The sequence below is a fragment of the Rhipicephalus microplus genome, chromosome X (genome assembly GCF_043290135.1).
Source record: "Rhipicephalus microplus isolate Deutch F79 chromosome X, USDA_Rmic, whole genome shotgun sequence".
NCBI classification, from domain to species: Eukaryota; Metazoa; Arthropoda; class Arachnida; order Ixodida; family Ixodidae; genus Rhipicephalus; species Rhipicephalus microplus.
The window spans coordinates 22,882,546-22,952,757 of NC_134710.1; the positions used below are offsets into that span (position 1 = coordinate 22,882,546).

Sequence of the window (70,212 nt, forward strand, 5' to 3'; positions counted from 1 at the left end):
CTGTTTTTTTTTTCCTTGTCATGGTCAGTGACCACACTACATCGTCAACATGACACCTGACCAGACGTACTTACGTCGAACTTTTGACTATATATATATATATATATATATATATATATATATATATATATATATATATATATATATGCTGTTTCACACGTCGGTTTCGATTCAACGTGCTGAATTAGCCATATTTAATTGCTCCGCGGTGATTACCATTGGTCGCTTTTCAGAAATTCCAAAGTGGCGGTGGACTATTAGTAGTAAGGACTATAATTTGTTCATTTGACTCGACCGCTCATTTCTACTGGCTAAAAAGTCAATTGTTTTAATTAGAAAGAAATCTACCGTAATTAATGTTTGCACACCTGAAAATGCATTCAGTCACAGTAAAGGGAACGCCACAGGTGGCACGCAGATACCTCCTTTCTGCAAGCACTGACACGTCATAGCGACACGTGTGCAAAATCGCGAGATGGCCGCCTCTTCTGCCGTGTGGCCAGAGAAAAGAGGCATGCGGTCTGAACAGGCTCACGCACTCGCCGCTTCGGAAATCCCGCTTCGCCGCTTTCCCCTGCGCCAAGGTTCCCACCGAAGGCGGGGCGGCGAAGCGGCAAAGCGTGTTTCTCAACGCGGCGAGTGCGTGCCCCTGTTCAGACCACACGGATTGCTTGGCCGCCCGCGCGGCCAAAGAGGCGGGAAATCTCGCCGTGTCTTGCCATCTTATGGCACCCTTTGGGACTTTTCGTCGTGTGACTCCTTTACTCTCCACATTAGGGCGCCTGTCTAACATTGAGTCAGCTGCGCAGTTCTCGCGCCTTTTCTGACTCAGCGGTGTCGCCAGTTTTGCTTTGTAACGACATCTGCCATGACAAGTTTGGACGAAGAGGACGATATACTTTCCGTTCTAACGGTCGCTTCATTATAGTCGCATTATGAAACGCTGGAAGCGGGTAAAGCGCGAGACAGACGTGCGATTTTCCGTGCGATGCGGCGTGCGGCGTCGCATGGTGCGGCGTGCCGCACGCGACGTTTTGGGACACACGGGGGCGAACAAGCTATCAGCGGCAGGCTCCACCCCCCTGCTGTGCCTCGGCATGCAGGGTCGAACGACTTGGTATCCTCGTAATGAGGCTCAAAACAAACATTACACAGCCACGTGTTGTTCCCCCCCCCCCCCAAAATAAATAATAAATCGCATTTGTGAACGACAAGCACGTCCTAACCACGGCAGCAGCTGATTATTCACGACTCCGACAGGTAGGCCTAGCATCGCGGGCGCCGGGCGTCGCCTACGCCGTTCACACGCGAGCTCATCGTGAAGCGCTTGTTTTTGACAACACTATCTAGCATTGCGCTCGTATGTAATGCGTTAGCATACATTATTACTTTATCGATGCCATCGATGTGAAGAGCAAAGGTGGAAGCGAAGCGAGCCAGCGCAGACACGCCGGTAGCTGTGTTTACCTGCGAAATGACCTTGCATCGCTGCTCACAATATCCGATCTGGATAGCGGTTTCAAAACGGGTGTTGTCGTGCAGAAAAGGCGCACTTCAAGCATCACTTTATTCAATGCGGAATAACATCACGTCACCAGGGAAACAAACGTATGCGATGTTTGTCACGCCGCCGCAGTCGGCGATGTCAGCAATCCACGCTCGTACCGTCCATCGACTCGCCTGGAGCCTTGAAACATGGGTGATGGGAGCGGCGACAGGGAGATGGCGCCACTAGCATCGTGACACCACTCGTATGCTCGCGCTGTGATTGGCTGCTGCCATGCAGTGGTGCGATGCTGCGACGAAAATATCTGGCCGGTTTGATGCTCGCCGCACTGGCTATGCGGCGGTGCGACGCGAGGATACGTCACGAAACGTCGCGAAACGTCACCACTCCGGCAGTCGCATCGTCGCACCACACGCCGAATCGCAGAGAAAATCGCACGTCTGTCTCGCGCTGCCAACGTCGCTGGTGGGTCCGTCCAGCATTGCAGCAGCGAGATACTATGCGGCATGCTGACATTATGTTGCCGCTCCTTCGGTCTCGCGATGGTTAATACTACAAAGAGTGAGTACCCATTAGGAACTAATGAGAGTTCACGTTTCTTTAGTAATGTCTGCCACTGTAAGCACTGAGTTGTGCGTGTTGTTCAAATTGCCTGGCACGTGTGTTTATTCCGCAGATATTTGAGGATGTCCCCGAGCTGCTTCGACACACTCTTGGAAATGCTCAGGCCAAGGATCAAAAAGAATGACACCAACTATCGAAAGGCAATCCCTGCAGAACACCGGCTAGCTCTAGCAATCAGGCAAGGGTTCATATAGACACATTTCGTGCGTTGAACTGCTTGTTTTTACGTCACTCACAGAAATTATTTGTTATTTTCACCATGCAAAGCCACTTAATAGGGTTGTTTCAAAGCAGTTTTAAAATTACCAATGTTTTTTTAGATTCTTGGCGGCAGGAGAGACGCTTCGATTATCATCGTTCAATTTTCTGACGGATAGATCCACGGCCTGTGTCATCGTTTGTGAAGTATGCCAGGCAATTATGGCTGTACTTGGCCCCACATACGTGGCACTTCCATCGACACAGAATGAATGGTCAAAGGTAACCTGTCAGTTGATGCTTTATGTGACAACTGTTTCTAACAGCTGGCCTACACTAATTACACTGCACATGAATATGTGCGCCACTTATTAGTATATATCAGTAGCAATGAAACCTTATTATTATTGTTAATGTAACCATTCGCTTCGAAATCCTTTAAGGTTAACGTTGTTTTTTATGACCTCATTGCAGGTTGCGAGAAACTTTGAAGAGAAGTGGGATATGCCACACTGTGTGGGTGCCATAGATGGCAAACATGTGTTTGTGGAGTGACCAGCAAACTCAGGAATTCGAGACAAAAATTACAAGGGCTCATTCAGCAAGTCATTGATGGCAATCAGTGATGCAAACTACTGGTATGTATCTGCTGATGTGGTTTTGTATGTGAGTGATTATTTTTTGAGAACGCAGCCCTGTTCATAGAAAATGCTGTGCGCATTTCCAATTAAAGGCTGAGCTACCTGTCAGCATAGTTCTGTGCTACATATGATTATATTTCACGTCACCTGCTTGTATCAAGGCACTTTCTAAAATGCAGGGCATGCAAACACCAACAAAAGAAGTGACGACACTATGCCCTACTTTTTGAATGAATATTTATCAACTAGCTCAGCTGTATGGTATTACTATTGCACAATTATTCTTTACATCTTTCAATTCCCTCAGTAGAGTGGTGTAGGTCTACTTGCTGAAAATAGATCCTTCATCAAAACAAAGAGTCGTTCTAACAGTTTACATAAAAATCTCAATTCACACTCATGCGAAACTCCACATAGCTTGGCAGTGATGAACAAGTTATGGTCAAGGAAAGGCAGTAACTGGCTGTAATTATTAATGTACGGTAATTAGAGCAAAATCACAGACACAAGAAAGAGCACGAGGACATGCAGGTGTGTTCATCCCATTTCTTGTGTCTTTCTGTCTGTTCTCGCTAATATACCTGGGCAGATAAGGCATTACCAATTAGTGAGACAATTTATTGTAGTCAAACAATTAATTCTTTAGGAAAAATATTCTTTGCTGTACCATCGTTGTATGGTAAACAATATGCTTAAATTGGACAGATGCCCAGAAATGTTTGTTCGGACTAGTGTTTATCGCATTAAGCTATACGGCATGACAATTGGTTCAAAACGTAAGGTGGAATCCCAATGAAAGGTGCCTGTAAAACATCAATGCTAACATTTATATTTATTTTTTTGCACTCCAGCTTTCTGTATGTGGAGATTGGTCAAAACGGAAGTAAGTCAGATGGAGGCATATTCAGCCGAAGCAAGCTGCAACCCATGGTGACCAATGGCACTCTTGGAATTCCACCAGACGCCTTTCTTGATGGTATTGGCAACATGCCGTAATTTTTTGTTGGTGACGAGGCATTTCTTCTAAATACATACTTGATGAGGCCATATTCTAAGATAAGTAAGTGGAGATATCATAAAGATACATTTCAATTATAGTATAGCCGTGGCCTTGACATTGTTGAACCAATAGTTCAGTTCAGCATAACTTGATCACTTGACAAATTTGCTTGCTTCATACTGCATATTCACCGCACATTCATTTCGTCAACATATATGCAAGTGCATACCTTATAAATGAGGGTTCTTTTGTTATTGCACCAGCACTACTGACAACCTAGAATTAAAGTACTTACAATTGATATGCATAATAGTGCCTCAAATATGCTTGTTTGGACAGAGGTTTCTGCACAGCTTTAATGTTTTATAGGTCAAGCTAATATTATAAGAAGCATCAGAGGAGCTATGCAGTTGAATATCAATTCTGTGTTTAAGATATCAGTATTAGAGCAGAACTGCAAATAATTGGGTGCAACTAGTTTCACTAATGCATGCACACAAGTGGTGCTTTGTACTTATAGCACTTTAGCTTCATTCCAAAACACGTACTTTCTTACAGGTCTTCAGCCTGTTCTCACTGGAAACACCACAGTTTCCACGGCCCAGTCCTCCTCTATACAAAGCGGTGCAACCAGCCAATTTGAGGAGCGCCACCAAGAAAGGATATTTTATTATAGGTTGAGCAGGGCTCGAAGAGTAGTCGAAAATTCTTTTGGTATACTCGCCCAGAAGTGGGGAATTCTTCGTCGGCCATTTAAAGCAAAAGAAGAGAACATAACAAAAATTGTGTCTGGCTGTGTGGCTTTGCACAACCTTCTTCTGAAGGAGTCGCCTGCATCACGAAATATGTACTGTCCTCCAGGCACCACAGACAGTGAAGACCGGCGAGGCAACCGTACAGATAGGAGCTGGAGAACTAGGGGTGTAGTTAACGGTGCACTGACTGCATTAGCCGGCACAGGTGGGAACTCGGCAAGGTAAACATGGCTTAGGTACATGTTCTATTTCGCATGCATCTCAGGTATAGTCATATTTGAAAGCACATTGAGAAATCGCTTTGCCTCAATATCACAACCTTCTTGAAATACCTTTTGCAGACACGCTCATGCCATTCGTGATAAGCTGCGCCGGCATTTCATAATACAGTGCCATGGCAGGTGAAACATGTGACAGACTGCAGATGGTAACCAGTCAAGTAAGTTTACGCCTTCTTAACATATCTCTGTAGCATGAACAGCATCACCGCACAACAATACTACACAACAAAGGTAAACAGCATAATACAAATGAAGAGCTATTTTCTAATGTTGCCATTTCACTGCCTTCATCATGATTGGCTACCAGATGAAAAATCACTTCAAACTATGTATGTCTGTATTAAAATGTGCGAACATATCTACACAAATATAAGAGAAAAACAAATTAACTTTAAGAAACAGGCGACACCATCCGAATTAATGTCACCAAACAAAGTTTTATTATGAATGCACAACTTGTGTGGAAACGGGGCAAAATCAGGCTTTATTTGCACTCCAATTACTCCAATTTTTTGCAATCTCTAACCTCCTTCACTTTATGGTAAACCAAATTTTGCACCTCATGCATTGTGTCTAACTGGTCGTCTAAAGGCAGCGTGGGAAGCATCCCAACTATCGTGAGTCCAAAATGGTACAGGACGTCTTTTTGTTGTTCTCGGCCTTCGCGTGCTGTTTTTAGATGGTCTAAACATGCCGCTGCCCCATCCAAAGATGTAGCTGCTTCATTGAAAATCCTGCAAATGAGGAGATGTGTGTTTTCATAATGTTCTGCACCGTAATAAATCACAACTTACGTCTTTCGGTTTTTTTACCCTCGACGACACTTCCTGGGCCTTGGTGCACTGTAAAAAACCTAAATTAGTAAAGACATCCTCTATAAGTTGGAACACACCATGTGCAGCGGCAACTACAATGTTCTTGCCTTGTATTTGCCTCCTCTCCTTCTGTTTCAAGGACATCAGTCTCTTGTTGCCTGCATGATTAATTTCCAAAATAATTAGCTGGGAGTGCCTTACAAACTTATATACGAGGCAATACTTATTGCTCTACTTATAAATGTCAGCCAATATCTCATATGAAACCATTATTACGTTTCAGGACTGTCGGTGGTTTCTGCCTGACGACTGCTAATGTCTGACGTGCTGCTGCCGCACCTCTCGAGGTCTTCTGTGTCGACTTCAAGAGTGTCGCTGTATTTATGTCGCTTCAACTTCACCCTGGCCCGTGCCTTCTTCCTTGTAACATTCTGACCTGCATCAAGAGAAAATAAATTCGTTTTTCATATTTACTCTAACAATGTTCGAATTGCTTTTACCAGATGTATGCAGTTGGACTCAATAAGTTGCAAATGCAATCCGTGCTCAAAGTGCACATGCAAAGCAGTGCTGACATAGCAAAGTTTGTTCAAGCATACTGGTATTATTGAAACCAGTATAATAATTACCAGTTCAGGCTTGCGGCCCCTTCGACGGTGGTCAATGTGTCACTACTCAAATTGAGCACAACTGTACATATTGCACAGCATATTGCACAGCATCTTTTTTTTTCGTGCATAAACTGGAGTGATTTGGCAGTCTCACTCAAGAAAACTAATAATAATAAATTGTAGGCGAGCTGTATTATCTCTGAATTTACATGAAAAGTGGTAGAAAACGGCACCACATACATCTTTTTGCACATTCACGTGTGTGAGTGTTGCACAGACTGCTCAACTGTCATAAATTGCAGAAAGGGGTGTTGGTAGATTCAGCGTTCTAAGCCGTATTGAGGCAAGATTAGAATAAGCTGCAGCGAGCTATGAAATTTTCTGCTGTGCCTGCGGACTGACGCCATGAGCAAGCCGCCAAATATGGCGACTGTGCCGAACTTGCATGATTTTTGAACGCCGATTTTAAATTTTTCTCGCGAAAACGCAGTGATTGCCCAATAAAACGCGGAACTCCACAAAGCTTTCGAATTTCGTGGAGACGCTTTCCGCGTACTCATATCGAAATATCTCTTACAGGCTGTTGAAACGCACGCTACGAAGAGACAATAGAAATGGGTTTTTAAGCTGAGTATCGCTTACGCTCAGCCAGTCGCACATGTAGCGTACCGAGAGAGTGCATGGAACTGCATAGATATTGGTTTCTTGACGAGCGACACAACGAGCTTGAATGCTCACGACATCTACACTTCCTTGAGCGCGTTTGTGTGTCTGACCAGAGCGGAGTTGAAAATTTTCTGATGCTATGAACGACGGGCTGTGCACTTACCGGTAACTCCTAAGTCCTTTGCTATTTTCATCCACAGCTCCTTTTTGTACTCCACTTCCTTGTATCGCGGATGACATTTGTCAAAAAGCACTGGGTAGTGCTTAATAGCATCGATTAAGAGCTCCGTGGAGAAGGCTGTTTCCTCGGACATGGTTGACGCCATTTTGAATAATCTCAACCGGATGTTTACTTCAAGAATACATCAGCGCCACCACCGCAAGGTGTTGCGATTGGCTGCGGCAAAGCGGCGAGCCGCGGCAGGCGGCAAAAAGCTGCTCCGAGAGCAATCGGCCATGCCGCCTGGTTTTTTCCCGCTTTCGCCGCCTGGCGAAGAGGTTTTCGCCGCTTCCCGTGTTGCCGCCTCGCCGCTTTGGCCACCCCGCCTTCGATGTGAACGAGGCTTTACAAGTGCACCTTTTATATCTCCCGCTTCCTCTCAAAGTGCTTTTGGTCGGCGGGGTGGTGAAGAGAGCGGTAAAGCGAAGTAACACATCATTACTGTGGCTTCAGCGATTCGCTCCTGCAACGTGTCGTTGCTACGCGTCCGTCCCATTGCGCGCATTTCCAATGAGAAAAGCGCAATTTTGTCAGCACCTAAGCACTATACGTTAGGTGGCGACCATAGCTCAAGCGTAAGTCTCACTCATTGCATCATCCATACCAAAAAAAAAAAAGATATGCTTGGTGACGCGACGTCTGTGCTCACACTCACCCCGAGAAATTGCGGCCTGTTTACAGGCCGCACTTGCGTTTTCCTCTAGTTCGGCTGTGGTGTTCAATGACTCTTTAGCATGGCGCGGGATGGCGACGCTAGCTCGAATTCTGAGTCCAATCAGCGACGCACTTATGCGCACTTATGGCTGTATATCACCGCTTTCTCTCATTGTGCAAGTTCTGTTATACCAGTGTACCGTAAACATTCAGCTACTTCTTTAAGGACAGCCCCGCCGCGGTGGTCTAGTGGCTAAGGTACTCGGCTGCTGACCCGCAGGTCGCGGGTTCAAATCCCAGCTGCGGCGGCTGCATTTCCGATGGAGGCGGAAATGTTGTAGGCACGTGTTCTCAGATTTGGGTGTACGTTAAAGAACCCCAGGTGGTCAAAATTTCCGGAGTCCTCCACTACGGCGTCTTCCATAATCAATTAGTGGTTTTGGGACGTTAAACCCCACAAATCCTACTTCTTTAAGGACACGTCTTAATTTTTGTTATACCGCTGCTACTAAGACGGAGACAGTAGCAATGTAGCCTTCTGTTTATTTTTCTTAATATTCTTGGCCACTTATTCGCAGTTGCAGTTGCTAAAAACGTTCAGGTGGGTATAGTAGAGTAGGTGGTATATATCAATTTTAACGTACTCTTTCAGAAGCGGCGACAAGTATTGATATAAAATTTCACATGCTCGCTAAATATGCCACTGGCAATCAGGTGATGCCCCTTTTAAAATGCGGAACATATTTTAATCGCACCTACTCGCAAATCAGGCGTTGGCGGTGGTGTCGACACCCCACTGCGCATGCCCGCGTCCCATGTCAACTGTTCCTCCCCCCCCCCCCTTTTCTCTTATCGCAAGGCCGACGCAGGCAGCGTCTGCTATAGCAAAAACAAACTAACTGCTCGCGCTGCCAAACCGTTCCCTGACCACCTCGCATAGGTAGGCACTGGATCGGACGTTAGGAATTCAATGAAGGACGTCTTTTGTTTGTTTGTTTTTGCTTTCGCTTGACAATTGGCGCTTTGCTTGACCCGAGTAGATGCGATGAAAGCAACAGTACCTTCAACGGGTTGTGGGACACAACCCAACATCAGCATCTCACCACTAGTTGAAGGCCACGCTTCTCGTTCATTCGATAAATAGGAATAATAAAGACAAAATAACAATTAGGCATTCCCAAATCATACCCAATTACGCAACCACACTGTGGCGCATTTACTCGAGTTCCCCCTTGGGAAGATTCGGGCAGTTTTTTATGCTTTCGTTGCCTATCCTTCTTATGGCCCGCTTTGAAGTTTCAAAATCTGTTCACTTAATAAATGCGAAGCATTTCTTAGCGAACTTCGCCGAGTTTGACCATATCTATCTATCTATCTATCTATCTATCTATCTATCTATCTATCTATCTATCTATCTATCTATCTATCTATCTATCTATCTATCTATCTATCTATCTGTCTGCCTGTCTGCCTGTCTGTCTGTCTGTCTGTCTGTCTATCTATCTATCTATCTATCTATCTATCTATCTATCTATCTATCTATCTGTCTATCTATCTATCTGTCTATCTATCCGCCTAAAACATGTAGCTCTCCTGGCAACTTGTATAGTGGGATGCATACCAAATTTCGTATGACGAGCATAGCTGACACGTCATAACATAATCACGACATGCATGTCATGAATGTCATGATTTACATGTCATGATCTTGCTGGTCCTGCGGTGGTTTCGTTCACATAACATATCGCAAAACTGGAATGGTATGGCATGACTGCCTGGCGAACCTAAGTGACAGGCCCTGACGTGTAAATCATGACCAGCGTTTCATGTAAGAACATATCTACATGCCATGCTCATGATGTGCTCGCAGTCGTTTCACTGGCTTCATATATGCCAAATTTCGTATTACGGGACGTGAATGGATGACGAAGGTATACAACTGTTGTAATCATGATAATAACGACACGCATGTCATTAAACATGACTATATAACAGGCTCATGATGCGCTCGCAGCCGTTTCGCTAGCTTCACACATACTGAGTTCGGTATTACGTGACGTGAATGGACGACGAACGTAAATGTGACACGTCCAAACCTAAAAATCATGATATGCATGCCATGTAGATCTAGGCTACATGCTACGCTCATAGCGTGCTCGCGGCCGTTTCGCTAGCTTCACATATACCAACTTTAGTATTATGTGATGTGTATAGACGGCGACAGTAAACGGGACGTCCGAACATGATAATCATGGCATCCGTGTCATGTAAAACATGAATACATGCTACACTCATATAGTGCGCTGGCGGCTGTTTCGCTAGCTCCACATATAACAAATTTAGCACTAGGTGACGTGAATGGACGCCGAACAAAAATGTCAGGTGAAATAATATAATCATGACATGGAAGTCATGTACGGCTAAATTAACGTCTGCGTCGTAACGTTTTGCTGATTTAAAAGCAACATATGCACCTTCCTCATTCATTTCTCATATCATCGATTCCCACTATACGTGGGATCTGCCAATTTTTCAATGTGCCTTTTCTCTGCAACCACCGAATGGAATGCACTGATATTCTGGCATGTTATTGTAGATACACGTAGAATATATCTACGTGTATCTACACTATACGTAGGACATACTTTAGGGATTTACTGTTAAAAAAATAATAACTGCATTCACAAAGCCACAGAAAGTGCGTATTCTTGTGTAATTTTTTTACAGCTTCACTTTTTACGAAATGAACATTTTTTTTAGTTCCGATTGTTTCCAAGTTGTCGTAGCTCATGCACGCAGTTTTATCAGAATCAATTCCGTACTCTTTTGAGAAAAAGCATATTGAAGTTAAAACATTTATTAAAAAACGCAATTTTAGAATAAATTGCACCATCTTCTACTAAAGTAACATGAGGGGATGCGAATCAGCATTTGGTGAGACACCAAGTTTCTGTTTACGTTCACTAGGTGTTACAGTTTGTGTGTGCGGTTTGTATTTAGCGTTTTTGTTACAATTACGTTGTGTTTATGCGTTGTCTAAAAGTATCACTTGAATCGTGTGGTTGCTCCGTCGCTTCCTGGTTGCTGCAGTTGTTTCGAAAGCCTTGCTACCCTCTTCACAGACTCGCGTTGTCTCTGTGTATCGGAAGCGGTTGCTCGACGCCAGCGTTCGGGACCTCAGGGTTCGGAGTTTGACTCCGACGCTTCCGGTTCCCTTGCGCAGTGTTCGGAATCGCTTTGCCTGCGCAGATGTTTGCGTTTGGCATCGCGAGCCCTGCGCTGCTGCTGCAACTGGCACCGACGTTGACGTTACATCTGGGAGCCGAGAGAAGCCGAGCGAAATGGGGGAGGGGGAGGAGGAAGTGGGCTTACAGGCTGAAGCGCGGGTGGAGGAGCGGAGGAAGGGTGACCCAACACCTGTTCAAAGGAGAAGAGTGGGAGTGGGTGCATGGCTAATAATGTGCGAGCGCCACCGGATCAAGCTCGCTCGTGAGGTGCTTTGCATGTAAAACAAACTTTTAGTGCGCATACTGCATACGCCAGAGGGCGCGCAGCACACTTTGACCCGGGAGCAAAGGCCAGAGAGGAAAAGCAGGCAATGGTAGAGTGTGTATCAAACGACATTCAGGAGTTAGGAAGAGATTGCGAGATAATTATACTAGGAGACATGAATGCGCACATAGAAGATATAGATGGGTATACTGACCCGACAGGCAAAATGATCATGGATATGTGTGAAAGGCTTGATTTGATCATTTGCAACAGTACCGAGAAGTGTGAAGGGCAAATAACATGAGAGGTAGGAAGGCTGCAGTCGACGATAGATTATGCACTGATGTCACATAGGATGTATGATAAGCTGAGGGGAATGCACATAGATGAAGGTGGCTCCAGAAGTCTGGGTAGTGATCCCAAACGTATCAAGCTAAGTTTTGGAAGAGCAGTGAAAGTGGGAAGGAGACAAGATGAGCAACTACAGAAAAAATTTTTATTCAGAAAGGCAAATTTAAATAGCCACTAAACAAATTGAGAAAGTAATCACGGAGGATAATAAGACAGTGTGGACATACACGAATCTAATTAGACTCTTTGAGCTAGAGCTTGCTAAGTCGCGTAACAAGTCACCCCGGAAAAGAAGACACAAACCCAAAAGTTGGTGGGATGAGGAAGTTAAGAGAGCCATAGCAAAACGTCAGGAAGCCTCTAGGGAACACAGACATGCTAAGCAGTGGGATGAACCGACAGATGATGTTGAAAGAAAATGGGAAACCTTTCTGAGCTGTAGAAGGGCTGCATCCCTTCTAATCAATGAAAAGATTAGAAGAAAGGGAGCTCAGTGGCCCGCAGAAGTACATAAAAAAGATAGAAAGGCAGCTGCGAAATTTTGGAACCATCGAAACTCCCTAAGAAATGAGACGAGCCTAGAGCAGAGTTTTATAACTACAGCCCAAGGTGCCAGGCTAGAAGGGGACGAAGATATTGAATAGATAAGAACAAGGGTGACATAAAAATTTCAACAAAGAAGTACTTTATGCACCACAATAGACAAGGACGAATAAAGTGGTGCAATGGCTCCACTTTCACAACGAGAGTGGGAAAGGGCTGAGAAAAGGGTTCCTAGTAGTACATCAACAGGCCCAGATGGCATTCCAATTGGGCTGATAAAGACATTAGGTCCGAAGTCTATGCAGGCGTTGAGAGAGGCAGTGAGCAAAATAATCATCGATGGTGAAGTTCCTGATGGATAGAAACTTAGCAGGATGAGCATGATCTATAAAGGAAAGGGGGACAAAGCTGACATAAACAACTACCGTCCTATAACAGTGACATCAGTGGTCTATAGGCTGGCGATGCAGATTATAAAGGAAAGACTGCAGGCATGGATAGAAGATGAGGGGGTGCTGGGGGAACTGCAGAATGGGTTTCGGAAACACAGGAGGTTGGAAGATAATCTGTTCTCACTGACGCAGTGCATCGAAATAGCAGAAAAGGAACACAGGCCCCTGTGACTAGCATTCTTGGATATCAAGGGAGCGTACGATAGCGTGGTTCAAGAGGAATTGTGGCGAATACTGGAAACACTAGGCATGGAACATGTAGTCACTAATCTTTTAAAGGGTATCTGTAAGGTAACAAGGTAGTTATAAAGTGGGAAAAACAGGTACCCAAGCCTGCAGAGGTAAAACGGGGGCTTAGGCAGGGGTGCCCCCTGTCACCCTTATTATTCCTGATGTACCTACGAGGATTAGAGGCAAAATTAGAGGGAAGTGGGCTGGGCTTCAACCTCTCTTTAGTCAAACAAGGAAAACTTATTGATCAGGCACTACCAGCATTAATGTACGCAGATGATATAGTGCTAATGGCCAACAACAAGGAAGATTTGCAGAGATTGATGGACATCTGCGGTAATGAGGGCGATAGGTTAGATTTTAGATTCAGTAAAGAAAAATCAGCAGTCATGATTTTCAATGACAACGAAGGTAGTGAGCTTAGGATACAGGAGGTCACGCTACAGATAACAGATAAATACAAATATCTGGGTGTATGGATAAGCAATGGGACCGAGTACCTGAGGGAACACGAAATATACGTGACGACTAAAGGTAACAGGAATGCAGCAGTGATGAAAAATAGGGCACTGTGGAATTACATCAGGTATGATGTTGTGAGAGGAATATGGAATGGGGTCATGGTTCCTGGGCTGACGTTCGGCAATGCGATCTTGTGCATGAGATCAGAAGTTCAAGCAAGATTAGAAATTAAGCAACGTGGAATAGGTAGGCTTTTTTTAGGAGCTCACGGGAATACACCAAATCAGGGAGTACAACGTTATATAGGATGGACATCATTTGAGGGCAGGGAAGCTAGCAGCAAGATAAAATTTGAGAAGCGATTGAGAGAAATGAAGGAGGAGCGTTGGGCTAGGAAGGTTTTCAGCTACTTGTACACGAACAATGTCGATACAAAATGGAGGAAGCGAACCAGGAAGTTGACTGGTAAATACTTAGAAAACAGCAGGTGGCCAAACCAAAAAGAACTATCGGTTAAGAAAAAAGTGAAGGAAACGGAGACTGACATGTGGAAAATGGGCATGATTAAGATGTCAGCACTAGAGATCTATCAAACTTTTAAGCAGGAAATTGCCAAGGAAAGGATCTATGAGAATACTCGGGGTAGTTTTCTACTGTTTGAGGCAAGGAAGGGAGTACTGCGAACCAAGACATATCGGGCCAATTACAAAGAGGTAGACACAGTATGCAGTGCGTGTGGAGAGGAAGAAGAAACTTCCGAACACTTGATAATGTTCTGTAAAGGGCTTCACCCTATTGTTCAGGATGATGGCGCAAAGTTTTTCAAAGCACTGGGGTTTAGGGACCGGGAGGGCAAAATAGACTTTAAGCAAGTAGACTTAACTAGAAGGAGGTTATCTGATTGGTGGCTAAAGTCAAGGCATGAGTAAAAATTACACTCTTCACTGCAAAGTACGAATCCTCAAACTCACTTTTTAAGGAAAAAAAATAAATATAGTTTTGGGTTCATTAAGTATTACGGCTTGGTGGCGCTAGCCACCGCCTGATCTAAAGGGTACAGTCATATTCATCCATCCATCCATCCATCCATCCATCCATCCCGACATTTAAACTGCTTGGAACGGCCGCTCGACGTCGGGCTTCCACAGGTTCGTTCCCCAGAGGGCAGTAGATTTTTTCCTTTCAAAATTGCAAGTTCGACTTTTTGGAGGGGCTTACCTTACAATGCCGACTTCTTGTTTGGCATAGTATGGTTTTTAGGGACCCTATGTATTTGTTTTTAAAATAGTATGTGTAAAAAGAAACTTACTTCTATGCAGTGCATTATATATGTTCACAATGTGCCACGAAACGATAATGGTAGTTTTGATTTGTGTTAGAGAAGTCACACCCGCAGAAGAAAGAAACCGTCTCAAAATATTTGAGTTGCCAGAGTAACCTTGGCTGTCCTTTGTAAGGATTAGCAGCTTTTGAAGATTATAATTAGTGTTACGTTGCTGTAAAGAACAAAAGACAGCAGTGCATACAGAAAATGTTTCGGCCACCCACTAACATTTCCGCAGGCGCTGTATTTTATTTTTTGGGCACGGAAAAACGAAACTAGTCGCAATTGAGAATATCGGCTGATATAGTTGCTACTTTGTGTTATGTCTTTCCACTGCGACGCACTGCTGTTCACGCAACGAGAGAGAATTGTAGGCAACAGGATAAAGCCATTTTTAACCAAGCGTCTAAGTTTTTCTGCTCTTCTTCTGGTATTTTCTTTTTGGTCCTCTTGGATATATACAGAACGGTATGAACTTGTGAATTGGCGCAGAAGTAAAATCAGTGACTGCGCGTGTCAGGCGTTAAATTGTTTTGTCGCAATCTCTATTTCATCAATTTAAATTAGAGCTCGTGATGACTCTCTTAATAAATCATATTATTACCGAAATTTTGTGACCGTTTTAAGTGAATGAAATCTTGAACGATTTTATTTATTTAAAGAGAAATGCAACGGCTATGAAGCGCTTAAGTTCCTCTTAGTGGGGATGTCTTTTTTTCTGTGAAGAGTATCCTGCATTAGTTATGGTCACAAAAAACAAGCACACGTTACTTCGGACATTGCCTTTAGGTCATTTTCTGGAGCTTCACGACAATTGCATTAAAAAAAAGCCCATTTCAACATATCAACCAAGTTTCCAGAAATTTCAGGTAACAACGACGCAAGCGTACTCTCTTCGAACAACATACGCAATGAGAGAACACACAGCAATGTTATCATGCACGAATGGCGAAGCCGCACCTCAGGTGTTCAAGATTCTCCAAAATAATAATAATAGCTGGGGGTTTACGTCCCAAAACCACCTTATAAATATTATATACGCCGTACTCGAAGGTTGCGGTTAATTCGACCATCTGTTGATCCTTAACGTGCGCTGACATCGCACACTAGACCGCTCTCTACCATTCCGCCTTCATAGAAAAGTGGCTTTGACGGTCGAGATCGAAGCCGCGACCTTTGGGTCAGTCGTGGAGCAACATAGTGGCTGTTCTGGAAGACGGCAACTTAAAGGAAGTGGGCCATTGTTGTAATTTTAATGTCACAGCTTTTTTCGATACGATTTTTTTGTAAAGTGCAATATTTTCAGAGTTGGGGGGAAGACAAAGTGAACAATGATCCGTGTTGTGCACACGTGGTCGTTGTTGTAGCTGCTCTTCTTCAAGTGCTCTTTATGGAAGAAAACGTGTTCTGTATAGCAGCGCGATATAGTACTGCTTACTTCCTTTCGAACGTAAGAACTGCGCGTTTCGCAGTGTGTTCCCGAGCAAAGTTGTGCTCACGCTGGTGTGCAGCCGTCAAGTACGGCTTCATGCTAAAGGCCATTTCTGACACACATAGGTATACGTTTCGAAGTCGCATACACACGCACAAAATCACATGCATACATTGAGCTCATAATGGGGACCCTCAAGTACAAGAACATACACGAAGTTTCAAGTTCACGCACAGTGATGTGTGTGCGTCATAACGGTGTGCACGATGAGACGCACCGACGCAGCCGGCGTGGACAAGCACTCACCGCATGCTGCTTTAGAAGCTGTGATTGGCACCAAAGAAATGAGAGTGGTGGCTTCTTTACTTCGTCAAAATCACCATGCTTTATGGTATAGGGAGTACGTGTACACTCGCATCAGTTGCCTCCAGACAGTCTACATCGGGCTCTGGAAAGCCTGCTCTTCTAGCTTTTGCTTTGGCTGTGCTGGGCGTTCTGCGCAGGCATGGCAATCATTTTTTTAATGTAACTATGTGTTAACTGCACTCGGTTACGCCTTTGTAAACATTGTATGAAACATACCTTGATTTCGTTATTTTTATAGTTTCTTCCGTACAATAAATTGTTTCTGGGTACAGAGACTCAGACCGAAAAAAAATTATTCCTATATTTAAAATAAGGCAAAGTGGCCGATATGGGATTTTTCAGTTTATTTACATGAACTTGAGAAGAAGATCAATGGTGACAGCGATAAAGCAAACTAGAAAAACCGCCAACACGGCACCCTTTGGAATTTCATGTGCATCTCGCACCACCCCGGTGTGCACGGACTGAACGTTGCTGCGCCGCCTCGCCTTCAGAATACGTCCCCTGGTCACTTGAGACTCATTTGAGGCACGAAAGTTGGTCTTCCGTTTTCGGGGACTATCCAGCACTTGAACATGCCCTTCAGGGTCCCAAGCGATCAACTTCGTCTTCTTATACGGCGGAGGACAGCGCCTAGTTTCGAGTTCAAACGAGAACGAGGAACCACGGGGGGCGAAGCAATGCTGTCCTGATACATCTTCCACCTTCAAAGGTTTGCGTTCTTTCGTTTTTTTATAATACTGGTTGTGGCGGCGAACGAAGCTTTGATCCAGCTTGAGGGGGGGAAACGGACCAGACCGACCTGTTGGTAGAAAGGGCGGACGCTTCGGTTTGGTAGCAAGGGTAGCCGTTGTTTCCTGCAGAGGGAACAGCTATGAGAAATTTTTCATCCTTTTGTGCTAAGGAAAGAAGACTACGAACAAAGGAAATGTAGGACCTCGTTAATTTTCGAGATTATTGATTTCAAATACTAAATTCTTGCTTGAAGGAAAAGGGGATCGCCAAGCTCACACGAGCATGTTGCAGCATCCGATCTTTACACAGTTGAGCCTTGCAAAACGATAAAAAAATTTTAGTGAGCGGGAATCACGTACAAAACGAGCTTGAAAAAAAGATGACTCACGTTTGTATACATCACAAAGTAGCCGGCTGCACCTATACCAGCCGGGTTATGTTTGTGCCTATTCGCCATAAAAACGCTGCTCTTCCATTGGTTTGTCAGGCCATACTTCTTGCGGCTTTGTTTCGTCTGTTTGTTGCGTGGCACTACTGTGTTCCATCTCATAGAAACGTCCGAATTTTTCTATTTTTTATGAAGTAGAATGGAAGCATGACTAATTGAGTTCTCTTGGCAAGTCCGAACCAGAATATATATATTATCTTATAGCGAGACAGTACACAACAATACCACTTGTACAGCAGATGTATTACAAGAAAAGGAGAAAGAAAATACGGGCTGCCCGCAAAAGCACGCATATGTCTAAGAATCTATAGCATGGAACTAACCAGAGGCATAACACCCGTTTATATATAGCGCTGACTGTTATCTTGAAGACTTAGGTCTCGATACCATGCGACACCGCACGCTGGATGAGCCGGCATTAATCTTCTGGCTCGTAGGCACGCAACAGGGACTCCCATGACTCTGATGTGTTCTCTGTGTTGCAGTGCGTGCGTGTCCTCATCATGATTGAGTATCGCCGGGTGTGAGCAATGTTTGCACCATGGCGCTGTCTGTTTCGGAATAAATTCTCCTCTACAACAGGGGGTGTGGAAAGCTGCCTGTCTGTAGCTTGCGCCATTAGACGGCCTAGCGCCCAGCACACGCACTGAGCACGTGAATATGAAAGAGTACCGTTTTCAGCGATATCATAACATATAAGGCAATACGTCGAGTTCACCTATTCCTGCGATGGCGGGCGCATCAAAGGCAAGAGTCATCGAGCAGTTCTCGCTGCTCTGTTACAACTGAGATTGATAATTGAGTTGCAGACTGGTTTTCGTTGGGCTCTTTTGAGGTGGTAAACCGATCTAAAACAAAAAGGAAGGATTCGGTAACTGCTGCTGAACTCACCAACATGGCAACCAGGTAGGAATGATGACAGTGATAATTACTGTGGCTTCTACCCACTGAGAGGTACACATGGAAAGGCACAGGCTAAATGAGTTGCAAAAAAATTAATAGAAGCCGAGAACAGTCTGAAAGATTTCGAGTATCATCGCTCTGCAGGCGAAATTGCTTCGACTGATTTTTGTCTAAATTTCGAAGATTAAAAAAAACTTACCACATATAAGTTAGATAGTTAAATTAAAGAAATAGTGAGGGAAAATGACCAATGCAGGTTCTGGCAATGTGTGAGTTTTGGAAGGCGTATAGTGGTGAACTGGGAGAGCAGATCAAATCAGCGTTGAAAAAGAAAAGAGAGAGAGGGGGTAAAAATTGGCACCGTATGTGAATGTAATCTGAAAAAAGTCGTCGAAAGACGATAGTCTTGCGTGTTGAGAGACTAAACAAAACATTTATTTGATGTTCAAGAAAATCGGTGAATTGTATTCCGGAGGCGCTGCGTTAGAGTGCCTCGAGCACGCAGCGGAGGCGAACGAGCGCATCAAGTCACGCAACACGTGAGACATGAGCGCCATCTGGCAGTTTTTTTCGGAAAACAAAGCACGTGGCCCAGAGATGGGCGTGCTCGCCCGTCTCAGAGGTGATAAGGTGAAGAACTCAAGGCGACGGGTAGGTGCCACCACCGTCTCGTTTTAGCAAATCGTTGGAAACATTACCCGTTCCTTGCAAGCGTTGCATGGTTCGTGCAGTGTGTAAAAGAAGAACATACAGAATATATATGTGTTGTTATGGTGCCTCAGACATGCGATTATTGCTTTTTAATTCAAAATCACACACGTATGAACACTCATTCTTGAGCAACATTGGCGGGCGCTGCGAATGGGGTCGACCATTCGGGGTATCGGAGGGTGCTGCTTAGAGCACCCGGATCGCGGTAACGGTGGACAAACAGACAAACGTACAGACAGACAGACAGACAGACAGACAGACAGACAGACAGACAGACAGACAGACAGACAGACCAAAGTTTTTGCGTGGAAGGTCCCCAAGAAAGACTATCGTCTTTAAAAATTTTGCTAAGGCACGTTGCCGGGCTAGTTGGTTGGGATTCATCATTTTCACTGGTATAGCGCACCACGACAAGGACACACACAAAGGAGAGATTCACACACACACAGCGCTAACTTGCAACTAATGTTTTATTTGCGATCACACACGCTGTTTATACAACAGGAGACGGATAAAACATGGATAATGTCACGTCGAGAATACAGCACAGCCCATGCACGTGTCATCACCGATAGCGACAATCTACTCCAGCCCGTCAAAGCGAAAATTCCAGATACTTCTTTTCTTTAGATGATAATGCTATGGAAGCCACACTCACACATTTTTCTTTCATTTTGTCTATTTCAAAAGCTTCAATAATTTCACGTGTGGTTCTGTCACGGGCCTTAAAGAGTATACGTGTGTTTTGGAACATAGGGACGCAACCGCACCTCTGACAGTGAAGGGCCAAATGACCACATATAGCTCTTTCTACATTGTACTTGTGCTCCTTTAGTCTTTCATTCACACACCTTCCAGATTGGCCTATGTATTCGCAACCGCAAGTCAAAGGAGTGCTATAGACAATACCACAACAACAATTCACAAATTTCTCCCGGTGCTTAATCTTACAAACCTGTTTCCCGCTACTCTCTGCATTGACCTTTTTGCACATTCCTTGCAACTTTTCGGGAGCAGAAAACACTACATCCGCACCCGCCTTCCTTGCTATCCTTCGCAAGTTATGCGAAATGGCATGCATGTAAGGCACTACAGCAACCTTGCCTGCCTTAGTGGCGGTTGCCTGGTCTTTGCCGTTTGCCCTTCCTTTCCTGCTTATAGATTCGGCGACAGCGGTCAACAAGAAGTGCGAGGGGTAGCCAGAGTTTAATAAACGTTTTGCTTGAGCCCACAAGCTCTCATCAAGTTTGTGGTGGCACGACTTCATCAGTGAATTCTGAAAACAGGATTTTATCACCGCACGCTTTACCAATTTCGAATGAGCGGACGTGAACGGAAGAACCGGTTTATTCCCTCGCGGTTCATAGCTCCAGCATACTCTTGCTGGCGAAAAATACAGCCCGAGGTCAAGAAATTTTATGAAATTGTCATGTGGTACTTCATGCGTCAGCACCAAGGGAGATAACACTGTCAAAAACATGGTTAGAGTTTCAGTGACAACTGCGTCAAAATTGTTATGATCATTATTGGCAACGATCAGGTAGTCATCTACATATCTAAAAACAGCAATAACGTCACTGTGCTTCATACGTTCGTCAAGGACCTTGTTACGTTTTGCTAAAAACAGGTCGCTCAGGTACGGGGCTATGCAGGAACCAATACATATCCCGTTCTTTTGTTTTACAGTGTTTCCATTCCATGTCGCATAGGTCGAGTTAAGATAAAAGTAAAGGAGCTCTAAAAACTGATCACTCGACACACCGGCAGTATTTTGAAAATCAACCGCTCCTACTCTGTCTATACCTTCCGATACACACGCCATCAACTCTGCCTGAGGGAGGGTGTAATAAAGGTCCTTAACGTCGATCGAAAAAGCTAAAAGGTCTGCGTTTTCCTTGCCTGCAAGAAAGTCTAGTACTTGTTCCGACTGTTTCACCAAAAAGGGGTCGTCCAGAGATATCAACTTCAAATGCTTTTGTAGAAATAACGCGATACACTTTTGCCACGATTCATTCTCCGAGATGATCACTCTGAAAGGGCATTCAACTTTATGCGTCTTTGCCGTGAAAAAGATATCAAGATCCACTTTTTTTGTCTTCTCAATTGATCTAACCAGGCCTTCAAGATTAAAGCTTTTGCATAGCTTCTTCGCGGCAGTTCGCACTTTTTGTAACGAAATATTGTTATGAGTATCAAAAACAGAATTGACGGCCTCCGACGCCTTCGCTCGATACAATGACTTACGCATAACCGCAAAGCCACCGTCTTTATCGGCTGGTAGTAGCGCGAGCGAATTGTCCTTCAAGTGCCTAATGGTCTCCTGAATAGCATATCTGACACCCGTAGGACGGACACGCATGAGAACGTCGACACCTTCAGATACACACCTGTCAACGTCACCTTCAGGTACTTGTTTTGAGACATTCCGAACCATCCCTAGAAGTTCGGGGCTAGATTTTCGCGGCTCGACGGCGAACTTTGGTCCACACTTGAGTACCTGTCGCACTTTGTCGGGCAGGTTCACATCACCGATGACGTGAAGAGGATTCGATGGTGCGGGGGGCTTCTTTTGTACTTGCGTCCTCAGCCCCGGCAGAACTTGCCGCCAGAGAAATTCGGTTGTCCGTTCAGCTAGTAGCGAGTAATCGCGCCAGTCGTTGAAGCTTGAGCTTGGTCCCAGAATGAGCCTGAGATGATTTCTGTACATTCGAGTTTGCCTCTGCCATTCGGATCGCATAACTTTGCAAATACGAACACCATGGTTGGAGGAAGGCAAACAGTATCCAAACAGTGCCAATACTTCAGGAGGGAGCACCTTGTGTCGGATGTAGAACCCAAGTGTCCGAGCTCTGCAGGCCGCCGTCGCGATCAGCGGGATGATTCGGCATGGTTCTGTGCTGTACCATAAAGGAATGCCCGATGTACAAGAAATGAACTTTGCTAAGGCACGTTGCCGGGCTAGTTGGTTGGGATTCATCATTTTCACTGGTATAGCGCACCACGACAAGGACACACACAAAGGAGAGATTCACACACACACAGCGCTAACTTGCAACTAATGTTTTATTTGCGATCACACACGCTGTTTATACAACAGGAGACGGATAAAACATGGATAATGTCACGTCAAGAATACAGCACAGCCCATGCACGTGTCATCACCGATAGCGACAATCTACTCCAGCCCGTCAAAGCGAAAATTCCAGATACTTCTTTTCTTTAGATGATAATGCTATGGAAGCCACACTCACACATTTTTCTTTCATTTTGTCTATTTCAAAAGCTTCAATAATTTCACGTGTGGTTCTGTCACGGGCCTTAAAGAGTATACGTGTGTTTTGGAACATAGGGACGCAACCGCACCTCTGACAGTGAAGGGCCAAATGACCACATATAGCTCTTTCTACATTGTACTTGTGCTCCTTTAGTCTTTCATTCACACACCTTCCAGATTGGCCTATGTATTCGCAACCGCAAGTCAAAGGAGTGCTATAGACAATACCACAACAACAATTCACAAATTTCTCCCGGTGCTTAATCTTACAAACCTGTTTCCCGCTACTCTCTGCATTGACCTTTTTGCACATTCCTTGCAACTTTTCGGGAGCAGACATTATCCATGTTTTATCCGTCTCCTGTTGTATAAACAGCGTGTGTGATCGCAAATAAAACATTAGTTGCAAGTTAGCGCTGTGTGTGTGTGAATCTCTCCTTTGTGTGTGTCCTTGTCGTGGTGCGCTATACCAGTGAAAATGATGAGTCTTTAAAAACCTGGCTGAGGAAAACGCCACTGGGGGTCTGGGTTGTGCAGGTGTGCTTCCCATGGGCCCCTCTTCTCGCGTTTCTCAACTAAAATCACGGCTACTGAGAGACCTCATTTTGGCATCTGCGTAACAGGCGACATGATAGGTATTGGAGGACACTAGCCACTACTGATTGAGTCTCCTGTTTTCAGACTTTTGCGAGGCTTCACGCCCGCCTTGAAACCTAACGCCGAAAGGAAGGCCATAGGAGGACGTGTGGTTAGGACGGCGCGTGCTCCTGACGTTCGAGTGCTCCTGGAAAAACTGCACCAGCGCCAGACCCGTGGCCACTAGTTTCCAAGATGAGCCAAGAAGACGAAACAACCGAAACGCCCAGTGACCAGCTGGACGGCATGCATATGAATGACAACGACACCATATGCACGGACGACACCGTGCATATGAACGCGACCGAAGGCTATACTGACGGTATGACACGCGCAGCGTCACAGCAATTGAACATGAAAACGTTTCGAACACGTGAGGTAGAAAAGACACGAAAATTTCCGGTGAAAACATGGCACCAGAAAGAAAGTCACGCAAGGAAGAAACGTAAGCGCGGAAACAGTAATTGCACCGTCGCAAGTCTATATGCCACCCCTACAGTTCGACGGCTACAAGGTCATATACCGCCAACAAGCAGGTCTTCAGCTAGCGAAGTAAATAAATATCACCATCACGCACGCCATTGGAACAGCCAGCAGCCTCTCACAGCAAGACTTCGGTGATAGAATGTGCACGCAAGTGCAGCGACTGGAACACCTGATTGTAGTAAGAATGGTCAAATCAGAGGATGTTAGAGAACGCGAAAGCCTCACCAACATAACTTTTGACGGCAGTCTGTTCGCCATAAAAAGCAACAACCAATTTTCTTGCGCAGAACATCGAATAAATGTCTTGCTCACTCTCTCCACACGAAAGACTATCGTCTGTGTGGAAAGACTATCGTATGCCGATAGATGGCTCGCTGGACTGAGGACCGTGGCGGGCTGCTTGTGAATTCCGCAAAGCACATCCGGCACGTGAGCGACGGTTTCCAAATACGAGAAAACCAGCAGGTAATCGCGCGATATCAACCACGCGACACGCGTAGAGCGGCGCCGCGAGGGTGACAAGGGAGGAGGTTGCCGATGCGGCGAGGGTGTTGTCGTGACGGTAAGTAAGCACCGCTACTTTCTTACATCACGGGGCTTTCCTACACCGAGACGGGAGGGGGGGGGGGGAGAAGCCGGGGTAAAGCCCCTTTTACCGGGGCAAAGTTTCTAGCGCCATCTCCCAAGCTCCCAGCGAAGCAGATTATCGGGCAGCGGATAGGCCCGGCGTTCGCTCCCTTAAAGTATTCTTGCTCCGCGCGCCAACCGCACTGCGCCATGCTCCCGACGGGGCTGCAGAAATTAGGTGCCTTTCTCCTCTTCTAACCATTACCACCACCACCACCCTTCGCCTCTACCTACTCTCCCAGCAACCATAGCAGCGCCTCTAGAGTGTCCACCAGGAAACTACGAATGCGAAAGCACGCTGACACTTTGAACCAGGATGTGCCAGATGCTTGGGCAGCTCACCCACTGCTGCGCCATGTGTTCAGGGTGCGGCCGTGCGTCAGGTATGCTGAAATGGAATGCCGGTGGCGTCTCCTCGTGGAGCGCACACTCGCGAAAGTTGACAAACAATATGGCGTTTGTGTTACCTTCACGAAAGCTATGCACGCGAGGTGAGAGGAGCCTGCACATTGACGCAAATGGCGCTATTTTAATTTTTTTTTCAGGAACCTGAGCTCACTCGATGTGTGGTGCCCTCTCTTGCGCTCCGCAAGTGTCAGTCTCGTGTATTTGTAACATTCGAGCAATTTTAAGTATGCAATCTTTTCTTCACTGTTTCTGAATAGAGTAACACAAAGAAATCGGCCGATTCCAGGTACCTGGGAATCAACGTTATGCGAAGCATGCGGAGGGAAGGTGACTGTGTCGCAGTTTTTTGTTGAGCGACACGTCATGAAATAACGCTAATTATATGTGCAAATGTTGCACGCACAGACATATGTTGAAGAGTTGCAGATTTTTATATAACCAGTTGTTTGCACTTGCGCAACGATGCCAACTGGAACACGCGTATTAGCAATACCAGTAACTGCGGTGGAGCGCTTATGCTCGCGAGGATACTGACCCTGGTCACTGCTCCATAAATCAACTTCAGCGCAGTGCAACTAACCCCAATAGACGTTAACCGGACGTGATGGCTGTATCAAAGGAGTACATATGTAATGTTTATAAAATTGCGTAGGCACCACTGCAACAACTATTGACGTTTCACGAAGATGAGCGTCTATTTGAAAACTAGTTCCGAAACCGGTCGTATCTCTGTGGTAAAATGCTTCATTGCCACGCAGAATACTTGGGTTTGATTCCAGCTAGGACACTAACATTTATTCCTTACATTCGTCGGGTCGACGCTACCGATGTCGGGTATTTCATAACGCTTGCTCGTTCAAATTGCCCATGTGTGTTCTCGTCGTTCCCGTAAATATTCAGTGTCAATCACCTGAGGCACACACCCGTATACCAGCGGCACATACCGGCCCATGGGTATGCGCCACTATCTGGCGGGAAGTGTTTGACGACGTACGCGATGGGATTGTGACAATATTCATTTCCTGACCAGCGGGGCATATTCGTCAAACAATCTTACCCTCCTATGCTACTTTTGGCTTATGCCAAATTAAGGGGGTGACCACGAGGGCCCCCAAACGTAAGCGGCTAGATAGATAGATAGATAGATAGATAGATAGATAGATAGATAGATAGATAGATAGATAGATAGATAGATAGATAGATAGATAGATAGATAGATAGATAGATAGATAGATAGATAGATAGATAGATAGATAGATAGATAGATAGATAGATAGATAGATAGATAGATAGATAGATAGATAGATAGATAGATAGATACGCTCTAAGTCACCGAAGTTCACTAAGAAATGTTCCTTATTTAAAACGAAAAGAGTGGTCCCACGGGCCAAAAATCGGCTGAGCTACTTAGCTTCAGCCCAGCCGTAAGATGGCAACACATCACTTACTGCTTCAAAGAAACACACGCACTAGTTATTTACTACAGCACATTTTGTAGTGCATCATACGTCTATACGTGTTCTTGCGTATGCGATAGTGGCCTGAATCTGTCTTTATCGTCTGCGATTGTACGGTGCGATAACGTCAAGCTGGGATCAGGCATAAATCGGACGCGAGAGGAGTGCACATGGCGTCGACGCGACGGCAACGTTGTCACGCTCCAGGTTCGTGAGCATTTCCGGCAATGAAGAAGTATGTACGGGCAGCAGCAGGGATGTGTCGCAAAAGATGTGCTATAAAGTGCCCGGCGTTCGTCGTGGTTTTCGTCTGCCTCTAAGCTTGGCTGATGGTTGGTATGTACGAACGCCATCAATACTATATGTTAAGTGCGTACTGCATTTGTCATTGAAGCCTTAACCTAACGTTTCTGGCAATGTACTGTTCCGCGCAAAGATCATTTTTGGGCTCTTCACTTCGCGTGCTGTTTTCGTGGACTGCTTCACACGAAAGAAAACTGTCAGGAACGCTTCGCAGCACGTTTGCGAGAAAATTCTTGGCTCAAGAAATTGAGTCGCCGCTCGCGTTGTTAGGTTTTTGTTCAGGTGCTGCATGTATTAGAATTCACTGCATGGATGAGCTTTTGTGAAAAGTGCAGCTATGCTCAGTATCGTTGTCTGTGCCGTTCGTAAATTGCTTGAAGCACTGAATCTAAAAAAATGTTTGCTAGCTAAAGCTAGGACGTAACTTTGAGTAACCACTCCTGCCTCGTTAACGGCTTACATGACACATAAAATTGCTTTTTTTTTTGCTGCGGCAACTGCCTGTGGCTGTTTTTCGTGAAAGAGCGATGTAAAGTGTGCAAGATAAAATTAGTGCGAAGGTGGGAAGGAAAACGTAGCCAACATTTTTTTTTTTTTTTGTTCCAGTTCATGCATGAGGTAAGTGCTGAGGCTGTCGTGTCGCGTTATGCACTGTATGAGTAGTCGTGTGCGTTAAATGCAGTTTTATTAAGCTGCAGTTCTCGTTATATATTTGCCTATTTGTTTATTTCTTGTGTGTAATTTATAATCATAATATGGCACCTGTATTTTCGCGTATCGCAGTGCACTTAACCTCTCTTTGTGCCTCGTTTGTCAAACATGAACAAAGCGGGCATTTGCTTGCCAAGAATATCACTTGAAAATAAAACTTTTCGCTCCTCAAATAATTCTCAAGTTTTAATTATATTGTGTGCATGAACACACATTGGCATCGTGTGCTTGCCGCTCTAGCGGTGCAGCTTACACGAAGCTCATCGATGCATGCAAACGATGCCCCCCCTCCTAAAAAAAGAAAAAAAAACTAAAGTATGCCATCGAGACATTTCTTGCGGTCTGCCATCTCTAAGGCTGCAAAGTTTCGCCACACCCGCTTGGTGCGCTGCGAAACCAAATCAGCCACAGGGGCCCATAGAAGTGTCCTCTCTTCGCCTTTTATATTACTCTATGGTTTCTGTCAATTATATAAATTTAGGTCTTGTTCGGTTCCTTTAACCCAGGTTCGAGGAGGAGGAGTAGGAGGAATGAATGAGGAAAGACAGGGAGGTTAGCCAGTTCTCAGACCATGGAGCTGGCTACCCTGTACTGGGGAAGGGAATAAAGGGGGATAAAGGATGAGAGAAAAGAGACGTTGTAAAAAAAGGAGATAGAAGGTCATTATACGATCCACGACGGTGTTTACAGTCTGTCTCTAAGACCACTTGACCGCAGAAAGCGCAACAACGCTCTCAATGCCTTGCGTGCAGAGGACGGTCTCGGCCAGTGTTCTAATACCCTTTCTTCCGACAATTGGCGATTGCCTATTCTATCTGAAGCTTTCGACAGTTCTTTTCTTGGCACGCTGAAGTGGGGACACTCGCAGAGAAGATGGATTAGATTAGATTTGTGGGGTTTAACGTCCCAAAACCACCATATGATTATGATAGACGCCGTAGTGGAGGGCTCCGGAAATTTCGACCACCTGGGGTTCTTTAACGTGCACCCAAATCTGAGTACACGGGCCTACAACATTTCGGCCTCCATCGGAAATGCAGCCGCCGCAGCCGGGATTTGAACCCGCGACCTGCGGGTCAGCAGCCGAGTACCTTAGCCACTTGATCACCGCGGCGGGGCCGCCGAGAAGATGGCAGAAAGTCTCTGCGCAGCCACAGTTGTCACATATCGGGCTTCTGGCCATTCCGATTCGAAAGGAATAAGCATTCGTAAAGGCCACCCGAATCCACAGACGGCACAAAAGCGTCTCCTCTGCTCTGGTTATTCCTGATGGAAGACGCAGCTGTAGGTGTGGGTCCAAATTATGAAGGCGGACGTTGGTGAATGCCAGTGAATTCCACTGAGCGAGTGTCAGTTCTCGTGCAAGTGATCGAAACCATGCAGTGGCGTCCGTTCTTGATAATGGTATAGCTACACAAGGAGCCTCATCATGAGCAGTTCGGGCTGCTTCACCTGCACGGTCGTTTCCCAGGTTCGAGCTTTGCAAGGCTTGTTATGACCTGTACTGAGCGCTTTACTGTTAGCGTGATCATTTGGTATAAGAATCATGAATGGATGACAAGCCGGGCACCTCAAGCACTTGAAATCTGCGGAATGACATGCATGCACAGATCGATAACTTGCCACGAGAATCGGCGGTATTCTTGACGGTGGCCTCGCAGGACTTCGCTTCCCCTAAGGCGCCGAGGCTAGGACGCGGGTCACGCAAACCGGAAAAAAAACGGCACAGAAGACCAGGTCCAAGGTCCAAGAGGGCGCATGATAACGAGAGCGACAGCTTGAAGACGAAGGAGTCTGCAACTATTTCGCATTTTAGTTTAAACAGTTTTCTCCATAAAGTCATGATGTGATCAAGCGATATTATTTTGATGCTTTCTAAGCATGAATTCGTTAACAGGAATTCGTTAACCAGACAATAGAGACGATTTGAAAGTAGCGATTGAGGTCTTTCATTATCTATGTGTCATCTACAACTTTTAAAACAAAACGCTGTACAATGGGTGCATGACGTTTATGTTTGTTGGAAATGTAGTTGGTGTAAGACCATGAACTTAAATAGAGGTAAAGAACAAGTATAATCTAATTAAAAAATCACGTGTGTGATAATCGGCTGTTAAATACCTTAGCATCAGATCACGTGCTTTTGTTGTGATTACAAAATTTAGCGTTGCTCTCTCTTAAAACGTGGTCCAAAAACATACGAACAGAATGTATTTAGCGTAGAAGTTGCGAAATAAGCTGCACCTGCGTTGCGGATGTAAAAAAAGATGTAAAGAGTTGGTAAAACTTCCACTTGTGAAGAGCGCTTCATTTTTATCATGTGATGAATATGGTTCACTCCTGCGATGTTAATGAAGGTTAGCTTATCAGAAATGTGCTTCACATTACCGTGACAATTAAATGAATATAATGAGTGTTGCATCTAAAGATGCTCGCAAATTACGGTGCTCTAGCTGTTGTAGTGTGGCCGTTCGGTTAACTCGGACATATGACTTATACTTTGTTCGGGAAAAGCGGCCTCCAAGTGGAGTGAAAGCCGCACAAAGCCTGCAAGACTGCGAGCAAAAGTAAGCCCATGGTTTCGCAATTCTCTACTTTTTTTCTTGTTTTTACGAAAACACATCTTATAGCCATCATTAAACATAACGAAATATACGGGATCCAGGGCGTGATCGCTCACTTCAAAGCTCATTGGTTACTTCGCTTACGCAATAAATCACCTAACCGTAGAAGCCATGGACAGCTCAACATTTGCTATAAACATAAAAAGTGACCACTCGTAATCACCGCAGAGCGATGAAATATGGCTAATTTAGCAGGCGAAACCGAAAGTGATGCGCCAAACAACACATCTACCATTCACTTGGAAAACGTCCGTAATTGCAACACAGTTTCCCTGACCGTGGTCAACCGTAAATCTTGATACTACGTTTTGTGCCAACGCTTTCCTACCATATGGTCACTTAGCGACGCTCCCTTATCAATGTCTCCCAATGCGAGGAAAACTGTCGTCATTATAGGCGTTTTCGAAATGAACGGTAGATGTGCTCTTTGATTGATATGTTGTGTTTAACGTCCCAAAACCACTATATGATTATGAGAGACGCCGTAGTGGAGGGCTCCGGAAATTTGGACCACCTGGGGTTCTTTAACGTGCACCCAAATAGATGTGCTCTTTGAGAATGTGTAGATGCGGTACATGTTTCGGGATCCGTAAAGGTTCCTTGTTCACACTAAGCAGGCAGGGGTTGTATGTTGCAAGAGTCGTGTGTCGCTTTTTTAGACATGGAGACTGTCGTCTGCTACAAGGAACCTGTATGAATCCCGAAACGTCTGTTTTTTTTCCTTGTCATGGTCAGTGACCACACTACATCGTCAACATGACACCTGACCAGACGTACTTACGTCGAACTTTTGACTATATATATATATATATATATATATATATATATATATATATATATATATATATATATATATATATATATGCTGTTTCACACGTCGGTTTCGATTCAACGTGCTGAATTAGCCATATTTAATTGCTCCGCGGTGATTACCATTGGTCGCTTTTCAGAAATTCCAAAGTGGCGGTGGACTATTAGTAGTGAGGACTTTAATTTGTTCATTTGACTCGACCGCTCATTTCTACTGGCTAAAAAGTCAATTGTTTTAATTAGAAAGAAATCTACCGTAATTAATGTTTGTACACACCTGAAAATGCATTCGGTCACAGTAAAGGGAACGCCACAGGTGGCACGCAGATACCTCCTTTCGGCAAGCACTGACACGTCATAGCGACACGTGCGCAAAATCGCGAGATGGCCGCCTCTTCTGCCGTGTGGCCAGAGAAAAGAGGCATGCGGTCTGAACACGTTCACGCACTCGCCGCTTCGGAAATCCCGCTTCGCCGCTTTCCCCTGCGCCATGGTTCACACCGAAGGCGGGGCGGCGAAGCGGCAAAGCGTGTTTCTCAACGCGGCGAGTGCGTGCCCCTGTTCAGACCACACGGATTGCTTGGCCGCCCGCGCGGCCAAAGAGGCGGGACATCTCGCCGTGTCTTGCCATCTTATGGCACCCTTTGGGACTTTTCGTCGTGTGACTCCTTTACTCTCCACATTAGGGCGCCTGTCTAACATTGAGTCAGCTGCGCAGTTCTCGCGCCTTTTCTGACTCAGCGGTGTCGCCAGTTTTGCTTTGTAACGACATCTGCCATGACAAGTTTGGACGAAGAGGACGATATACTTTCCGTTCTAACGGTCGCTTCATTATAGTCGCATTATGAAACGCTGGAAGCGGGTAAAGCGCGAGACAGACGTGCGATTTTCCGTGCGATGCGGCGTGCGGCGCCGCATGGTGCGGCGTGCCGCACGCAACGTTTTGGGACACACGGGGGCGAACAAGCTATCAGCGGCAGGCTCCACCCCCCTGCGGTGCCTCGGCATGCAGGGTCGAACGACTTGGTATCCTCGTAATGAGGCTCAAAACAAACATTACACAGCCACGTGTTGTTCCCCCCCCCCCCAAAATAAATAATAAATCGCATTTGTGAACGACAAACACGTCCTAACCACGGCAACAGCTGATTATTCACGACTCCGACAGGTAGGCCTAGCATCGCGGGCGCCGGGCGTCGCCTACGCCGTTCACACGCGAGCTCATCGTGAAGCGCTTGTTTTTGACAACACTATCTAGCATTGCACTCGTATGTAATGCGTTAGCATACATTATTACTTTATCGATGCCATCGATGTGAAGAGCAAAGGTGGAAGCGAAGCGAGCCAGCGCAGACACGCCGGTAGCTGTGTTTACCTGCGAAATGACCTTGCATCGCTGCTCACAATATCCGATCTGGATAGCGGTTTCAAAACGGGTGTTGTCGTGCAGAAAAGGCGCACTTCAAGCATCACTTTATTCAATGCGGAATAACATCACGTCACCAGGGAAACAAACGTATGCGATGTTTGTCACGCCGCCGCAGTCGGCGATGTCAGCAATCCACGCTCGTACCGTCCATCGACTCGCCTGGAGCCTTGAAACATGGGTGATGGGAGCGGCGACAGGGAAATGGCGCCACTAGCATCGTGACACCACTCGTATGCTCGCGCTGTGATTGGCTGCTGCCATGCAGTGGTGCGATGCTGCGACGAAAATATCTGGCCGGTTTGATGCTCGCCGCACTGGCTATGCGGCGGTGCGACGCGAGGATACGTCACGAAACGTCGCGAAACGTCACCACTCCGGCAGTCGCATCGTCGCACCACACGCCGAATCGCAGAGAAAATCGCACGTCTGTCTCGCGCTGCCAACGTCGCTGGTGGGTCCGTCCAGCATTGCAGCAGCGAGATACTATGCGGCATGCTGACATTATGTTGCCGCTCCTTCGGTCTCGCGATGGTTAATACTACAAAGAGTGAGTACCCATTAGGAACTAATGAGAGTTCACGTTTCTTTAGTGATGTCTGCCACTGTAAGCACTGAGTTGTGCGTGTTGTTCAAATTGCCTGGCACGTGTGTTTATTCCGCAGATATTTGAGGATGTCCCCGAGCTGCTTCGACACACTCTTGGAAATGCTCAGGCCAAGGATCAAAAAGAATGACACCAACTATCGAAAGGCAATCCCTGCAGAACACCGGCTAGCTCTAGCAATCAGGCAAGGGTTCATATAGACAAATTTCGTGCGTTGAACTGCTTGTTTTTACGTCACTCACATAAATTATTTGTTATTTTCACCATGCAAAGCCACTTAATAAGGTTGTTTCAAAGCAGTTTTAAAATTACCAATGTTTTTATTAGATTCTTGGCGGCAGGAGAGACGCTTCGATTATCATCGTTCAATTTTCTGACGGGTAGATACACGGCCTGTGTCATCGCTTGTGAAGTATGCCAGGCAATTATGAATGTACTTGGCCCCACATACGTGGCACTTCCATCGACACAGAATGAATGGTCAAAGGTAACCTGTCAGTTGATACTTTATGTGACAACTGTTTCTAACAGCTGGCCTACACTAATTACACTGCACATGAATATGTGCGCCACTTATTAGTATATATCAGTATCAATGAAACCTTATTATTATTGTTAATGTAACCATTCGCTTCGAAATCCTTTAAGGTTAACGTTGTTTTTTATGACCTCATTGCAGGTTGCGAGAGAATTTGAAGAGAAGTGGGATATGCCACACTGCGTGGGTGCTATAGATGGCAAACATGTGTTTGTGGAGTGACCAGCAAACTCAGGAATCCGAGACAAAAATTACAAGGGCTCATTCAGCAAGTCATTGATGGCAATCAGTGATGCAAACTACTGGTATGTATCTGCTGATGTGGTTTTGTATGTGAGTGATTATTGTTTGAGAACGCAGCCCTGTTCATAGAAAATGCTGTGCGCATTTCCAATTAAAGGCTGAGCTACCTGTCAGCATAGTTCTGTGCTACATATGATTATATTTCACGTCACCTGCTTGTATCAAGGCACTTTCTAAAATGCAGGGCATGCAAACACTAACAAAAGAAGTGACGACACTATGCCCTACTTTTTGAATGAATATTTATCAACTAGCTCAGCTGTATGTTATTACTATTGCACAGTTATTCTTTACATCTTTCAATTCCCTCAGTAGAGTGGTGTAGGTCTACTTGCTGAAAATAGATCCTTCATCAAAACAAAGAGTCGTTCTAACAGTTTACATAAAAATCTCAATTCACACTCATGCGAAACTCCACATAGCTTGGCAGTGATGAACAAGTTATGGTCAAGGAAAGGCAGTAACTGGCTGTAATTAATAATGTACGGTAATTAGAGCAAAATCACAGACACAAGAAAGAGCACGAGGACATGCAGGTGTGTTCATCCCATTTCTTGTGTCTTTCTGTCTGTTCTCGCTAATATACCTGGGCAGATAAGGCATTACCAATTAGTCAGACAATTTATTGTAGTCAAACAATTAATTCTTTAGGAAAAATATTCTTTGCTGTACCATCGTTGTATGGTAAACAATATGCTTAAATTGGACAGATGCCCAGAAATGTTTGTTCGGACTAGTGTTTATCGCATTAAGCTATACGGCATGACATTTGGTTCAAAATGTAAGGTGGAATCCCAATGAAAGGTGCCTGTAAAACATCAATGCTAACATTTATATTTATTTTTTTGCACTCCAGCTTTCTGTATGTGGAGATTGGTCAAAACGGAAGTAAGTCAGATGGAGGCATATTCAGCCGAAGCAAGCTGCAACCCATGGTGACCAATGGCACTCTTGGAATTCCACCAGACGCCTTTCTTGATGGTATTGGCAACATGCCGTAATTTTTTGTTGGTGACGAGGCATTTCTTCTAAATACATACTTGATGAGGCCATATTCTAAGATAAGTAAGTGGAGATATCATAAAGATACATTTCAATTATAGTATAGCCGTGGCCTTGACATTGTTGAACCAATATTTCAGTTCAGCATAACTTGATCACTTGACAAATTTGCTTGCTTCATACTGCATATTCACCGCACATTCATTTCGTCAACATATATGTAAGTGCATACCTTATAAATGAGGGTTCTTTTGTTATTGCACCAGCACTACTGACAACCTAGAATTAAAGTACTTACAATTGATATGCATAATAGTGCCTCAAATATGCTTGTTTGGACAGAGGTTTCTGCACAGCTTTAATGTTTTATAGGTCAAGCTAATATTATAAGAAGCATCAGAGGAGCTATGCAGTTGAATATAAATTCTGTGTTTCAGATATCAGTATTAGAGCAGAACTGCAAATAATTGGGTGCAACTAGTTTCACTAATGCATGCACACAAGTGGTGCTTTGTACTTATAGCACTTTAGCTTCATTCCAAAACACGTACTTTCTTACAGGTCTTCAGCCTGTTCTCACTGGAAACACCACAGTTTCCACGGCCCAGTCCTCCTCTATACAAAGCGGTGCAACCAGCCAATTTGAGGAGCGCCACCAAGAAAGGATATTTTATTATAGGTTGAGCAGGGCTCGAAGAGTAGTCGAAAATTCTTTTGGTATACTCGCCCAGAAGTGGGGAATTCTTCGTCGGCCATTTAAAGCAAAAGAAGAGAACATAACGAAAATTGTGTCTGCCTGTGTGGCTTTGCACAACCTTCTTCTGAAGGAGTCGCCTGCATCACGAAATATGTACTGTCCTCCAGGCACCACAGACAGTGAAGACTGGCGAGGCAACCGTACAGATAGGAGCTGGAGAACTAAGGGTGTAGTTAACGGTGCACTGACTGCATTAGCCGGCACAGGTGGGAACTCGGCAAGGTAAACATGGCTTAGGTACATGTTTTATTTCGCATGCATCTCAGGTATAGTCATATTTGAAAGCACATTAAGAAATCGCTTTGCCTCAGTATCACAACCTTGTTGAAATACCTTTTGCAGACACGCTCATGCCATTCGTGATAAGCTGCGCCGGCATTTCATAATACAGTGCCATGGCAGGTGAAACATGTGACAGACTGCAGATGGTAACCAGTCAAGTAAGTTTACGCCTTCTTAACATATCTCTGTAGCATGAACAGCATCACGGCACAACAATACTACACAACAAAGGTAAACAGCATAATACAAATGAAGAGCTATTTTCTAATGTTGCCGTTTCACTGCCTTCATCATGATTGGCTACCAGATGAAAAATCACTTCAAACTATCTATGTATGTATTAAAATGTGCGAACATATCTACACAAATATAAGAGAAAAACAAATTAACTTTAAGAAACAGGCGACACCATCCGAATTAATGTCAGCAAACAAAGTTTTATTATGAAAGCACAACTTGTGTGGAAACGGGGCAAAATCAGGCTTTATTTGCACTCCAATTACTCCAATTTTTTGCAATTTCTAACCTCTTTTACTTTATGGTAAACCAAATTTTGCACCTCATGCATTGTGTCTAACTGGTCGTCTAAAGGCAGCGTGGGAAGCATCCCAACTATCGTGAGTCCAAAATGGTACAGGACGTCTTTTTGTTGTTCTCGGTCTTCGCGTGCTGTTTTTAGATGGTCTAAACATGCCGCTGCCCCATCCAAAGATGTAGCTGCTTCATTGAAAATCCTGCAAATGAGGAGATGTGTGTTTTCATAATGTTCTGCACTGTAATAAATCACAACTTACGTCTTTCGGTTTTTTTACCCTCGACGACACTTCCTGGGCCTTGGTGCACTGTAAAAAACCTAAATTAGTAAAGACATCCTCTATAAGTTGGAACACACCATGTGCAGCGGCAACTACAATGTTCTTGCCTTGTATTTGCCTCCTCTCCTTCTGTTTCAAGGACATCAGTCTCTTGTTGCCTGCATGATTAATTTCCAAAATAATTAGCTGGGAGTGCCTTACAAACTTACATACGAGGCAATACTTATTGCTCTACTTATAAATGTCAGCCAATATCTCATATGAAACCATTATTACGTTTCAGGACTGTCGGTGGTTTCTGCCTGACGACTGCTAATGTCTGACGTGCTGCTGCCGCACCTCTCGAGGTCTTCTGTGTCGACTTCAAGAGTGTCGCTGTATTTATGTCGCTTCAACTTCACCCTGGCCCGTGCCTTCTTCCTTGTAACATTCTGACCTGCATCAAGAGAAAATAAATTCGTTTTTCATATTTACTCTAACAATGTTCGAATTGCTTTTACCAGATGTATGCAGTTGGACTCAATAAGTTGCAAATGCAATCCGTGCTCAAAGTGCACATGCAAAGCAGGGCTGACATAGCAAAGTTTGTTCAAGCATACTGGTATTATTGAAACCAGTATAATAATTACCAGTTCAGGCTTGCGGCCCCTTCGACGGTGGTCAATGTGTCACTACTCAAATTGAGCACAACTGTACATATTGCACAGCATATTGCACAGCATCTTTTTTTTTTCGTGCAAAAACTGGAGTGATTTGGCAATCTCACTCAAGAAAACTAATAATAATAAATTGTAGGCGAGCTGTATTATCTCTGAATTTACATGAAAAGTGGTAGAAAACGGCACCACATACATCTTTTTGCACATTCACGTGTGTGAGTGTTGCACAGACTGCTCAACTGTCATAAATTGCAGAAAGGGGTGTTGGTAGATTCAGCGTTCTAAGCCGTATTGAGGCAAGATTAGAATAAGCTGCAGCGAGCCATGAAATTTTCTGCTGTGCCTACGGACTGACGCCATGAGCAAGCCGCCAAATATGGCGACTGTGCCGAACTTGCATGATTTTTAACGCCGATTTTAAATTTTTCTCGCGAAAACGCAGTGATTGCCCAATAAAACGCGGAACTCCACAAAGCTTTCGAATTTCGTGGAGACGCTTTCCGCGTACTCATATCGAAATATCTCTTACAGGCTGTTGAAACGCACGCTACGAAGAGACAATAGAAATTTGTTTTTAAGCTGAGTATCGCTTACGCTCAGCCAGTCGCACATGTAGCGTACCGAGAGAGTGCATGGAACTGCATAGATATTGGTTTCTTGACGAGCGAAACAACGAGCTTGAATGCTCACGACATCTACACTTCCTTGAGCGCGTTTGTGTGTCTGACCAGAGCGGAGTTGAAAATTTTCTGATGCTACACTGTAAACAAAAGTTAGCCGAGATGGGAGTTTCTCCAGCACATGAGCCCACAAAACTCCCCTGCCCCAATTATTTACTCCCTGGTAGGGAGTGAACTCGGCACATGTCATCGTAAAACGCCCCCTCCTTAATCACAGAGTTTATGAACGACATGACCTTGTTAAAATCCCCAGGGAGTTTCAGGTCACGTGGTTACAAACTCCCTATAGGAGCTTTAAAAACCCTCTTTGGGCGTGACGTGTGTGTGTGTGTGTGTGTGTGTGTGTGTGTGTGTGTGTGTGTGTGTGTGTGTGTGTGTGTGTGTGTGTGTGCGTGTGTGTGTGTGTGTGTGTGTATGTGTCTGTACGGGCATATGTTTGCACGTCGGTGTGAAACACATGTGATTTGTGTGGCTAACCGTGTAAGCATCTGTCAACAGGCAACGAAATTATAAGTGCAGCGAAGAATAGACACGACCGGTTGGTATTTACTGGGAACATTTCAATATATTTCGCACCTTAAACCACGCTGCACATCAGTCCGATTCCTCAACGAAACGTCCTGAATGCCACGCTTCAAAGGGCCGAGTAACAAAAAACTTCGAAGAATAACTTAATGGTAGCAAAAGCAAGCTGTTACGATCGTCAGCGGCTGCTCCTGCAGTTTCACCATCAGAAACTTCGAAGTGGTCTGAAGTAGGCTTCGCTCGACTACGGCAGGCTGGCCGGCGACCGGTCTGAGAGTTGCGCCGGCGACGCGCTCGCCCCGTCTCTGCCAACAGTGGCTTCTCGGAGTGTCACCGGTATTTCACCGGCTGTAACATCTAAGTGGTAAGAAGGCCTCGCTATGCCGTCGGTATTAAGCCGGCATCGTATCGAACTCGCACTGTCCGCTGGCCACCGCGGCAAGCGCTACGAGCTAGCACCGACCACCGGCGATGCAAAGAATGTGTTTCACAAAAAATGAAGGCTGCTGGGATGTATAACAGTCTACTGCGCCTTGCGACCGCAGCTGTCAATGACTAACTACAAGGCGAGCGCCGAACGAGGCGGAGTACGATCGTCAGCGATTGCACCGTAAAACTTCGAAGCGGTTCGAAGTAGGCTTCACTCGACTACGGCAGGCTGGCCGGCAACCGGTCTGAGAGTTGCGCCGGCGACGCGCTCGCCCCGTCTCCTCCTATAGTGGCTTCTCGGAGTGTCACCGGTATTTCACCGGCTGCAACATCTAAGCGGTAGGAAGGCCTCGCTATGCCGTCGGTATCAAGCCGGCATCTATACATGCAATGCATGCGAGCAACGGGAACAGCGACTGCGAACCGTCTCATTCGTTTAAGTCTATCGCTCCGTAGCTTAAACTGCGTAGATAGCGGACACCTATTTCTGTGCATGGGAAAAACAAGACGTAAACTGCACATCAGCAAGCATTTTGTGATCGCCAGCTGTCATTCATCGAATCACCGTGCCGTACTCGTGAGTGAGGCTATAGTCGTCGAACGCGGTAGCGGCGGTCTACCTCGGTTCATCGCTGGAGCTGCTGAATGTGCCTCGTTAATGTGTCCATTCAAAACCGCGCGCACTTTGTGTATGATTCAGTGCATTTTCCGGGTCCACAAACAGCACTGCTGATGCGTTCAGCCTGTACGACAGAGCGTCAACTGATAAAACTTTTTCGTTATAGTAAAAAAATAGTAAATATTAGGCAGGATTAGGATAAAAGGCATGTGTGTTGAAGTGCTTACATCAGACTACCGCAAGGTCATACTTACGCCGTGCGTATTTATTGCTTAATTATTAGAAAAAAAAAGGCTTCACCTGGGCTACAGAAGGTCAGAATGTGGTGCCTATATATACTCGGTGACTATATGGTAGGTGTGTACTGCGTGTGGCAAGCTGTGGTGAGTGCGAGTGTTGTGATATTACGTGAACGTTGTGATAATGTTTGTGTACTGTAATCATTGTTGTGCGTATTAAATGTAATGCAATTAAAGTTACGCTTGCGCATGGTACGGCTGCTGACGTAATTTTTTTTCTCGGTCGATGCAAAAAATGTACTCCCATACTGACCTGAAAAAGTTCCCCTATGGATGTAAATAAAAACCCCCCTGACACCATGCGAAAACCCCCTTCTGATGGGGAGTAAATTTTTTACTCCCAGAGACGGGTTTTTTCAAACTCCCATCTTGGTGTGCGCTAGAGGACAAGGTCATTTACTGCCATTTCGGCTTATTTCTGTTTACAGAGTATGAACGACGGGCTGTGCACTTACCGGTAACTCCTAAGTCCTTTGCTATTTTCATCCACAGCTCCTTTTTGTACTCCACTTGTATCGCGGATGACATTTGTCAAAAAGCACTGGGTAGTGCTTAATAGCATCGATTAAGAGCTCCGTGGAGAAGGCTGTTTCCTCGGACATGGTTGACGCCATTTAGAATAATCTCTACCGGATGTTTACTTCAAGAATACATCAGCGCCACCACCGCAAGGTGTTGCGATTGGCTGCGGCAAAGCGGCGAGCCGCGGCAGGCGGCAAAAAGCTGCTCCGAGAGCAATCGGCCATGCCGCCCGGTTTTTTCCCGTTTTCGCCGCCTGGCGAAGAGGTTTTCGCCGCTTCCCGTGTTGCCGCCTCGCCGCTTTGGCCACCCCGCCTTCGATGTGAACGAGGCTTTACAAGTGCACCTTTTATATCTCCCGCTTCCTCTCAAAGTGCTTTTGGTCGGCGGGGTGGTAAAGAGAGCGGTAAAGCGAAGTAACACATCATTACTGTGGCTTCAGCGATTCGCTCCTGCAACGTGTCGTTGCTACGCGTCCGTCCCATTGCGCGCATTTCCAATGAGAAAAGCGCAATTTTGTCAGCACCTAAGCACTATACGTTAGGTGGCGACCATAGCTCAAGCGTAAGTCTCACTCATTCCATCATCCATACCAAAAAAAAAGATATGCTTGGTGACGCGACGTCTGTGCTCACACTCACCCCGAGAAATTGCGGCCTGTTTACAGGCCGCACTTGCGTTTTCCTCTAGTTCGGCTGTGGTGTTCAATGACTCTTTAGCATGGCGCGGGATGGCGACGCTAGCTCGAATTCTGAGTCCAATCAGCGACGCACTTATGCGCACTTATGGCTGTATATCACCGCTTTCTCTCATTGTGCAAGTTCTGTTATACCAGTGTACCGTAAACATTCAGCTACTTCTTTAAGGACAGCCCCGCCGCGGTGGTCTAGTGGCTAAGGTACTCGGCTGCTGACCCGCAGGTCGCGGATTCAAATCCCGGCTGCGGCGGCTGCATTTCCGATGGAGGCGGAAATGTTGTAGGCACGTGTACTCAGATTTGGGTGTACGTTAAAGAACCCCAGGGGGTCAAAATTTCCGGAGCCCTCCACTACGGCGTCTTTCATAATCAAATAGTGGTTTTGGGACGTTAAACCCCACAAATCCTACTTCTTTAAGGACACGTCTTAATTTTTGTTATACCGCTACTAAGACGGAGACAGTAGCAATGTAGCCTTCTGTTTATTTTTCTTAATATTCTTGGCCACTTATTCGCAGTTGCAGTTGCTAAAAACGTTCAGGTGGGTATAGTAGAGTAGGTGGTATATATCAATTTTAACGTACTCTTTCAGAAGCGGCGACAAGTATTGATATAAAATTTCACATGCTCGCTAAATATGCCACTGGCAATCAGGTGATGCCCCTTTTTAAATGCGGAACATTTTTTAATCGCACCTACTCGCAAATCAGGCGTTGGCGGTGGTGTCGACACCCCACTGCGCATGCCCGCGTCCCATGTCAACTGTTCCTCCCCCCCCCCCTTTTCTCTTATCGCAAGGCCGACGCAGGCAGCGTCTGCTATAGCAAAAACAAACTAACTGCTCGCGCTGCCAAACCGTTCCCTGACCACCTCGCATAGGTAGGCACTGGATCGGACGTTAGGAATTCAATGAAGGATGTCTTTTGTTTGTTTGTTTTTGCTTTCGCTTGACAATTGGCGCTTTGCTTGACCCGAGTAGATGCGATGAAAGCAACAGTACCTTCAACGGGTTGTGGGACACAACCCAACATCAGCATCTCACCACTAGTTGAAGGCCACGCTTCTCGTTCATTCGATAAATAGGAATAATAAAGACAAAATAACAATTAGGCATTCCCAAATCATACCCAATTACGCAACCACACTGTGGCGCACTTACTCGAGTTCCCCCTTGGGAAGATTCGGGCAGTTTTTTATGCTTTCGTTGCCTATCCTTCTTATGGCCCGCTTTGAAGTTTCAAAATCTGTTCACTTAATAAATGCGAAGCATTTCTTAGCGAACTTCGCCGAGTTTGACCATATCTATCTATCTATCTATCTATCTATCTATCTATCTATCTATCTATCTATCTATCTATCTATCTATCTATCTATCTATCTATCTATCTATCTATCTATCCGCCTAAAACATGTAGCTCTCCTGGCAACTTGTATAGTGGGATGCATACCAAATTTGGTATGACGAGCATAGCTGACACGTCATAACATAATCACGACATGCATGTCATCAATGTCATGATTTACATGTCATGATCTTGCTGGTCCTGCGGTGGTTTCGTTCACATAACATATCGCAAAACTAGAATGGTATGGCATGACTGCCTGGCGAACATAAGTGACAGGCCCTGAGGTGTAAATCATGACCAGCGTTTCATGTAAGAACATATCTACATGCCATGCTCATGATGTGCTCGCAGTCGTTTCACTGGCTTCATATATGCCACATTTCGTATTACGGGACGTGAATGGATGACGAAGGTATACAACTGTTGTAATCATGATAATAACGACACGCATGTCATTAAACATGACTATATAACAGGCTCATGATGCGCTCGCGGCCGTTTCGCTAGCTTCACACATACTGAGTTCGGTATTACGTGACGTGAATGGACGACGAACGTAAATGTGACACGTCCAAACCTAAAAATCATGATATGCATGCCATGTAGATCTAGGCTACATGCTACGCTCATAGCGTGCTCGCGGCCGTTTCGCTAGCTTCACATATACCAACTTTACTATTATGTGATGTGTATAGACGGCGACAGTAAACGGGACGTCCGAACATGATAATCATGGCATCCGTGTCATGTAAAACATGAATACATGCTACACTCATATAGTGCGCTGGTGGCTGTTTCGCTAGCTCCACATATAACAAATTTAGCACTAGGTGACGTGAATGGACGCCGAACAAAAATGTCAAGTGAAATAATATAATCATGACATGGAAGTCATGTACGGCTAAATTAATGTCTGCGTCGTAACGTTCTGCTGATTTAAAAGCAACATATGCACCTTCCTCATTCATTTCTCATATCATCGATTCCCACTATACGTGGGATCTGCCAATTTTTCAATGTGCCTTTTCTCTGCAACAACCGAATGGAATGCACTGATATTCTGGCATGTTATTGTAGATACACGTAGAATATATCTACGTGTATCTACACTATACGTAGGACATACTTTAGGGATTTACTGTTAAAAAATAATAACTGCATTCACAAAGCCACAGAAAGTGCGTATTCTTGTGTAATTTTTTTACAGCTTCACTTTTTGCGAAATGAACATTTTTTTTAGTTCGGATTGTTTCCAAGTTGTCGTAGCTCATGCACGCAGTTTTATCAGAATCAATTCCGTACTCTTTTGAGAAAAAGCATATTGAAGTTAAAACATTTATTAAAAAACGCAATTTTAGAATAAATTGCACCATCTTCTACTAAAGTAACATGAGAGGATGCGAATCAGCATTTGGTGGGACACCAAGTTTCTGTTTACGTTCACTAGGTGTTACAGTTTGTGTGTGCGGTTTGTATTTAGCGTTTTTGTTACAATTACGTTGTGTTTATGCGTTGTCTAAAAGTATCACTTGAATCGTGTGGTTGCTCCGTCGCTTCCTGGTTGCTGCAGTTGTTTCGAAAGCCTTGCTACCCTCTTCACAGACTCGCGTTGTCTCTGTGTATCGGAAGCGGTTGCTCGACGCCAGCGTCCGGGACCTCAGGGTTCGGAGTTTGACTCCGACGCTTCCGGTTCCCTTGCGCAGTGTTCGGAATCGCTTTGCCTGCGCAGATGTTTGCGTTTGGCATCGCGAGCCCTGCGCTGCTGCTGCAACTGGCACCGACGTTGACGTTACATCTGGGAGCCGAGAGAAGCCGAGCGAAATGGGGGAGGGGGAGGAGGAAGTGGGCTTACAGGCTGAAGCGTGGGTGGAGGAGAGGAGGAAGGGTGACCGAACACCTGTTCAAAGGAGGAGAGTGGGAGTGGGTGCATGGCTAATAATGTGCGAGCGCCACCGGATCAAGCTCGCTCGTGAGGTGCTTTGCATGTAAAACAAACTTTTAGTGCGCATACTGCATACGCCAGAGGGCGCGCAGCACACTTTGACCCGGGAGCAAAGGCCAGAGAGGAAAAGCAGGCAATGGTAGAGTGTATATCAAACGACATTCAGGAGTAAGCAAGAGATTGCGAGATAATTATACTAGGAGACATGAATGCGCACATAGAAGATATAGATGGGTATACTGACCCGACAGGCAAAATGATCATGGATATGTGTGAAAGGCTTGATTTGATCATTTGCAACAGTACCGAGAAGTGTGAAGGGCAAATAACATGGGAGGTAGGAAGGCTGCAGTCGACGATAGATTATGCACTGATGTCACATAGGATGTATGATAAGCTGAGGGGAATACACATAGATGAAGGTGGCTCCAGAAGTCTGGGTAGTGATCCCAAACGTATCAAGCTAAGTTTTGGAAGAGCAGTGAAAGTGGGAAGGAGACAAGATGAGCAACTACAGGAAAATTTTTATTCAGAAAGGCAAATTGAAATAGCCATTAAACGAATTGAGAAAGTAATCACGGAGGATAATAAGACAGTGTGGACATACACGAATCTAATTAGACTCTTTGAGCTAGAGCTTGCTAAGTCGCGTAACAAGTCACCCCGGAAAAGAAGACACAAACCCAAAAGTTGGTGAAATGAGGAAGTTAAGAGAGCCATAGCAAAACGTCAGGAAGCCTCTAGGGAACACAGACATGCTAAGCAGTGGGATGAACCGACAGATGATGTTGAAAGAAAATGGGAAACCTTTCTGAGGTGTAGAAGGGCTGCATCCCTTCTAATCAATGAAAAGATTAGAAGAAAGGGAGCTCAGTGGCTCGCAGAAGTACATAAAAAAGATAGAAAGGCAGCTGCAAAATTTTGGAACCATCGAAACTCCCTAAGAAATGAGACGAGCCTAGAGCAGAGTTTTATAACTACAGCCCAAGGTGCCAGGCTAGAAGGGGACGAAGATATTGAATAGATAAGAACAAGGATGACAGAAAAATTTCAACAAAGAAGTACTTTATGCACCACAATAGACAAGGACGAATCAAGTTGTGCATTGGCTCCACTTTCACAACGAGAGTGGGAAAGGGCTGAGAAAAGGGTTCCTAGTAGTACATCAACAGGCCCAGATGGCATTCCAATTGGGCTGATAAAGACATTAGGTCCGAAGTCTAAGCAGGCGTTGAGAGAGGCAGTGAGCAAAATAATCATCGATGGTGAAGTTCCCGATGGATAGAAACTTAGCAGGATGACCATGATCTATGAAGGAAAGGGGGACAAAGCTGACATAAACAACTACCGTCCTATAACAGTGACATCAGTGGTCTATAGGCTGGCGATGCAGATTATAAAGGAAAGACTGCAGGCATGGATAGAAGATGAGGGGGTGCTGGGGGAACTGCAGAATGGGTTTCGGAAACACAGGAGGTTGGAAGACAACCTGTTCTCACTGACGCAGTGCATCGAAATAGCAGAAAAGGAACACAGGCCCCTGTGACTAGCATTCTTGGATATCAAGGGAGCGTACGATAGCGTGGTTCAAGAGGAATTGTGGGGAATACTGGAAACACTAGGCATGGAACATGTAGTCACTAATCTTTTAAAGGGTATCTGTAAGGTAACAAGGTAGTTATAAAGTGGGAAAAACAGGTACCCAAGCCTGCAGAGGTAAAACGGGGGCTTAGGCAGGGGTGCCCCCTGTCACCCTTATTATTCCTGATGTACCTACGAGGATTAGAGGCAAAATTAGAGGGAAGTGGGCTGGGCTTCAACCTCTCTTTAGTCAAACAAGGAAAAATGATTGATCAGGCACTACCAGCATTAATGTACGCAGATGATATAGTGCTAATGGCCAACAACAAGGAAGATTTGCAGAGATTGATGGACATCTGCGGTAATGAGGGCGATAGGTTACATTTTAGATTCAGTAAAGAAAAATCAGCAGTCATGATTTTCAATGACAACGAAGGTAGTGAGCTTAGGATACAGGAGGTCACGCTACAGGTAACAGATAAATACAAATATCTGGGTATATGGATAAGCAATGGGACCGAGTACCTGAGGGAACACGAAATATACGTGACGACTAAAGGTAACAGGAATGCAGCAGTGTTGAAAAATAGGGCACTGTGGAATTACATCACGTATGATGTTGTGAGAGGAATATGGAATGGGGTCATGGTTCCTGGGCTGACGTTCGGCAATGCGATCTTGTGCATGAGATCAGAAGTTCAAGCAAGATTAGAAATTAAGCAACGTGGAATAGGTAGGCTTTTTTTAGGAGCTCACGGGAATACACCAAATCAGGGAGTACAAAATTATATAGGATGGACATCATTTGAGGGCAGGGAAGCTAGCAGCAAGATAAAATTTGAGAAGCGATTGAGAGAAATGAAGGAGGAGCGTTGGGCTAGGAAGGTTTTCAGCTACTTCTACACGAACAATGTCGATACAAAATGGAGGAAGCGAACCAGGAAGTTGACTGGTAAATACTTAGAAAACAGCAGGTGGCCAAACCAAAAAGAACTATCGGTTAAGAAGAAAGTGAAGGAAACGGAGACTGTCATGTGGAAAATGGGCATGATTAAGAAGTCAGCACTAGAGATCTATCAAACTTTTAAGCAGGAAATTGCCAAGGAAAGGATCTATGATAATACTCGGGGTAGTTTTCTACTGTTTGAGGCAAGGACGGGAGTACTGCGAACCAAGACATATCGGGCCAAATACGAAGAGGTAGACACAGTATGCAGTGCGTGTGGAGAGGAAGAAGAAACTTCCGAACACTTGATAATGTTCTGTAAAGGGCTTCACCCTATAGTTCAGGATGATGGCGCAGAGTTTTTCAAAGCACTGGGGTTTAGGGACCGGGAGGGCAAAATAGACTTTAGGCAAGTAGACTTAACTAGAAGGAGGTTATCTGATTGGTGGCTAAAGTCAAGGCATGAGTAAAAATTACACTCTTCACTGCAAAGTACGAATAATCAAACTCACTTTTTAAGTAAAAAAAATAAATATAGCTTTGGGTTCATTAAGTATTACGGCTTGGTGGCGCTAGCCACCGCCCGATCTAAAGGGTACAGTCATATTCATCCATCCATCCATCCCGACATTTAAACTGCTTGGAACGGCCGCTCGACGTCGGGCTTCCACAGGTTCGTTCCCCAGAGGGCAGTAGATTTTTTCCTTTCAAAATTGCAAGTTCGACTTTTTGGAGGGGCTTACCTTACAATGCCTACTTCTTGTTTGGCATAGTATGGTTTTTAGGGACCCTATGTATTTGTTTTCAAAATAGTATGTGTCAAAAGAAACTTACTTCTATGCAGTGCATTATATATGTTTACAATGTGCCACGAAACGATAATGGTACTTTTGATTTGTGTTAGAGAAGTCACACCCGCAGAAGAAAGAAACCGTCTCAAAATATTTGAGTTGCCAGAGTAACCTTGGCTGTCCTTTGTAAGGATTAGCAGCTTTTGAAGATTATAATTAGTGTTACGTTGCTGTAGAGAACAAAAGACAGCAGTGCATACAGAAAATGTTTCGGCCACCCACTAACATTTCCGCAGGCGCTGTATTTTATTTTTTGGGCACGGAAAAACGAAACTAGTCGCAATTGAGAATATCGGCTGATATAGTTGCTACTTTGTGTTATGTCTTTCCACTGCGACGCACTGCTGTTCACGCAACGAGAGAGAATTGTAGGCAACAGGATAAAGCCATTTTTAACCAAGCGTCTAAGTTTTTCTGCTCTTCTTCTGGTATTTTCTTTTTGGTCCTCGTGGATATATACAGAACGGTATGAACTTGTGAATTGGCGCAGAAATAAAATCAGTGACTACGCATGTCAGGCGTTAAATTGTTTTGTCGCAATCTCTATTTCATCAATTTATATTGGAGCTCGTGATGGCTCTCTTAATAAATCATATTATTACCGAAATTTTGTGACCTTTTTAAGTGAATGAAATCTTGAACGATTTTATTTATTTAAAGAGAAATGCAACGGCTATGAAGCACTTAAGTTCCTCTTAGTGGGGATGTCTTTTTTTCTGTGAAGAGTATCCTGCATTAGTTATGGTCACAAAAAACAAGCACACGTTACTTCGGACATTGCCTTTAGGTCATTTTCTGGAGCTTCACGACAATTGCATTAAAAAAAAGCCCATTTCAACATATCAACCAAGTTTCCAGAAATTTCAGGTAACAACGACGCAAGCGTACTCTCTTCGAACAACATACGCAATGAGAGAACACACAGCAATGTTATCATGCACGAATGGCGAAGCCGCACCTCAGGTGTTCAAGATTCTCCAAAATAATAATAATAGCTGGGGGTTTACGTCCCAAAACCACCTTATAAATATTATATACGCCGTACTCGAAGGTTGCGGTTAATTCGACCATCTGTTGATCCTTAACGTGCGCTGACATCGCACACTAGACCGCTCTCTACCATTCCGCCTTCATAGAAAAGTGGCTTTGACGGTCGAGATCGAAGCCGCGACCTTTGGGTCAGTCGTGGAGCAACATAGTGGCTGTTCTGGAAGACGGCAACTTAAAGGAAGTGGGCCATTGTTGTAATTTTAATGTCACAGCTTTTTTCGATACGATTTTTTTATAAAGTGCAATATTTTCAGAGTTGGGGGGAAGACAAAGTGAACAATGATCCGTGTTGTGCACACGTGGTCGTTGTTGTAGCTGCTCTTCTTCAAGTGCTCTTTATGGAAGAAAACGTGTTCTGTATAGCAGCGCGATATAGTACTGCTTACTTCCTTTCGAACGTAAGAACTGCGCGTTTCGCAGTGTGTTCCCGAGCAAAGTTGTGCTCACGCTGGTGTGCAGCCGTCAAGTACGGCTTCATGCTAAAGGCCATTTCTGACACACATAGGTATACGTTTCGAAGTCGCATACACACGCACAAAATCACATGCATACATTGAGCTCATAATGGGGACCCTCAAGTACAAGAACATACACGAAGTTTCAAGTTCACGCACAGTGATGTGTGTGCGTCATAACGGTGTGCTCGATGAGACGCACCGACGCAGCCGGCGTGGACAAGCACTCACCGCATGCTGCTTTAGAAGCTGTGATTGGCACCAAAGAAATGAGAGTGGTGGCTTCTTTACTTCGTCAAAATCACCATGCTTTATGGTATAGGGAGTACGTGTACACTCGCATCAGTTGCCTCCAGACAGTCTACATCGGGCTCTGGAAAGCCTGCTCTTCTAGCTTTTGCTTTGGCTGTGCTGGGCGTTCTGCGCAGGCATGGCAATCATTTTTTTAATGTAACTATGTGTTAACTGCACTCGGTTACGCCTTTGTAAACATTGTATGAAACATACCTTGATTTCGTTATTTTTATAGTTTCTTCCGTACAATAAATTGTTTCTGGGTACAGAGACTCAGACCGAAAAAAAATTATTCCTATATTTAAAATAAGGCAAAGTGGCCGATATGGGATTTTTCAGTTTATTTACATGAACTTGAGAAGAAGATCAATGGTGACAGCGATAAAGCAAACTAGAAAAACCGCCAACACGGCACCCTTTGGAATTTCATGTGCATCTCGCACCACCCCGGTGTGCACGGACTGAACGTTGCTGCGCCGCCTCGCCTTCAGAATACGTCCCCTGGTCACTTGAGACTCATTTGAGGCACGAAAGTTGGTCTTCCGTTTTCGGGGACTATCCAGCACTTGAACATGCCCTTCAGGGTCCCAAGCGATCAACTTCGTCTTCTTATACGGCGGAGGACAGCGCCTAGTTTCGAGTTCAAACGAGAACGAGGAACCACGGGGGGCGAAGCAATGCTGTCCTGATACATCTTCCACCTTCAAAGGTTTGCGTTCTTTCGTTTTTTTATAAAACTGGTTGTGGCGGCGAACGAAGCTTTGATCCAGCTTGAGGGGGGGAAACGGACCAGACCGACCTGTTGGTAGAAAGGGCGGACGCTTCGGTTTGGTAGCAAGGGTAGCCGTTGTTTCCTGCAGAGGGAACAGCTATGAGAAATTTTTCATCCTTTTGTGCTAAGGAAAGAAGACTACGAACAAAGGAAATGTAGGACCTCGTTAATTTTCGAGATTATTGATTTCAAATACTAAATTCTTGCTTGAAGGAAAAGGGGATCGCCAAGCTCACACGAGCATGTTGCAGCATCCGATCTTTACACAGTTGAGCCTTGCAAAACGATAAAAAAATTTTAGTGAGCGGGAATCACGTACAAAACAAGCTTGAAAAAAAGATGACTCACGTTTGTATACATCACAAAGTAGCCGGCTGCACCTATACCAGCCGGGTTATGTTTGTGCCTATTCGCCATAAAAACGCTGCTCTTCCATTGGTTTGTCAGGCCATACTTCTTGCGGCTTTGTTTCGTCTGTTTGTTGCGTGGCACTACTGTGTTCCATCTCATAGAAACGTCCGAATTTTTCTATTTTTTATGAAGTAGAATGGAAGCATGACTAATTGAGTTCTCTTGGCAAGTCCGAACCAGAATATATATATTATCTTATAGCGAGACAGTACACAACAATACCACTTGTACAGCAGATGTATTACAAGAAAAGGAGAAAGAAAATACGGGCTGCCCGCAAAAGCACGCATATGTCTAAGAATCTATAGCATGGAACTAACCAGAGGCATAACACCCGTTTATATATAGCGCTGACTGTAATCTTGAAGACTTAGGTCTCGATACCATGCGACACCGCACGCTGGATGAGCCGGCATTGATCTTCTGGCTCGTAGGCACGCAACAGGGACTCCCATGACTCTGATGTGTTCTCTGTGTTGCAGTGCGTGCGTGTCCTCATCATGATTGAGTATCGCCGGGTGTGAGCAATGTTTGCACCATGGCGCTGTCTGTTTCGGAATAAATTCTCCTCTACAACAGGGGGTGTGGAAAGCTGCCTGTCTGTAGCTTGCGCCATTAGACGGCCTAGCGCCCAGCACACGCACTGAGCACGTGAATATGAAAGAGTACCGTTTTCAGCGATATCATAACATATAAGGCAATACGTCGAGTTCACCTATTCCTGCGATGGCGGGCGCATCAAAGGCAAGAGTCATCGAGCAGTTCTCGCTGCTCTGTTACAACTGAGATTGATAATTGAGTTGCAGACTGGTTTTCGTTGGGCTCTTTTGAGGTGGTAAACCGATCTAAAACAAAAAGGAAGGATTCGCTAACTGCTGCTGAACTCACCAACATGGCAACCAGGTAGGAATGATGACAGTGATTATTACTGTGGCTTCTACCCACTGAGAGGTACACATGGAAAGGCACAGGCTAAATGAGTTGCAAAAGAATTAATAGAAGCCGAGAACAGTCTGAAAGATTTCGAGTATCATCGCTCTGCAGGCGAAATTGCTTCGACTGATTTTTGTCTAAATTTCGAAGATTAAAAAAAACTTACCACATATAAGTTAGATAGTTAAATTAAAGAAATAGTGAGGGAAAATGACCAATGCAGGTTCTGGCAATGTGTGAGTTTTGGAAGGCGTATAGTGGTGAACTGGGAGAGCAGATCAAATCAGCGTTGAAAAAGAAAAGAGAGAGAGGGGGTAAAAATTGGCACCGTATGTGAATGTAATCTGAAAAAAGTCGTCGAAAGACGATAGTCTTGCGTGTTGAGAGACTAAACAAAACATTTATTTGATGTTCAAGAAAATCGGTGAATTGTATTCCGGAGGCGCTGCGTTAGAGTGCCTCGAGCACGCAGCGGAGGCGAACGAGCGCATCAAGTCACGCAACACGTGAGACATGAGCGCCATCTGGCAGTTCTTTTCGGAAAACAAAGCACGTGGCCCAGAGATGGGCGTGCTCGCCCGTCTCAGAGGTGATAAGGTGAAGAACTCAAGGCGACGGGTAGGTGCCACCACCGTCTCGTTTTAGCAAATCGTTGGAAACATTACCCGTTCCTTGCAAGCGTTGCATGGTTCGTGCAGTGTGTAAAAGAAGAACATACAGAATATATATGTGTTGTTATGGTGCCTCAGACATGCGATTATTGCTTTTTAATTCAAAATCACACACGTATGAACAATCATTCTTGAGCAACATTGGCGGGCGCTGCGAATGGGGTCGACCATTCGGGGTATCGGAGGGTGCTGCTTAGAGCACCCGGATCGCGGTAACGGTGGACAAACAGACAAACGTACAGACAGACAGACAGACAGACAGACAGACAGACAGACAGACAGACAGACCAAAGTTTTTGCGTGGAAGGTCCCCAAGAAAGACTATCGTCTTTAAAAATTTTGCTAAGGCACGTTGCCGGGCTAGTTGGTTGGGATTCATCATTTTCACTGGTATAGCGCACCACGACAAGGACACACACAAAGGAGAGATTCACACACACACAGCGCTAACTTGCAACTAATGTTTTATTTGCGATCACACACGCTGTTTATACAACAGGAGACGGATAAAACATGGATAATGTCACGTCAAGAATACAGCACAGCCCATGCACGTGTCATCACCGATAGCGACAATCTACTCCAGCCCGTCAAAGCGAAAATTCCAGATACTTCTTTTCTTTAGATGATAATGCTATGGAAGCCACACTCACACATTTTTCTTTCATTTTGTCTATTTCAAAAGCTTCAATAATTTCACGTGTGGTTCTGTCACGGGCCTTAAAGAGTATACGTGTGTTTTGGAACATAGGGACGCAACCGCACCTCTGACAGTGAAGGGCCAAATGACCACATATAGCTCTTTCTACATTGTACTTGTGCTCCTTTAGTCTTTCATTCACACACCTTCCAGATTGGCCTATGTATTCGCAACCGCAAGTCAAAGGAGTGCTATAGACAATACCACAACAACAATTCACAAATTTCTCCCGGTGCTTAATCTTACAAACCTGTTTCCCGCTACTCTCTGCATTGACCTTTTTGCACATTCCTTGCAACTTTTCGGGAGCAGACATTATCCATGTTTTATCCGTCTCCTGTTGTATAAACAGCGTGTGTGATCGCAAATAAAACATTAGTTGCAAGTTAGCGCTGTGTGTGTGTGAATCTCTCCTTTGTGTGTGTCCTTGTCGTGGTGCGCTATACCAGTGAAAATGATGAGTCTTTAAAAACCTGGCTGAGGAAAACGCCACTGGGGGTCTGGGTTGTGCAGGTGTGCTTCCCATGGGCCCCTCTTCTCGCGTTTCTCAACTAAAATCACGGCTACTGAGAGACCTCATTTTGGCATCTGCGTAACAGGCGACATGATAGGTATTGGAGGACACTAGCCACTACTGATTGAGTCTCCTGTTTTCAGACTTTTGCGAGGCTTCACGCCCGCCTTGAAACCTAACGCCGAAAGGAAGGCCATAGGAGGACGTGTGGTTAGGACGGCGCGTGCTCCTGACGTTCGAGTGCTCCTGGAAAAACTGCACCAGCGCCAGACCCGTGGCCACTAGTTTCCAAGATGAGCCAAGAAGACGAAACAACCGAAACGCCCAGTGACCAGCTGGACGGCATGCATATGAATGACAACGACACCATATGCACGGACGACACCGTGCATATGAACGCGACCGAAGGCTATACTGACGGTATGACACGCGCAGCGTCACAGCAATTGAACATGAAAACGTTTCGAACACGTGAGGTAGAAAAGACACGAAAATTTCCGGTGAAAACATGGCACCAGAAAGAAAGTCACGCAAGGAAGAAACGTAAGCGCGGAAACAGTAATTGCACCGTCGCAAGTCTATATGCCACCCCTACAGTTCGACGGCTACAAGGTCATATACCGCCAACAAGCAGGTCTTCAGCTAGCGAAGTAAATAAATATCACCATCACGCACGCCATTGGAACAGCCAGCAGCCTCTCACAGCAAGACTTCGGTGATAGAATGTGCACGCAAGTGCAGCGACTGGAACACCTGATTGTAGTAAGAATGGCCAAATCAGAGGATGTTAGAGAACGCGAAAGCCTCACCAACATAACTTTTGACGGCAGTCTGTTCGCCATAAAAAGCAACAACCAATTTTCTTGCGCAGAACATCGAATAAATGTCTTGCTCACTCTCTCCACACGAAAGACTATCGTCTGTGTGGAAAGACTATCGTATGCCGATAGATGGCTCGCTGGACTGAGGACCGTGGCGGGCTGCTTGTGAATTCCGCAAAGCACATCCGGCACGTGAGCGACGGTTTCCAAATACGAGAAAACCAGCAGGTAATCGCGCGATATCAACCACGCGACACGCGTAGAGCGGCGCCGCGAGGGTGACAAGGGAGGAGGTTGCCGATGCGGCGAGGGTGTTGTCGTGACGGTAAGTAAGCACCGCTACTTTCTTACATCACGGGGCTTTCCTACACTGAGACGGGAGGGGGGGGGGAGAAGCCGGGGTAAAGCCCCTTTTACCGGGGCAAAGTTTCTAGCGCCATCTCCCAAGCTCCCAGCGAAGCAGATTATCGGGCAGCGGATAGGCCCGGCGTTCGCTCCCTTAAAGTATTCTTGCTCCGCGCGCCAACCGCACTGCGCCATGCTCCCGACGGGGCTGCAGAAATTAGGTGCCTTTCTCCTCTTCTAACCATTACCACCACCACCACCCTTCGCCTCTACCTACTCTCCCAGCAACCATAGCAGCGCCTCTAGAGTGTCCACCAGGAAACTACGAATGCGAAGGCACGCTGACACTTTGAACCAGGATGTGCCAGATGCTTGGGCAGCTCACCCACTGCTGCGCCATGTGTTCAGGGTGCGGCCGTGCGTCAGGTATGCTGAAATGGAATGCCGGTGGCGTCTCCTCGTGGAGCGCACACTCGCGAAAGTTGACAAACAATATGGCGTTTGTGTTACCTTCACGAAAGCTATGCACGCGAGGTGAGAGGAGCCTGCACATTGACGCAAATGGCGCTATTTTAATTTTTTTTTCAGGAACCTGAGCTCACTCGATGTGTGGTGCCCTCTCTTGCGCTCCGCAAGTGTCAGTCTCGTGTATTTGTAACATTCGAGCAATTTTAAGTATGCAATCTTTTCTTCACTGTTTCTGAATAGAGTAACACAAAGAAATCGGCCGATTCCAGGTACCTGGGAATCAACGTTATGCGAAGCATGCGGAGGGAAGGTGACTGTGTCGCAGTTTTTTGTTGAGCGACACGTCATGAAATAACGCTAATTATATGTGCAAATGTTGCACGCACAGACATATGTTGAAGAGTTGCAGATTTTTATATAACCAGTTGTTTGCACTTGCGCAACGATGCCAACTGGAACACGCGTATTAGCAATACCAGTAACTGCGGTGGAGCGCTTATGCTCGCGAGGATACTGACCCTGGTCACTGCTCCATAAATCAACTTCAGCGCAGTGCAACTAACCCCAATAGACGTTAACCGGACGTGATGGCTGTATCAAAGGAGTACATATGTAATGTTTATAAAATTGCGTAGGCACCACTGCAACAACTATTGACGTTTCACGAAGATGAGCGTCTATTTGAAAACTAGTTCCGAAACCGGTCGTATCTCTGTGGTAAAATGCTTCATTGCCACGCAGAATACTTGGGTTTGATTCCAGCTAGGACACTAACATTTATTCCTTACATTCGTCGGGTCGACGCTACCGATGTCGGGTATTTCATAACGCTTGCTCGTTCAAATTGCCCATGTGTGTTCTCGTCGTTCCCGTAAATATTCAGTGTCAATCACCTGAGGCACACACCCGTATACCAGCGGCACATACCGGCCCATGGGTATGCGCCACTATCTGGCGGGAAGTGTTTGACGACGTACGCGATGGGATTGTGACAATATTCATTTCCTGACCAGCGGGGCATATTCGTCAAACAATCTTACCCTCCTATGCTACTTTTGGCTTATGCCAAATTAAGGGGGTGACCACGAGGGCCCCCAAACGTAAGCGGCTAGATAGATAGATAGATAGATAGATAGATAGATAGATAGATAGATAGATAGATAGATAGATAGATAGATAGATAGATAGATAGATAGATAGATAGATAGATAGATAGATAGATAGATAGATAGATAGATAGATAGATAGATAGATAGATAGATAGGTAGATAGATAGATAGATAGATAGATAGATAGATAGATAGATAGATAGATAGATAGATAGATAGATAGATAGATAGATAGATAGATAGATAGATAGATAGATAGATAGATAGATAGATAGATAGATAGATAGATACGCTCTAAGTCACCGAAGTTCACTAAGAAATGTTCCTTATTTAAAACGAAAAGAGTGGTCCCACGGGCCAAAAATCGGCTGAGCTACTTAGCTTCAGCCCAGCCGTAAGATGGCAACACATCACTTACTGCTTCAAAGAAACACACGCACTAGTTATTTACTACAGCACATTTTGTAGTGCATCATACGTCTATACGTGTTCTTGCGTATGCGATAGTGGCCTGAATCTGTCTTTATCGTCTGCGATTGTACGGTGCGATAACGTCAAGCTGGGATCAGGCATAAATCGGACGCGAGAGGAGTGCACATGGCGTCGACGCGACGGCAACGTTGTCACGCTCCAGGTTCGTGAGCATTTCCGGCAATGAAGAAGTATGTACGGGCAGCAGCAGGGATGTGTCACAAAAGATGTGCTATAAAGTGCCCGGCGTTCGTCGTGGTTTTCGTCTGCCTCTAAGCTTGGCTGATGGTTGGTATGTACGAACGCCATCAATACTATATGTTAAGTGCGTACTGCATTTGTCATTGAAGCCTTAACCTAACGTTTCTGGCAATGTACTGTTCCGCGCAAAGATCATTTTTGGGCTCTTCACTTCGCGTGCTGTTTTCGTGGACTGCTTCACACGAAAGAAAACTGTCAGGAACGCTTCGCAGCACGTTTGCGAGAAAATTCTTGGCTCAAGAAATTGAGTCGCCGCTCGCGTTGTTAGGTTTTCGTTCAGGTGCTGCATGTATTAGAATTCACTGCATGGATGAGCTTTTGTGAAAAGTGCAGCTATGCTCAGTATCGTTGTCTGTGCCGTTCGTAAATTGCTTGAAGCACTGAATCTAAAAAAATGTTTGCTAGCTAAAGCTAGGACGTAACTTTGAGTAACCACTCCTGCCTCTTTAACGGCTTACATGACACATAAAATTGCTTTTGTTTTGCTGCGGCAACTGCCTGTGGCTGTTTTTCGTGAAAGAGCGATGTAAAGTGTGCAAGATAAAATTAGTGCGAAGGTGGGAAGGAAAACGTAGCCAACATTTTTTTTTTTGTTCCAGTTCATGCATGAGGTAAGTGCTGAGGCTGTCGTGTCGCGTTATGCACTGTATGAGTAGTCGTGTGCGTTAAATGCAGTTTTATTAAGCTGCAGTTCTCGTTATATATTTGCCTATTTGTTTATTTCTTGTGTGTAATTTATAATCATAATATGGCACCTGTATTTTCGCGTATCGCAGTGCACTTAACCTCTCTTTGTGCCTCGTTTGTCAAACATGAACAAAGCGGGCATTTGCTTGCCAAGAATATCACTTGAAAATAAAACTTTTCGCTCCTCAAATAATTCTCAAGTTTTAATTATATTGTGTGCATGAACACACATTGGCATCGTGTGCTTGCCGCTCTAGCGGTGCAGCTTACACGAAGCTCATCGATGCATGCAAACGATGCCCCCCCTCCTAAAAAAAGAAAAAAAAAACTAAAGTATGCCATCGAGACATTTCTTGCGGTCTGCCATCTCTAAGGCTGCAAAGTTTCGCCACACCCGCTTGGTGCGCTGCGAAACCAAATCAGCCACAGGGGCCCATAGAAGTGTCCTCTCTTCGCCTTTTATATTACTCTATGGTTTCTGTCAATTATATAAATTTAGGTCTTGTTCGGTTCCTTTAACCCAGGTTCGAGGAGGAGGAGTAGGAGGAATGAATGAGGAAAGACAGGGAGGTTAGCCAGTTCTCAGACCATGGAGCTGGCTACCCTGTACTGGGGAAGGGAATAAAGGGGGATAAAGGATGAGAGAAAAGAGACGTTGTAAAAAAAGGAGATAGAAGGTCATTATACGATCCACGACGGTGTTTACAGTCTGTCTCTAAGACCACTTGACCGCAGAAAGCGCAACAACGCTCTCAATGCCTTGCGTGCAGAGGACGGTCTCGGCCAGTGTTCTAATACCCTTTCTTCCGACAATTGGCGATTGCCTATTCTATCTGAAGCTTTCGACAGTTCTTTTCTTGGCACGCTGAAGTGGGGACACTCGCAGAGAAGATGGATTAGATTAGATTTGTGGGGTTTAACGTCCCAAAACCACCATATGATTATGATAGACGCCGTAGTGGAGGGCTCCGGAAATTTCGACCACCTGGGGTTCTTTAACGTGCACCCAAATCTGAGTACACGGGCCTACAACATTTCGGCCTCCATCGGAAATGCAGCCGCCGCAGCCGGGATTTGAACCCGCGACCTGCGGGTCAGCAGCCGAGTACCTTAGCCACTTGATCACCGCGGCGGGGCCGCCGAGAAGATGGGAGAAAGTCTCTGCGCAGCCACAGTTGTCACATATCGGGCTTCTGGCCATTCCGATTCGAAAGGAATAAGCATTCGTAAAGGCCACCCGAATCCACAGACGGCACAAAAGCGTCTCCTCTGCTCTGGTTATTCCTGATGGAAGACGCAGCTGTAGGTGTGGGTCCAAATTATGAAGGCGGACGTTGGTGAATGCCAGTGAATTCCACTGAGCGAGTGTCAGTTCTCGTGCAAGTGATCGAAACCATGCAGTGGCGTCCGTTCTTGATAATGGTATAGCTACACAAGGAGCCTCATCATGAGCAGTTCGGGCTGCTTCACCTGCACGGTCGTTTCCCAGGTTCGAGCTTTGCAAGGCTTGTTATGACCTGTACTGAGCGCTTTACTGTTAGCGTGATCATTTGGTATAAGAATCATGAATGGATGACAAGCCGGGCACCTCAAGCACTTGAAATCTGCGGAATGACATGCATGCACAGATCGATAACTTGCCACGAGAATCGGCGGTATTCTTGACGGTGGCCTCGCAGGACTTCGCTTCCCCTAAGGCGCCGAGGCTAGGACGCGGGTCACGCAAACCGGAAAAAAAAACGGCACAGAAGACCAGGTCCAAGGTCCAAGAGGGCGCATGATAACGAGAGCGACAGCTTGAAGACGAAGGAGTCTGCAACTATTTCGCATTTTAGTTTAAACAGTTTTCTCCATAAAGTCATGATGTGATCAAGCGATATTATTTTGATGCTTTCTAAGCATGAATTCGTTAACAGGAATTCGTTAACCAGACAATAGAGACGATTTGAAAGTAGCGATTGAGGTCTTTCATTATCTATGTGTCATCTACAACTTTTAAAACAAAACGCTGTACAATGGGTGCATGACGTTTATGTTTGTTGGAAATGTAGTTGGTGTAAGACCATGAACTTAAATAGAGGTAAAGAACAAGTATAATCTAATTAAAAAATCACGTGTGTGATAATCGGCTGTTAAATACCTTAGCATCAGATCACGTGCTTTTGTTGTGATTACAAAATTTAGCGTTGCTCTCTCTTAAAACGTGGTCCAAAAACATACGAACAGAATGTATTTAGCGTAGAAGTTGCGAAATAAGCTGCACCTGCGTTGCGGATGTAAAAAAAGATGTAAAGAGTTGGTAAAACTTCCACTTGTGAAGAGCGCTTCATTTTTATCATGTGATGAATATGGTTCACTCCTGCGATGTTAATGAAGGTTAGCTTATCAGAAATGTGCTTCACATTACCGTGACAATTAAATGAATATAATGAGTGTTGCATCTAAAGATGCTCGCAAATTACGGTGCTCTAGCTGTTGTAGTGTGGCCGTTCGGTTAACTCGGACATGACTTATACTTTGTTCGGGAAAAGCGGCCTCCAAGTGGGGTGAAAGCCGCACAAAGCCTGCAAGACTGCGAGCAAAAGTAAGCCCATGGTTTCGCAATTCTCTACTTTTTTTCTTGTTTTTACGAAAACACATCTTATAGCCATCATTAAACATAACGAAATATACGGGATCCAGGGCGTGATCGCTCACTTCAAAGCTCATTGGTTACTTCGCTTACGCAATAAATCACCTAACCGTAGAAGCCATGGACAGCTCAACATTTGCTATAAACATAAAAAGTGACCACTCGTAATCACCGCAGAGCGATGAAATATGGCTAATTTAGCAGGCGAAACCGAAAGTGATGCGCCAAACAACACATCTACCATTCACTTGGAAAACGTCCGTAATTGCAACACAGTTTCCCTGACCGTGGTCAACCGTAAATCTTGATACTACGTTTTGTGCCAACGCTTTCCTACCATATGGTCACTTAGCGACGCTCCCTTATCAATGTCTCCCAATGCGAGGAAAACTGTCGTCATTATAGGCGTTTTCGAAATGAACGGTAGATGTGCTCTTTGATTGATATGTTGTGTTTAACGTCCCAAAACCACTATATGATTATGAGAGACGCCGTAGTGGAGGGCTCCGGAAATTTGGACCACCTGGGGTTCTTTAACGTGCACCCAAATAGATGTGCTCTTTGAGAATGTGTAGATGCGGTACATGTTTCGGGATCCGTAAAGGTTCCTTGTTCACACTAAGCAGGCAGGGGTTGTATGTTGCAAGAGTCGTGTGTCGCTTTTTTAGACATGGAGACTGTCGTCTGCTACAAGGAACCTGTATGAATCCCGAAACGTCTGTTTTTTTTCCTTGTCATGGTCAGTGACCACACTACATCGTCAACATGACACCTGACCAGACGTACTTACGTCGAACTTTTGACTATATATATATATATGCTGTTTCACACGTCGGTTTCGATTCAACGTGCTGAATTAGCCATATTTAATTGCTCCGCGGTGATTACCATTGGTCGCTTTTCAGAAATTCCAAAGTGGCGGTGGACTATTAGTAGTGAGGACTTTAATTTGTTCATTTGACTCGACCGCTCATTTCTACTGGCTAAAAAGTCAATTGTTTTAATTAGAAAGAAATCTACCGTAATTAATGTTTGTACACACCTGAAAATGCATTCGGTCACAGTAAAGGGAACGCCACAGGTGGCACGCAGATACCTCCTTTCGGCAAGCACTGACACGTCATAGCGACACGTGCGCAAAATCGCGAGATGGCCGCCTCTTCTGCCGTGTGGCCAGAGAAAAGAGGCATGCGGTCTGAACACGTTCACGCACTCGCCGCTTCGGAAATCCCGCTTCGCCGCTTTCCCCTGCGCCATGGTTCACACCGAAGGCGGGGCGGCGAAGCGGCAAAGCGTGTTTCTCAACGCGGCGAGTGCGTGCCCCTGTTCAGACCACACGGATTGCTTGGCCGCCCGCGCGGCCAAAGAGGCGGGACATCTCGCCGTGTCTTGCCATCTTATGGCACCCTTTGGGACTTTTCGTCGTGTGACTCCTTTACTCTCCACATTAGGGCGCCTGTCTAACATTGAGTCAGCTGCGCAGTTCTCGCGCCTTTTCTGACTCAGCGGTGTCGCCAGTTTTGCTTTGTAACGACATCTGCCATGACAAGTTTGGACGAAGAGGACGATATACTTTCCGTTCTAACGGTCGCTTCATTATAGTCGCATTATGAAACGCTGGAAGCGGGTAAAGCGCGAGACAGACGTGCGATTTTCCGTGCGATGCGGCGTGCGGCGCCGCATGGTGCGGCGTGCCGCACGCAACGTTTTGGGACACACGGGGGCGAACAAGCTATCAGCGGCAGGCTCCACCCCCCTGCGGTGCCTCGGCATGCAGGGTCGAACGACTTGGTATCCTCGTAATGAGGCTCAAAACAAACATTACACAGCCACGTGTTGTTCCCCCCCCCCCAAAATAAATAATAAATCGCATTTGTGAACGACAAACACGTCCTAACCACGGCAACAGCTGATTATTCACGACTCCGACAGGTAGGCCTAGCATCGCGGGCGCCGGGCGTCGCCTACGCCGTTCACACGCGAGCTCATCGTGAAGCGCTTGTTTTTGACAACACTATCTAGCATTGCACTCGTATGTAATGCGTTAGCATACATTATTACTTTATCGATGCCATCGATGTGAAGAGCAAAGGTGGAAGCGAAGCGAGCCAGCGCAGACACGCCGGTAGCTGTGTTTACCTGCGAAATGACCTTGCATCGCTGCTCACAATATCCGATCTGGATAGCGGTTTCAAAACGGGTGTTGTCGTGCAGAAAAGGCGCACTTCAAGCATCACTTTATTCAATGCGGAATAACATCACGTCACCAGGGAAACAAACGTATGCGATGTTTGTCACGCCGCCGCAGTCGGCGATGTCAGCAATCCACGCTCGTACCGTCCATCGACTCGCCTGGAGCCTTGAAACATGGGTGATGGGAGCGGCGACAGGGAAATGGCGCCACTAGCATCGTGACACCACTCGTATGCTCGCGCTGTGATTGGCTGCTGCCATGCAGTGGTGCGATGCTGCGACGAAAATATCTGGCCGGTTTGATGCTCGCCGCACTGGCTATGCGGCGGTGCGACGCGAGGATACGTCACGAAACGTCGCGAAACGTCACCACTCCGGCAGTCGCATCGTCGCACCACACGCCGAATCGCAGAGAAAATCGCACGTCTGTCTCGCGCTGCCAACGTCGCTGGTGGGTCCGTCCAGCATTGCAGCAGCGAGATACTATGCGGCATGCTGACATTATGTTGCCGCTCCTTCGGTCTCGCGATGGTTAATACTACAAAGAGTGAGTACCCATTAGGAACTAATGAGAGTTCACGTTTCTTTAGTGATGTCTGCCACTGTAAGCACTGAGTTGTGCGTGTTGTTCAAATTGCCTGGCACGTGTGTTTATTCCGCAGATATTTGAGGATGTCCCCGAGCTGCTTCGACACACTCTTGGAAATGCTCAGGCCAAGGATCAAAAAGAATGACACCAACTATCGAAAGGCAATCCCTGCAGAACACCGGCTAGCTCTAGCAATCAGGCAAGGGTTCATATGGACAAATTTCGTGCGTTGAACTGCTTGTTTTTACGTCACTCACATAAATTATTTGTTATTTTCACCATGCAAAGCCACTTAATAAGGTTGTTTCAAAGCAGTTTTAAAATTACCAATGTTTTTATTAGATTCTTGGCGGCAGGAGAGACGCTTCGATTATCATCGTTCAATTTTCTGACGGGTAGATACACGGCCTGTGTCATCGCTTGTGAAGTATGCCAGGCAATTATGAATGTACTTGGCCCCACATACGTGGCACTTCCATCGACACAGAATGAATGGTCAAAGGTAACCTGTCAGTTGATACTTTATGTGACAACTGTTTCTAACAGCTGGCCTACACTAATTACACTGCACATGAATATGTGCGCCACTTATTAGTATATATCAGTATCAATGAAACCTTATTATTATTGTTAATGTAACCATTCGCTTCGAAATCCTTTAAGGTTAACGTTGTTTTTTATGACCTCATTGCAGGTTGCGAGAGAATTTGAAGAGAAGTGGGATATGCCACACTGCGTGGGTGCCATAGATGGCAAACATGTGTTTGTGGAGTGACCAGCAAACTCAGGAATCCGAGACAAAAATTACAAGGGCTCATTCAGCAAGTCATTGATGGCAATCAGTGATGCAAACTACTGGTATGTATCTGCTGATGTGGTTTTGTATGTGAGTGATTATTGTTTGAGAACGCAGCCCTGTTCATAGAAAATGCTGTGCGCATTTCCAATTAAAGGCTGAGCTACCTGTCAGCATAGTTCTGTGCTACATATGATTATATTTCACGTCACCTGCTTGTATCAAGGCACTTTCTAAAATGCAGGGCATGCAAACACTAACAAAAGAAGTGACGACACTATGCCCTACTTTTTGAATGAATATTTATCAACTAGCTCAGCTGTATGTTATTACTATTGCACAGTTATTCTTTACATCTTTCAATTCCCTCAGTAGAGTGGTGTAGGTCTACTTGCTGAAAATAGATCCTTCATCAAAACAAAGAGTCGTTCTAACAGTTTACATAAAAATCTCAATTCACACTCATGCGAAACTCCACATAGCTTGGCAGTGATGAACAAGTTATGGTCAAGGAAAGGCAGTAACTGGCTGTAATTAATAATGTACGGTAATTAGAGCAAAATCACAGACACAAGAAAGAGCACGAGGACATGCAGGTGTGTTCATCCCATTTCTTGTGTCTTTCTGTCTGTTCTCGCTAATATACCTGGGCAGATAAGGCATTACCAATTAGTCAGACAATTTATTGTAGTCAAACAATTAATTCTTTAGGAAAAATATTCTTTGCTGTACCATCGTTCTATGGTAAACAATATGCTTAAATTGGACAGATGCCCAGAAATGTTTGTTCGGACTAGTGTTTATCGCATTAAGCTATACGGCATGACATTTGGTTCAAAATGTAAGGTGGAATCCCAATGAAAGGTGCTGTAAAACATCAATGCTAACATTTATATTTATTTTTTTGCACTCCAGCTTTCTGTATGTGGAGATTGGTCAAAACGGAAGTAAGTCAGATGGAGGCATATTCAGCCGAAGCAAGCTGCAACCCATGGTGACCAATGGCACTCTTGGAATTCCACCAGACGCCTTTCTTGATGGTATTGGCAACATGCCGTAATTTTTTGTTGGTGACGAGGCATTTCTTCTAAATACATACTTGATGAGGCCATATTCTAAGATAAGTAAGTGGAGATATCATAAAGATACATTTCAATTATAGTATAGCCGTGGCCTTGACATTGTTGAACCAATAGTTCAGTTCAGCATAACTTGATCACTTGACAAATTTGCTTGCTTCATACTGCATATTCACCGCACATTCATTTCGTCAACATATATGTAAGTGCATACCTTATAAATGAGGGTTCTTTTGTTATTGCACCAGCACTACTGACAACCTAGAATTAAAGTACTTACAATTGATATGCATAATAGTGCCTCAAATATGCTTGTTTGGACAGAGGTTTCTGCACAGCTTTAATGTTTTATAGGTCAAGCTAATATTATAAGAAGCATCAGAGGAGCTATGCAGTTGAATATAAATTCTGTGTTTCAGATATCAGTATTAGAGCAGAACTGCAAATAATTGGGTGCAACTAGTTTCACTAATGCATGCACACAAGTGGTGCTTTGTACTTATAGCACTTTAGCTTCATTCCAAAACACGTACTTTCTTACAGGTCTTCAGCCTGTTCTCACTGGAAACACCACAGTTTCCACGGCCCAGTCCTCCTCTATACAAAGCGGTGCAACCAGCCAATTTGAGGAGCGCCACCAAGAAAGGATATTTTATTATAGGTTGAGCAGGGCTCGAAGAGTAGTCGAAAATTCTTTTGGTATACTCGCCCAGAAGTGGGGAATTCTTCGTCGGCCATTTAAAGCAAAAGAAGAGAACATAACAAAAATTGTGTCTGCCTGTGTGGCTTTGCACAACCTTCTTCTGAAGGAGTCGCCTGCATCACGAAATATGTACTGTCCTCCAGGCACCACAGACAGTGAAGACTGGCGAGGCAACCGTACAGATAGGAGCTGGAGAACTAAGGGTGTAGTTAACGGTGCACTGACTGCATTAGCCGGCACAGGTGGGAACTCGGCAAGGTAAACATGGCTTAGGTACATGTTTTATTTCGCATGCATCTCAGGTATAGTCATATTTGAAAGCACATTAAGAAATCGCTTTGCCTCAATATCACAACCTTGTTGAAATACCTTTTGCAGACACGCTCATGCCATTCGTGATAAGCTGCGCCGGCATTTCATAATACAGTGCCATGGCAGGTGAAACATGTGACAGACTGCAGATGGTAACCAGTCAAGTAAGTTTACGCCTTCTTAACATATCTCTGTAGCATGAACAGCATCACGGCACAACAATACTACACAACAAAGGTAAACAGCATAATACAAATGAAGAGCTATTTTCTAATGTTGCCGTTTCACTGCCTTCATCATAATTGGCTACCAGATGAAAAATCACTTCAAACTATCTATGTCTGTATTAAAATGTGCGAACATATCTACACAAATATAAGAGAAAAACAAATTAACTTTAAGAAACAGGCGACACCATCCGAATTAATGTCAGCAAACAAAGTTTTATTATGAAAGCACAACTTGTGTGGAAACGGGGCAAAATCAGGCTTTATTTGCACTCCAATTACTCCAATTTTTTGCAATTTCTAACCTCTTTCACTTTATGGTAAACCAAATTTTGCACCTCATGCATTGTGTCTAACTGGTCGTCTAAAGGCAGCGTGGGAAGCATCCCAACTATCGTGAGTCCAAAATGGTACAGGACGTCTTTTTGTTGTTCTCGGTCTTCGCGTGCTGTTTTTAGATGGTCTAAACATGCCGCTGCCCCATCCAAAGATGTAGCTGCTTCATTGAAAATCCTGCAAATGAGGAGATGTGTGTTTTCATAATGTTCTGCACCGTAATAAATCACAACTTACGTCTTTCGGTTTTTTTACCCTCGACGACACTTCCTGGGCCTTGGTGCACTGTAAAAAACCTAAATTAGTAAAGACATCCTCTATAAGTTGGAACACACCATGTGCAGCGGCAACTACAATGTTCTTGCCTTGTATTTGCCTCCTCTCCTTCTGTTTCAAGGACATCAGTCTCTTGTTGCCTGCATGATTAATTTCCAAAATAATTAGCTGGGAGTGCCTTACAAACTTACATACGAGGCAATACTTATTGCTCTACTTATAAATGTCAGCCAATATCTCATATGAAACCATTATTACGTTTCAGGACTGTCGGTGGTTTCTGCCTGACGACTGCTAATGTCTGACGTGCTGCTGCCGCACCTCTCGAGGTCTTCTGTGTCGACTTCAAGAGTGTCGCTGTATTTATGTCGCTTCAACTTCACCCTGGCCCGTGCCTTCTTCCTTGTAACATTCTGACCTGCATCAAGAGAAAATAAATTCGTTTTTCATATTTACTCTAACAATGTTCGAATTGCTTTTACCAGATGTATGCAGTTGGACTCAATAAGTTGCAAATGCAATCCGTGCTCAAAGTGCACATGCAAAGCAGGGCTGACATAGCAAAGTTTGTTCAAGCATACTGGTATTATTGAAACCAGTATAATAATTACCAGTTCAGGCTTGCGGCCCCTTCGACGGTGGTCAATGTGTCACTACTCAAATTGAGCACAACTGTACATATTGCACAGCGTATTGCACAGCATCTTTTTTTTTTCGTGCATAAACTGGAGTGATTTGGCAATCTCACTCAAGAAAACTAATAATAATAAATTGTAGGCGAGCTGTATTATCTCTGAATTTACATGAAAAGTGGTAGAAAACGGCACCACATACATCTTTTTGCACATTCACGTGTGTGAGTGTTGTACAGACTGCTCAACTGTCATAAATTGCAGAAAGGGGTGTTGGTAGATTCAGCGTTCTAAGCCGTATTGAGGCAAGATTAGAATAAGCTGCAGCGAGCCATGAAATTTTCTGCTGTGCCTACGGACTGACGCCATGAGCAAGCCGCCAAATATGGCGACTGTGCCGAACTTGCCTGATTTTTGAACGCCGATTTTAAATTTTTCTCGTGAAAACGCAGTGATTGCCCAATAAAACGCGGAACTCCACAAAGCTTTCGAATTTCGTGGAGACGCTTTCCGCGTACTCATATCGAAATATCTCTTAAAGGCTGTTGAAACGCACGCTACGAAGAGACAATAGAAATTTGTTTTTAAGCTGAGTATCGCTTACGCTCAGCCAGTCGCACATGTAGCGTACCGAGAGAGTGCATGGAACTGCATAGATATTGGTTTCTTGACGAGCGAAACAACGAGCTTGAATGCTCACGACATCTACACTTCCTTGAGCGCGTTTGTGTGTCTGACGAGAGCGGAGTTGAAAATTTTCTGATGCTACACTGTAAACAAAAGTTAGCCGAGATGGGAGTTTCTCCAGCACATGAGCCCACAAAACTCCCCTGCCCCAATTATTTACTCCCTGGTAGGGAGTGAACTCGGCACATGTCATCGTAAAACGCCCCCTCCTTAATCACAGAGTTTATGAACGACATGACCTTGTTAAAATCCCCAGGGAGTTTCAGGTCACGTGGTTACAAACTCCCTATAGGAGCTTTAAAAACCCTCTTTGGGCGTGACGTGTGTGTGTGTGTGTGTGTGTGTGTGTGTGTGTGTGTGTGTGTGTGTGTGTGTGTGTGTGTGTGTGTGTGTGTGTGTGTGTGTGTGTGTGCGTGTGTGTGTGTGTGTGTGTGTGTGTGTGTGTGTGTGTGTGTGTATGTGTCTGTACGGGCATATGTTTGCACGTCGGTGTGAAACACATGTGATTTGTGTGGCTAACCGTGTAAGCATCTGTCCACAGGCAACGAAATTATAAGTGCAGCGAAGAATAGACACGACCGGTTGGTATTTACTGGGAACATTTCAATATATTTCGCACCTTAAACCACGCTGCACATCAGTCCGATTCCTCAACGAAACGTCCTGAATGCCACGCTTCAAAGGGCCGAGTAACAAAAAACTTCGAAGAATAACTTAATGGTAGCAAAAGCAAGCTGTTACGATCGTCAGCGGCTGCTCCTGCAGTTTCACCATCAGAAACTTCGAAGTGGTCTGAAGTAGGCTTCGCTCGACTACGGCAGGCTGGCCGGCGACCGGTCTGAGAGTTGCGCCGGCGACGCGCTCGCCCCGTCTCTGCCAACAGTGGCTTCTCGGAGTGTCACCGGTATTTCACCGGCTGTAACATCTAAGTGGTAAGAAGGCCTCGCTATGCCGTCGGTATTAAGCCGGCATCGTATCGAACTCGCACTGTCCGCTGGCCGCCGCGGCAAGCGCTACGAGCTAGCACCGACCACCGGCGATGCAAAGAATGTGTTTCACAAAAAATGAAGGCTGCTGGGATGTATAACAGTCTACTGCGCCTTGCGACCGCAGCTGTCAATGACTAACTACAAGGCGAGCGCCGAACGAGGCGGAGTACGATCGTCAGCGATTGCACCGTAAAACTTCGAAGCGGTTCGAAGTAGGCTTCACTCGACTACGGCAGGCTGGCCGGCAACCGGTCTGAGAGTTGCGCCGGCGACGCGCTCGCCCCGTCTCCTCCTATAGTGGCTTCTCGGAGTGTCACCGGTATTTCACCGGCTGCAACATCTAAGCGGTAGGAAGGCCTCGCTATGCCGTCGGTATCAAGCCGGCATCTATACATGCAATGCATGCGAGCAACGGGAACAGCGACTGCGAACCGTCTCATTCGTTTAAGTCTATCGCTCCGTAGCTTAAACTGCGTAGATAGCGGACACCTATTTCTGTGCATGGGAAAAACAAGACGTAAACTGCACATCAGCAAGCATTTTGTGATCGCCAGCTGTCATTCATCGAATCACCGTGCCGTACTCGTGAGTGAGGCTATAGTCGTCGAACGCGGTAGCGGCGGTCTACCTCGGTTCATCGCTGGAGCTGCTGAATGTGCCTCGTTAATGTGTCCATTCAAAACCGCGCGCACTTTGTGTATGATTCAGTGCATTTTCCGGGTCCACAAACAGCACTGCTGATGCGAATTCAGCCTGTACGACAGAGCGTCAACTGATAAAACTTTTTCGTTATAGTAAAAAAATAGTAAATATTAGGCAGGATTAGGATAAAAGGCATGTGTGTTGAAGTGCTTACATCAGACTACCGCAAGGTCATACTTACGCCGTGAGTATTTATTGCTTAATTATTAGAAAAAAAAAGGCTTCACCTGGGCTACAGGAGGTCAGAATGTGGTGCCTATATATACTCGGTGACTATATGGTAGGTGTGTACTGCGTGTGGCAAGCTGTGGTGAGTGCGAGTGTTGTGATATTACGTGAACGTTGTGATAATGTTTGTGTACTGTAATCATTGTTGTGCGTATTAAATGTAATGCAATTAAAGTTACGCTTGCGCATGGTACGGCTGCTGACGTAATTTTTTTTCTCGGTCGATGCAAAAAATGTACTCCCATACTGACCTGAAAAAGTTCCCCTATGGATGTAAATAAAAACCCC

At 45.2% G+C, this 70,212-nt stretch overlaps 6 protein-coding genes across 10 annotated transcripts in view; 3 read left to right on the forward strand and 3 right to left on the reverse strand.

Annotated features, from left to right (window-relative positions):
- The first annotated feature begins 1,796 nt into the window (after window positions 1-1,796).
- On the forward strand, window positions 1,797-6,295 carry LOC119175725 (uncharacterized). The gene is given in 8 exon segments (XM_075881954.1): window positions 1,797-2,068; window positions 2,184-2,309; window positions 2,452-2,611; window positions 2,804-2,967; window positions 3,822-3,946; window positions 4,529-4,946; window positions 5,067-5,164; window positions 6,105-6,295. Coding segments are annotated over 7 exon segments (1,302 nt in total). The 5' UTR covers window positions 1,797-1,823; the 3' UTR covers window positions 5,131-5,164; window positions 6,105-6,295.
- LOC119175726 (uncharacterized) lies at window positions 5,424-7,448 on the reverse strand. Its single transcript, XM_037426679.2, has 5 exons — window positions 7,262-7,448; window positions 6,098-6,257; window positions 5,929-5,979; window positions 5,801-5,848; window positions 5,424-5,740 (listed from the first exon to the last, which is right to left on the reverse strand). The coding sequence occupies exons 1-4, from the start codon at window positions 7,422-7,424 to the stop codon at window positions 5,815-5,817; spliced, it is 408 nt and encodes a 135-aa protein (XP_037282576.2). The 5' UTR covers window positions 7,425-7,448; the 3' UTR covers window positions 5,424-5,740; window positions 5,801-5,814.
- Window positions 7,449-26,446: 18,998 nt separating this feature from the next.
- On the forward strand, window positions 26,447-36,962 carry LOC142777487 (uncharacterized). Of its 2 annotated transcripts, none has more exons than XM_075881956.1 (7): window positions 26,447-26,646; window positions 32,850-32,975; window positions 33,471-33,634; window positions 34,489-34,613; window positions 35,196-35,613; window positions 35,734-35,831; window positions 36,772-36,962. In XM_075881956.1, the coding sequence occupies exons 3-6, from the start codon at window positions 33,609-33,611 to the stop codon at window positions 35,795-35,797; spliced, it is 633 nt and encodes a 210-aa protein (XP_075738071.1). In that variant the 5' UTR covers window positions 26,447-26,646; window positions 32,850-32,975; window positions 33,471-33,608; the 3' UTR covers window positions 35,798-35,831; window positions 36,772-36,962. The 2 variants fall into 2 exon arrangements, with proteins under 2 accessions (XP_075738071.1, XP_075738070.1); XM_075881955.1 differs by lacking the exon at window positions 26,447-26,646 and adding an exon at window positions 32,427-32,734.
- Window positions 36,225-40,290, reverse strand: LOC142777488 (uncharacterized). Its single transcript, XM_075881957.1, has 5 exons — window positions 40,155-40,290; window positions 36,765-36,924; window positions 36,596-36,646; window positions 36,468-36,515; window positions 36,225-36,407 (listed from the first exon to the last, which is right to left on the reverse strand). The coding sequence occupies exons 1-4, from the start codon at window positions 40,225-40,227 to the stop codon at window positions 36,482-36,484; spliced, it is 318 nt and encodes a 105-aa protein (XP_075738072.1). The 5' UTR covers window positions 40,228-40,290; the 3' UTR covers window positions 36,225-36,407; window positions 36,468-36,481.
- A 14,516-nt stretch (window positions 40,291-54,806) lies between these two features.
- LOC142777489 (uncharacterized) lies at window positions 54,807-67,142 on the forward strand. Of its 4 annotated transcripts, none has more exons than XM_075881960.1 (7): window positions 54,807-54,973; window positions 63,031-63,156; window positions 63,652-63,815; window positions 64,669-64,793; window positions 65,376-65,793; window positions 65,914-66,011; window positions 66,952-67,142. In XM_075881960.1, the coding sequence occupies exons 3-6, from the start codon at window positions 63,790-63,792 to the stop codon at window positions 65,975-65,977; spliced, it is 633 nt and encodes a 210-aa protein (XP_075738075.1). In that variant the 5' UTR covers window positions 54,807-54,973; window positions 63,031-63,156; window positions 63,652-63,789; the 3' UTR covers window positions 65,978-66,011; window positions 66,952-67,142. The 4 variants fall into 4 exon arrangements, 3 of the variants coding, with proteins under 3 accessions (XP_075738075.1, XP_075738074.1, XP_075738073.1); XM_075881959.1 differs by lacking the exon at window positions 54,807-54,973 and adding an exon at window positions 56,679-56,887; XR_012888135.1 differs by lacking the exon at window positions 54,807-54,973 and adding an exon at window positions 62,598-62,915 and having other exon boundaries at window positions 65,376-65,808.
- Window positions 66,271-70,212, reverse strand: part of LOC142777490 (uncharacterized) — a 4,290-nt gene continuing 348 nt past the window's right edge. Inside the window, exons 2-5 of the mRNA XM_075881961.1 lie at window positions 66,945-67,104; window positions 66,776-66,826; window positions 66,648-66,695; window positions 66,271-66,587 (exon numbers count right to left, since the gene is read on the reverse strand). Coding sequence (XP_075738076.1) covers window positions 66,662-66,695; window positions 66,776-66,826; window positions 66,945-67,104 — 245 coding nt within the window. The 3' untranslated portion in view covers window positions 66,271-66,587; window positions 66,648-66,661. The remainder of the gene's footprint in view (window positions 66,588-66,647; window positions 66,696-66,775; window positions 66,827-66,944; window positions 67,105-70,212) is intronic.

Excerpts from the sequence above, each read along its gene's own strand:
- LOC119175726 (XM_037426679.2), bottom strand. The coding sequence starts at position 7,424 with ATGGCGTCAACCATGTCCGAGGAAACAGCCTTCTCCACGGAGCTCTTA. Across the intron at positions 6,258-7,261 it reads AAAGGACTTAGGAGTTACCG|GTCAGAATGTTACAAGGAAG; the intron begins GTAAGTGCACAG and ends CTCTTGATGCAG. Across the intron at positions 5,980-6,097 it reads ACCACCGACAGTCCTGAAAC|GCAACAAGAGACTGATGTCC; the intron begins GTAATAATGGTT and ends TTAATCATGCAG.
- LOC142777487 (XM_075881956.1), top strand. The coding sequence starts at position 33,609 with ATGGCAATCAGTGATGCAAACTACTG. Across the intron at positions 34,614-35,195 it reads ACCAGACGCCTTTCTTGATG|GTCTTCAGCCTGTTCTCACT; the intron begins GTATTGGCAACA and ends ACTTTCTTACAG. Across the intron at positions 35,614-35,733 it reads ACAGGTGGGAACTCGGCAAG|ACACGCTCATGCCATTCGTG; the intron begins GTAAACATGGCT and ends TACCTTTTGCAG.
- LOC142777488 (XM_075881957.1), bottom strand. The coding sequence starts at position 40,227 with ATGTCATCCGCGATACAAGTGGAGTACAAAAAGGAGCTGTGGATGAAA. Across the intron at positions 36,925-40,154 it reads AAAGGACTTAGGAGTTACCG|GTCAGAATGTTACAAGGAAG; the intron begins GTAAGTGCACAG and ends CTCTTGATGCAG. Across the intron at positions 36,647-36,764 it reads ACCACCGACAGTCCTGAAAC|GCAACAAGAGACTGATGTCC; the intron begins GTAATAATGGTT and ends TTAATCATGCAG.
- LOC142777489 (XM_075881960.1), top strand. The coding sequence starts at position 63,790 with ATGGCAATCAGTGATGCAAACTACTG. Across the intron at positions 64,794-65,375 it reads ACCAGACGCCTTTCTTGATG|GTCTTCAGCCTGTTCTCACT; the intron begins GTATTGGCAACA and ends ACTTTCTTACAG. Across the intron at positions 65,794-65,913 it reads ACAGGTGGGAACTCGGCAAG|ACACGCTCATGCCATTCGTG; the intron begins GTAAACATGGCT and ends TACCTTTTGCAG.